The sequence below is a fragment of the Haliaeetus leucocephalus genome, unplaced genomic scaffold (genome assembly GCF_000737465.1).
Source record: "Haliaeetus leucocephalus isolate CR32 unplaced genomic scaffold, Haliaeetus_leucocephalus-4.0 Scaffold168, whole genome shotgun sequence".
NCBI lineage: Eukaryota > Metazoa > Chordata > Aves > Accipitriformes > Accipitridae > Haliaeetus > Haliaeetus leucocephalus.
Window position 1 is genome coordinate 1,342,086 of NW_010972604.1, and position 72,089 is coordinate 1,414,174.

The following is a 72,089-nucleotide window of genomic DNA, read 5'->3' on the forward strand; positions in this document are numbered from 1 at the left end:
TATGCTCCATCCAAAACTCAGGTCTCCTCAATTCCTAAAAAGCCTGCACTTCCAGGCTTCTGGCTTTTCAGTAGCTGCAGATTCACAGATTCTTATTCTGTTCTACAAAGAATTTTGACTTTTGAAGGGTTTGTTTCACTCTAGAATGCAGAATTTAGATTAATTAAAACTCCCTTTCTCTGAGCTATCATTACAAGTTACCTTCCCATCTGAAACCCTGGGACTCTGGTGTTTGAAACACCTTTATCCTAGCGATGCATATGCTTCATAGTCATATCTATAGAATTGATGGTGCTAGGAGCATTCTACTACTAAAAATAATATTAAAAATTTCAACTGTACACAGCTCAGGTGGGGATAGGCAGTGGATAGACTTCTTTTTTTAAAAAAACATGCCTCTTTAAATCAACAAACATTAATAACAGCCTGGTATTCTAAAGGAAGTACTACAATTATTCTCTTCCTTGGTCTGAAAAACAGGCTAGCAGCCTTGTGAAATTTCTGTGATTCAAAGACTTTAATAGAATCTAAACTCTTAAGTATGAGGCACCTGTGCATAAGACTAGTGTTGATTAAAAGTTTACTGATAGGAGCCCCATCCTGAACTGACAGAAACAAATAGGTTCTCATCACAGAATACTGTTCCTGTCAGCCTCTCTACCACCTGTGAAACCACTATGTGGGCATCAGTACATGCTGTTCCACTTCACTGCATCATGAAAAAAATACAGATGGTGTAGATGGAAATTGCGTACTTTAACATTTGTACTTTCAGACTGTCTATGTGGGCCTGGGATTAATGAACATCCTAACCTGCTGTGGTTTAGTGCAAATTACGGTTCTATCCAGCATGAACTGTAAGACAGTAAGCACCAATTTAGTGAGATGTAGCACCATTAATTTCCACCTTTAAAATGAAACAGTGCTTAAAAGGAAGAACATTCTGACAGGTGGCAGTTAACAGTACTGTCTTTCTGTTGTTGCCAAAATTTCTGTGGCTTATCATCCACGGTGCATTGAAAGACAAACCTAAGTGTTTCTGGAAAGACTGACTGTTGGGTTTGTTGGGGTTTGTTTGGTTTTGGGTTTTTTTTCTCCCTGCTGCCAGAGAATTTCCAGGTATGTCAAAAAGGGCTACCAGAAGGGTTGTCCACTTGGGTTAACTAAAGGTGCAAACTTACCCACTGTAGTCCTTTGATGCATTCTAAGTACCAGTCTGAGCCTGGGAGAACAGGAATCACTTCTTGGTTCTGTCACCACCTTCCCGTATTCTCTTGAGCTAGTAAAAAAAAAAAAAAAAAGGTAACTTTTCACAATGATAGACTGTGAAGGCATGGTCTTTTGATTCTGGGATTACATTTTAACACACTAAAAGAAGCTTCTACTGTTTAAATAAACATGGTGTAAACAGTTATTAGTGTAAAATTGCTCATCTTCCTTGAGAAGGGGGTAGAGATGTAACCCGAGCACAGATTGTTCAACTAGCTAAAAAGAAGCCATATCAAATGGAGTTTGAATTTTAAGAGTCAGCTCCTATTCAACCATAGTTGTCACCAACTTCAAGCAGATCAAAACACAAGTCTTGGAAACCAAGTAGGTTTCACAGTGCTTTAAACAAATCTCCTACATGATGTATACTGGAAAAGAGGATTGCTCATAATAGTAATGGCCCCCAAAATGTGTCATACTGCTTACTTCCAGCCCCCTTGTGAAAAGTCTCTTGTGCACTATTTTGCACTATTTATAGATGATGAACTTTATATACTGTTGCCCACAGAGTTAGCACCCAGAGATCTTTCAGGAATCTTTGCAGTCAGCTTCAGATTAGACCACCTTAATACTAACTGTAAACCTGGTTTTCATCCAATATACTGAGTAAGGTACCGTTCTGAGCTCTGCCATGGGCAAATTTGATAGCTTCTCTGAACTTGACTTTGTTATAAATGAAATAGAAGCAAGGATTGCTTTTTTTGCCTGCCTGGAATGAAAGGCGGTCTGAAACTGAAAATCTCTGGGAAGAGTTTTATCCCTCATGTATACAAAAGGTGCTCAGTGTGTTGGACAGTCGCAATGTTATCGTAATATTGCTATTAAATATTGTTAGGGTTTTTTTCCTCCTCTTATTTGCAATAGTTTTAAGCTGAAGTGACAAGCTTACTATACTAACTGATTTGAAGTGGGTAAGTGAAAAGCAAAATTTGCTAATCCACTTATAGAGGAATAAGGATTTCACTACCATTTTTGTCTCAGATATTTATCCATGTTTTCCTTGCTCTCTTGCAGAATTCTTGGCCCAGAAGCCCTGGTACTGCTTCAATCTGACATCCATGCAGGATTCAGAGATGATCCTTGCTGCCACTTTTCACTTCTATGCTGACAAACGACCTCGGTACCGGGAAGTGTTTTGTAAGCGGTCCAAGAACTCATCCTGCCGCCTCCTTCACCTGCCTCCGATCCTGCAGCTTAACCTCATTTTCCAAAGCATTCACCAGAATTCTGCCTATGGACTAGTGAAAGGGAACATCACTGTGTTTCTTCAAAGGCGAGGGGCTTGGCATGCAAAGGACATTTCACACATCATAAAAGAATCAAAACGGGCTGGAGAACTCATTCTCTGCACTGAGCTTGATTCTGGGGAGAAACACCAGGGCTTCCCTGAACAGGTTGCCAGTCATTTACCTTATATACTAGTTTATGCCAATGATCTTGCAATCTCTGAACCTAACAGTGTGGCAGTCACCCTACAGCGTTATGATCCATTCCCTTCCAATGACGGTGACCCAAATCTATCCCCTAATGCTTCTACTGATACCCGAGTGAGGAGGGATACGTACCTCTCTAGCTCTATTCAGAACAATGAGTTGCCAGAAGTCGTTTATAACAACAATAAATACAACAAACATGACATATGGGAGAATGCCTACAAGTCCTTGAAACCAAAAGCCTCACGCAAAGACCGAAGGAGGAAAGGGCAAGACAATACAGAAACACTTACAAAGTCTCAGGTGCTAAATTTCGATGAGAAAACAATGAAGAAAGCAAGGCGAAAACAATGGAATGAGCCAAGGATTTGTTCAAGAAGATACATGAAAGTTGACTTTGCTGATATTGGCTGGAATGAATGGATCATATCTCCCAAATCATTTGATGCCTACTACTGTGCAGGGGCATGTGAATTTCCAATGCCCAAGGTAGTACTTTTTTTGTTCTTAGCTTGCAAACAGTAGATCTACTGTTCTGCCTATCCAATTACTTCTTTAGTTAGATTTTCCTTTAGGTTTTTACCTTTTTCACTGTGTTCTGTTGCCTTGTTCAGCCTAAATAATTTAAGCAATATCGTTTCCATCAACTTATTCATCAGAGTGCAGAAAGATTCCAAGTTATCTTTAAATGTAATCTGAAGAATAAGAAAAATGTCTCAGGTTTATCTTGCAATTTCTCATCTTATATCTTGAAACCATAAAGACTTATGCAGCTTATTAAAATATGGTTACACACACTAAATCATCAAACTACTCTGTTGTGGTAGTAGAAGTATAAAGTATTATATGCTAATAATAAAACAAGCTACTGTTTCAGAGTATTTCTGAATGCCACTGGTAATACCTTAGGAGAAAAATGCAAAGTAGTGATGCTGAGATTTTTTTAACTTTAAAGAACTGCTTGTCACTCTGAAAATAAGAATGCTGATTAAGCTGATATTTGTGTCTCAAAATCCTCTGGTGCTTTTTTAATTTACTAAATTCTTAAAATTAAGATAATCCTGCTGGAACAAAAAAGCTGATTTACCTTATGTGGCTGGAAAAGCTACATAGCTGCCTGTAACACTCTAAAGCTAGTGTACTGGATTCCTCCTATAGAAGCAGCGTAAAATTTGCTAATAGTGAGGCAAGCATGAACTCCTGCTCCAATTCGGTTTGGCCCATTCCCACTCACTTGCTCTATGGCAAGAAGTAGAAATTTTGGCAATCCTATATAGCACAAGAATTATCAGCATTTTATAGGACTTTCAAGTAATGGCGGAGAGGAGGATTTGAAGCACTGCATAACCTGCATGTTTAGAAACTGTAATTATTTTGCAATTCTACCTACAAATGGCCTGATTATTTATTCTACTGACATTTTTGCATGTGGTCACTTGGCACATAAATAATGTATAGTTTTTTACAGCAGAGAAGTTCAAAGCTCTGAGACAGGAATCTGCCATAGTTTATAAACAGGGAGATTGATGTGTGTTTGTGTTGAAATAAGTAGTATGATTTCAGGAAGAGTAGATAGGCAGGCTAGTTTAAGTCCAGGAACAGTGGAAATCCAGACATTACTGTACAGTGTACAAATCTGAGCACATGTTCTTGTGTAGCTGGTCGATGCTGAACCATGTATATACTAAGATTGATACATGGTCTGGTAAAAATTAAAGCTTGCACGGGCTCACGTACAACTTCATTTTTTGTTGTAGTATAAAGAGATCATGCAACAGAATCACCATTTAACTTAACCAAAACGAAACACAGCCTGGGAATATGAGTCCTCTGCCATAGAGCCACAGTCTAATTCACCATTTGTACATACCAAAGCAAAAAGAAAAAAAAAAAAAAAAGAAAAAGATACATTTAACTTATCTGGCTTCTTGTGAGCAAAACAGCATGACACAAAAGCTGACAGAACTGAAAGACAGTGGATCTGTTTCTAGCTGCGATAGTTAATAAACTTACATTGCTGACTTATTTAATGTCATATCTAGACTTGCTGTATAATATATATTCCCCTGTAAATCAAACCCACTTTACTTCTCATTTTGATACCTGTTTTCTAGATAAATTAATGTGGCTACACTAGCATCTTGGTGCCAAAAAAACCAAAACAAACAAAAATATCAGAGAAATTTAAAACTAAATCACAGATACATAGATTTGGGGATCTTTGGTTGGACACACTCTTTGATTGGGTTTGATTTGGAAGAGGTCTGCTTTTTGTTAGCTTTGTATTTTTAAGGGGCGGGGAATAGAGGCAGATTCACAGTTCTAACTTTTTAAAATGATGGTTTCCAAATGAACAGAGATAACTAGAACATCAGCATGAATGAAGCTTCAGGTCAGAGCGTAAGAATTTCTAAATATTATGGAGGGAGAAACAGCTTTTGTTCTTGCATATATACCCTAAGTCAGGAAAGCATGCATATGATCTTGGCACTCCTAAATCAAAGGCCAGATTAAGGCTATTCATGAAAACTTGGTCTACACAGTCAACCTTTGATGGACAACAGATAACTTATTTCCAAGGTACTCTTTTAGAATTGTGGAGATAGAATTATACTTATATACCTGGCATGTTGAGAATCATCACATTGTATGATTTTTTTTTTTTTTCTTAAAGTACCGGTACATCACTCTGCACATCTACTTTAATAACTGCAATTCTTGATCTAGATACAAAACAGCTCTGGTACAAATCTTGTCATAGCAAGTTCACCTATCTTACTGCTGAAGTTCTTATTCCCTGAACTGTGAAGGGAAGACTAGCTTATATGGTTAATAATGGCTGGCTGTACTGCTCCATTTGCCAAACAAATGCTAGTCCTATGTGTGGTAGAAGTAAGTGGGAACATACCCTTTCCCTGGTCTACAGTAATTAAAATTCCCTTTATTTCATCCTTGTAAGTGTATCAGTTCATGAGTTTCATTTTGAGAGTTGAATTCAAACCTGAAAACAAAACCTTCCTGAAGCTAAGAAGTATTGCTTATTAAGACGGGGGGTAGGGGGTGTTTTTTGAGGGGCAAATTCATGATAAAACAGACTTTAAAGGGGCTGTAAGCAAGGCAGAAGGGGAGTGCCTAAAGTATTTCAAACCTGCTGTTCAATTGCTTTTTGGCTATATGACCATCCTTCTATTTTCTGAGGCCCAAAATGTTCCTAAGCTAGGATTGTCCTAGAGCTTAAGTAAGAGCAGAAACTGGCCTGCTGTGTATAACTTGGTAGCCAGCATTTAAAACATTAGCACTTCCTCAGAGCCATCACTACTGGGCATTCAACTCATTATTTCAAGCTTTCCACTTTAGCACATCGGTACAAAGGCTAATGTGAAGCCTAGCCCATGATCACTGAACACTTGTGCCAGGTTTCCAGAAGGGCTGGAAAATTCAGAGCCTGGCTGGATGTGGGATGGATGTGCTGTCTGGCTCTGCTGTGGATGTAGGGCTCAGGCAGCCAGATTTTGTACAGAGTAATAGTGCATAATAAGCATTTTTCTCTATAAGCATTTTTGTGCATAGCGTATACACTTGCAGGCATTAGAAACCTAATTAGGGCTGTTGTCTTGGTAGACAGCTGCTCACACTAGACTTTGCTCACATCTATTTATTCCTTGCAGATATTAGACACTGCACAGCTGGAGAAGATCCTAGTAGTATCTTCTGCAGGTTCAAACCCAGGAATCCTCTAAGTCAGTAACTGGTACTGAGGGTAGTGATGGCTATCCGCTGCATGGGGTCAACAAATTCTGTTTCAGTAGCACATTAGGATCTGTGACTGTTTCAAAGAACAATATGAAATAATACAGGTGCTAGGAACACTTCAGGACATTTTTCATAAAGGTTAAAGTAAGAACTTGATTCTAGAAGCTCCAGTTCTTCGAATTTCTAAACTCTACAGTTGCTTAAACACATGAAAGCTACTTCCTTCTCTCTCTTGCTGTCCAGATTTGCTGACATGGCCAAGGCGGGTAGAAGCTTATTTCTACTTCACATAGCAGCTGTGAGACTAATTCACTGCTGCTTGTCTGTAGACAACTTTGAAATCTAAAGATGAAGGGTGGCATGAAAGACCAAGCTATTGTTAATTATGCCAACATATGCTAATTACAGAAAGGCAATTACCAGGATTGGTCACTTGTTGGGACTTGGCTATAGGGATGCTATCCTGAAGCCCTGAAGGATCAAGGACGGATTTCACAGTTCCTCTTTGTAATGGCTCAAATGAGGTCACTTTAGTTAAGGAACGACCTGAAAGCCTTAATAGCAATTAAGGTTTGGATCTGATTTGCTGATATGTTACACTTAAATCAAATGTCTCAAAACTGAATTATCCTAAAAAATAGCTCCTTTCTTATACCCATGGACTACATAACTTTTCATGTTGAAATGGAAGATCATGTTTTGCATATACTCAATTATTATTTGAAAAAATACAGAAGATATAGGAGACATTAATTCGTCTCACTTGAAGTATCTGCTTCCATGTGGACGTGTGCAAAGTCCCTATTTGTTGTCCCATATATGTCATTTTCTAGCCTATATACAGCTATGCACCAATAGTGATGAAAGATTTCATGTGCCACATATACCAGATCTGTGCAGAAAACTCTCTGAAAATGTAGCAAAAGGCCTGATGTGACTAACAGCATTTTCCTAGTGTTACTGTACTAATTTGCTGGGACAATATTCAAACAAGGCAACTGAACAGAAGTCACTGAAGCTTCAGCCTCAGTGGTGGGTTGCATGCCACACTATTCCCTCATGTAATGAGCACATGCATTCCATGCTATGCTAAGGATGGAATGACAAAGAAAGGCTGTCACTCTGTCACCAGTAAACCTCTGCTTGACTCTATCTATGTACCTAGAGCAACGGAAGTGGTGAAAACTGTTTAGTACTATTCAGTTGCTTAGACTACAAGGGCCAAGTGTAGCTTGTGAATAAAGGCTAAAAAAAGAGAAGAGTTACATTTAACTACTAAACAGTGTACTATTTACATTTCTTAACTTTTTCTTATTCTCACTGCTGTTATGCCAAATGGCTGCCTCCTCTTCTGAAATATTTTTCCCTGTGTTGTTCACTGCATCCAAAAATCAATAGTAGAAATAAAATTGTGGCTCCCTGAGCAGTATATAGATGTAAAGCTGCTGTGAAACCTTACTTTATACTTTTCCTGCCCTCCCAGCCTTTTGTTTTCTTCTCCCACTTCAAGGCTAGTTTGGGGTGGGGCGGGAGGAAGCCTGGTGAGGAAGGCAGAGGGAAGCAAAGACTACAGGTATGAAGTACTTGTTTGTCATGGAGTTATGATCATAAAGGCTCTGTCAGGTTGTTTGACTATTCTAGAGTAACTCCCCCCTGTGGACACTACTTCTGGAGCACTCTGCTCTTTTAAAAGAGAGTAGTTACTCCAGGAAAAAGTAACTAATTCCAGGGTAGCATACCTGAGGAGAAATACTACTGGAACATAGGGATAGTTATTTTGGAAATACTTACAGTAGCCAATTTTCCAAGTCAGACAGGAGGTTAAGAAAACAAAAGATAACATCTTACGACTTAGAAGTGTGCCCCACCTTAGTCCTTTCCTCCGGCATGCCTGCCTCCAGCATCTAGTAGGTGCAGTCAGGGACATTCTTTCTTCAGGCTACTGATTGCTGGCTGTGCCACCAGTGCCCTCCTCTGGTATTTATGAAGGCAGCATAAGGAACACAAAATACCTGTTGGATACACCCTGCACAGGAAAGCTGGAAGTGTGAGGGACTGACTATGCTGCATGGCCCTGTGACTCCATTGCATATATTCACTTTTTTGAGAAACAAACAAAAAAAAATTGTTGTCATTTTCCAAGTCCATCTGGGAAAGTGACTGCTTATAAATGAAGCGATAACTATTTCCTTCTCTGTTCCAGATTGTCCGGCCATCAAACCATGCTACAATCCAGAGCATCGTAAAAGCAGTAGGAATTATTCCTGGCATCCCAGAACCCTGCTGTGTTCCTGACAAAATGAGCTCACTCAGTGTCCTGTTCTTAGATGAGAACAAAAACGTTGTTTTAAAGGTATATCCCAGTATGTCGGTTGAAACTTGTGCCTGCCGATAAGTTGTTACAAACACATCTTTAATGAGACCCATGCATCCTGCCTGACTACGCTGGGAAAGTTGTAAATGGGAAATTAATCCACTTGTGTTGATGAATGAACGCAAGCCTACAATTCCTCTACAGAAAGCATGCGGAGAGACTAAAATGATACACATGCTCACCTGGAAGGATATGTCTTACTGTCATCATTTGTCTTTCATATTCATCTTCCAGGAATTCAATACTTTTACAAATATCTTCCTAACCCACCTAGCCAAGACACCTGGTGTTTAGTGAGAAATTTAAGTGTAAAGTTTTCCATAATCAAAGGACTAAAATATGTTTTTATATGCTATTTTTCTGACTATTTTATTTCTTCAGTTAACCAAGAAGATGGGAAGTGAACTTGCAAAGGCAGGCTTATTTTAGAATATCACTTTTGTACACAAATCAAAACTTTTTGCCTAAAACACTCATACTCTTAATCTGCATATTTATACTGGAAAATGCTGTAATAAAGGGCTTAAAATGTATATTTTTTCCAAGATGCAAGTATAGTGCACTGCATAAGCTTTCATATAAACAGTATATTAATATAGCCATTCTTGGTTACCCTTCCCGAATATATAATTTGTTCTACAAAAGATATACGTAATATCCCACAATTTTGGTTTGCTGGATAATTTCAGGTTGTTAAACATATTCTCTGAGTAACACATACTATATAATAATATGTTGAAATACTAAAAATAAAATAACCAAGATTTATATTTTTGTAAATTATACTTTATATCATCTAGATTGTTACATGCTTTTAACAAAAGCTAATAAATTAAAGGTACAGTAGTATCTAAAAATAGTTGAATTGTCTTTCTATAAATGCACTCTGCTACATTCTGTTAATTAGATGGAAACATGTAAATACATGTTAAGCTTGTCATAATGCACCTCAACAGATTAAAGACAGAAAGGAATACTATGATCATCTAGACTGACCTCCTGCATAGCACAGATGAAAGAACCTTGCTCAGTAGTTTCTGCACCATGTATTATGGAACTTCTGTTTTGAGCTTGGGAATACCTTTGAAAAACATGCATAAATTTGGCTTTAAAGACTTCATGTGATAGAATATCTCTACTGGACTACAAGTAGTTGTTCCAAAAGGTAGTACTCTTTGTTCATATGCAGTGGCTTAATCCTAGTCTGAATTTGCTGAGCTTTAGCTTCAATTCACTGGATCTTACTGTAACCTATTTTATTAGATCCCTTTTATCTATTATCCAAAATACTTTCACTGTGTATTTTTAGTATATAGAGCAGGGTCAAATTACATTTTGGCTAAGACTTAAATAGATACTTTAATTTCTTATTCTAAGCCTCAAAACAATTTCTCACAGCTCTTTTCTGAACTCTTTCCAGAACTTTCATTAACTTTCTTTTCCAACAATCAACATCAAAATGGGACACAATATTTGGCAGTGGTTCCGTTAGAAGTCTTTATAGAAATAAAGTCTCTGCACCCCTCTAACTCCTGTACAATCCTCTGTTGATGCATTTATGCTAGCCCTTGTAACTGCAGCACTCCTTTAAGAGCTCATGTTCCATCATTGTGCCTGTCAATCCTCTTTCTTGGTGTCCCTGTGTGCCAGGACAGACCTGCCACATATTCCATTTTCACTCACCTGCTGTACAATAGCATAGGCAGACCGCAAGTGGAACAAACTTCTGAAGTCTGTGAGGTAGCACAGAGTGCAAGATATGGAGTGTTTCCTCCTGAAGAAACAGTCTAACCTTCTGCGCTATCTTATCCTATTAAGAGTTGTGTTGTTTAGGGGAAGGATACTACACACACTACCTTCTGATGAATGACTAACTGGAAGGCTCTTATCCTGCTAAGGTGCTAGGTAACTTCTGCTTCCAATATTCCATACTCATGTGGTGCAGATTCCCAGAAAACAGAGGTGTGTAAAGGTGGTGCTTCCTGCTAACCTACATAAAAGCAAGATTCAGTGTGTATGGGAGCCTCTGCAAGGTTACTCTCAGAGCAGTTCTTGCCAGTTCCTCCCGAACAGCTCTCAGTAAGAAGTAGATAGTTCTAAGGCACCTTGTAGTGACTGCCAGTTATGACTGCCAAAAGATCATGGATCCAGCTAGTCATTTCTTCTTCTCCCAAAGTACTACAGTGATTTACACTGGAACTACTGGGACAAACCTTTGTATACTGTTGCTGTCAGAGATCTCCCTTAAAAATGTAGGGTCTTGTGTTTTATAAACCATGAGAAACTCAGCTACAGTTGACAAAGTAATGCTAATGCATAAAGAAACATTAAAAATTAATAGCCATAAGCATAAAACTTTTCAAAGTATTTTAAGTCACTGGCATTTCTGTTCTCTGTGAAAATCTACCCTTTTCTGTAGGTCTAGTCTTGCTCCCATTTAGCACCAGCTCTGAACAGCATGATATATTAGCCTAGTGTGCTTATGTTCTCATCTATTGCATTTTGTTTTCCTTAAGGAATCTTTTCTATACCTTGAATTAGTCTTTGGGTACAAACTTTCTTTCCAAGATGTGCTGATGCAAGCAATTAGGAAAGAGATACCATCCTATGATCTGTTATAAGCTCAATAGGACATAAAGGAAAATGCTACTCCTATACTCATTAGGATACCTATAAAACCCCAAAAGGTTTAGCCTGCATTTAAAGGTCTGTTGGCAAAACTATGTTATTTAGGATGGGCAAAACAAAATTATACCTGTAAGTGGCACAGCTCTCAAGACCTACCCTTACTATACAAGCAATACAATTATTTTATTAGTAAAGTTTATTTCATTTGGAGTTTAGCTGTACCAGTCCATTCTCTAATGTGAATAAAGTCTATTTAACTATCTGTTTAGTGGTCTAAGCTACTACTTTCTGGGTCTTTGGTATTTGGATGTCTAATCTTCCTCTAGAAAAGGAAACTTTGTATTTGAAATGGCACAAATGCAGTCAGCTGCTGCTGGAAGACACTGATACCCTTACTCTCTTGGTTCCAACAGATCTTTTGATTTCCATGAACATCCTATAAACTATTCCACTCAATGTTTAAGTTTCTAGAGAAAGTTACTACTGACAAACATTTAAAATAGCAGGTCAAGATAATTCCACTAACTAATCCTAAAAGAATTGCAGATATATTAATATGGGATGATTAAAGACAGATAAAACAGGAAAACAGCTGATACTAGCCAGCAAAGTGTTAAGGACATTTTTTTCTAAACCAAATCCAATTACATTCTTTGAGGCCACAGTTTAATTGCCAGAGGTAACAGCAACAGCTAGAATGTACCTAGGTTTTGTGGAGTATTTCAATTCACTTGCACAAGGCTGCATAACCAAAAGAAACCACTGGACAATATTAATTTATTTGTATATCACATGAATTAACAACTGTTTCACTGCCAAACCTCAAAGAGCTGCTTTCAAAAAGAATTGCCACTGAATGAAACTCTTCATTGTAAAGTTTCTGCAAAGCTGACGCTTGGCCTGACACTATTTGACATCTTTATATATGAACTGGAAGTCTGTATATAACAACCCCCTTTGCAGAAGACAGTATTTAGGAGAGAGGTATTCATATAGATCATGTGATCTAGCTGCACTTTATGTTATCAAAATTCATTTTAAGGTAGACAGATGCAGAACTTGGTACCTAGGCACAAGGAATGGAGGCTGTTCCTACTGCGTAAAAGACTGACCCTTGAAAGCCATAACTCTTAAAATAATTTTTGTGGATAAGATGGATTTATGGCGCAGTATGAGGATCCAGGGTGATGCTATGTAAAGAGAGCTAATGAAAGCTTTGAATGGATAGACACTGGAGTAGTGAACCACATAAGGAAAGATTTTATTTCTGCATGTGGCACTGGTGGACTGCCACTAGAAAACTATGTATAGCCCCAGTGTTCACCTTTTCAAAAAGACATTCAAATTCAGAAAAAGACACAAAAAAGAAGCAAAACCAGAGAAAATGTCTTATAACATGTGACTAAAAAGCACAATCTGTTTATTTTATCAGAAAGCAAACTGAGAAGTAACTTGATTACACTGTACAAGCACTTTGACAGAGAGAAAATGCCAGCACCATGGGGCTCCTTAAGCCAGCCAGAAAGTTAAAAGAACTCCTGTCTAGAAGGTGAAGCCAGGCACAATGAAATAATAAATGAAGCACCATGGGTTTTTACATGTAAGTGATAATCTTTTAGAATAAGTGCTACAAAAATTGAAGAAATCTTTGATTCTTTGACATCTTCAGATAAATTCTGGAGGGCCTTAAAAAGTTACGTTTTAGCCAAACACAAGTAATAGGGCTCTGCACACAGGTAGGAAACACAAAGGCCTTGAGTAAAACATAAGTCTTGCTATGCAGGAGACCAAGATCCTTGGCCAAATAATCCTTTCTGACTTTACACCATAGGAACGTAATTAACCAGGATCTTTGATCCCAGCTGTCACTTGAACAGACACGTAAATGAGTATTTGAGAAGTCTGGGACCGCTTTAAATGCTGTATATGCACTGCTAGAAAACTGGAGAAGAATGGCCAGAAAGGACAAAATCTTGTCCACGACTTTGCAATGAGACTTTTTTTAATGTAAAAGCTCATAATACTATGCGGACTTTATGGCACGTGTACAGTATGGATTGAGTCGTGCTTAGAAAAAATGATACATTAATAGTACAGATAAAACACTTATGTATCATTAGATTAAATCATAATACATTCATTAAGATAAACAGCAAGTGATTTTTTTGTCTATAAATAAACTGGGTTTTTTTCTTCTGTATCATGAGAAAATCTGTCATCAGTCTTGTATTTTTGCCTTGGCCTATTATTCTCATGGATAACAGTATCTTCATAGATAATCTTCTGCATCTTCACAGAGACCTTTTACTTTCCATGTGGCCTTAGAAGGCCCAGTTCTGTCTTCATTTTGAGGTCACTGAAATAATGACTGGTTGTTCTTGGAATGGATTGGCCATCAAGAATCTAAGAAATGTATTACATAAGATACTATAAAAACAAGACTAAATTCCCATACACCAAAGGAATCAAACTGAAAATGGACAAGCCTGCAAACAACATGAAGCAAACTTGAGACAAAACAGATATTTCACTGTGTACAAACAATAGCTCTTGGCTGATAAACGGAAAGAAGTTTTAAGGTTGTTTGTATTGTCATGAGATCATGTCTTGCAGAATCACAGGTCTCCATCAAATGATCAGGGATTTTCTGATGGCATGTGAAGGGACTGAAATAAAAATTTTTGAGATGTTATTTACTAACAGCTAATAGAGTAATTTTGTTCTAGATCCCTATTTTCTATTCTTGATGAAAACAGTGTAATCTTCTACGTCCCTAAGAAAGCCTCTCTGTGTTGGCAAGGAAATGATAGAAGAGTGTAATTAAGCAATGATGACCCTAAAGTGAAATGTGGATTCTTTACAATATACAATGTCCTTCCCACCAGCCACATGTGTTTGTCAAATGTTTACAGAATCTTCATTAACTAAGAGCTTTGCTAGATAACAGAAGCTGAAGCATGGCATCAATGACTCTGATAAGGACAAGCGTACAACCAATCTGCTTGACAACTGACAAGAGGCTGGGGTTTGAAGCAGACTGCAAAAAGAACACAAGAAAGTGATTTGCAAAGAGCATTCCAGTTTTTGCCTTCCATATCCTTTCCTCTGTGTGTAATGAAACAAGACTTTTAATCAGCTAAAATACCCTTGTCCTCTTGTCTCTCCACCAGAAAGTAAATAGAGAAGAAATGCATTATTTTGGAGTATTAGCTGCACTGTCTGTTTTCAACATCATTGCCTGTTTGACAAGAGGCAAGCCTTTGGAAGACTGGGACAAGTTATCAGCTACGGGAAAGTCTGATGCACATTTTCATGATCCTGGGGAAGTGGAAGATGAGAACCATTTCAACTTTAAATCTTTCCTGAAGAATATGAAGACAGATTTACTAAGGAGTTTGAATTTGTCAAGAGTCCCCTCACAAGTGAAGACCAAAGAAGAACCACCACAGTTCATGATTGATTTATACAACAGATATGCTGCAGACAAGTCCTCCATCCCTGCATCCAATATTGTAAGGAGCTTCAGTACTGAAGGTAGGAGAAGTCCGAAATATGTGGACTAGAATTTTTAAAGAAGTACATGGACCATAGGTACGCAGATTCTTTTTAAATTCAGAGGGAACTGAGTGCCTAACTTCCACAGATTCTTTATTTAAAAAAAAAAAAAATTTAAATTTTGGATTGTAGTCTTGCTCTGTAGTTTCTTTCAATCTTAAAAAAAATACAATTAGCTTTAGTTTTCTTCTTTGATATTTTCACTACAATATTCTCTTCTCAAATGCATCAACTGAGATGATCCACTGAATAACAGCGTTTACATGAATCATGTTTCTCAAAGCTAGAGATTTGGAACTGAGTTTTAATGTTAGAATGCAAACTTTTGATTGGCTATAATTGAGACATCCATGCTAGAGAGCTCTTCTTTCAGGTTGGCGCTTTGCATATTTAAAAATCACAGCAACCAACTGAGAAATGTGTCTCTGGATCCAAGCAAGGACTAGTAGTGCTCCCCCAGAATTCTGGGTTAGATGGAAAGATCTATATGGAAATGGATAGTCAAGCTTGTCTCAACTAAAAAAATTCAAGATCCCTGTCTCTGTAACATTACATAGACTTTTAAAAGCTCCATCAAAAGAAGCAGTAAAGAAGTTAGAAGTAAATGCAATCCTTGTGATAAAAATGAGACAGGGAGAATCGAAGCTTCTGTTTATATGAAAAATAGACATACACAGGTAACAGCACTGTCGAGAACTCCAAATTCCCAAATTAGTGCCCCTAGTCCTGAAATGGAAAGAAGCCTTAACAATATGAGCTAGATTATACTTGCCATATCTCACTCTCCTCTCTGACTTCTTTAGTGAGTAAACACTGTGAAGAAGTGTCAACATTAGCCAATTAAAATTGCCCCAAAACCCAATCATGATTGAGTAATTATCCTACATTGACCATCAAATAGACATCAGCCAGTGATGACTTTTAAACACTACCAATCTGATCTTCCAGACAATTATCTGCCCCTCCCAAGGCAGAGTTGCTGGTAGCTTTGCAGGAAAAAAAAAAAAAAAACCAACCAAAACCCACATAAGCTCAGTGAGTCCAGCCTGGGACGGACTGGGACCTGGGCATAAAAGACTGTTTATCACCAAGTCCCAATTTAGACAGACCCTGAAGCTTCATTCCGGATTTTAAAAAACTATTTCCCTGAACTCCCGGTAATCCAAGCTGCTTTCAGAGTTATCTGAAGACAACAACAAAAGCCTCAGCACAGCTAGTTCTTAGACATGCTTAAATATGTAGTATACTTCTCTGTATTAGGAGGGCAGTTCACCCCATTGCATGATGATAAGAGTAGGAAATTCATACGGGGTTTTAGGAATTCTTTGTGTAAAAATCTCTTTAGGAAATTGCTAAATCTGAACACTCCCCAAATGCCTTATTTATGTACTTAATACTGACTAACATCATCCACAGCTTATTCTAGGCAGACTCTTTATGCTCCCTTCCACACGCTCACCTGGCCATGCAATGTTGGTGAAAATACTACCAACACCAGGGCCTCCATTTCCTCTTTTCACTCCCTGCCCTTGAAACTCGGCCAGAAGATGGTATTTCTTTTTTTTTAATGCTGGGTAGCCATGTTCTTATTTTACCCCAAAAATACATCCTGAGTCTTTTAAAAACAAGTTACTTGGACAGTCAGAAGCACTGTAACCACGTGTTTTAATTTCCTATTGCAGATGTTGTTTCTTTAGCTTCACCAGAAGAAAATCCATTTCAGAAACACATCTTGCTCTTCAACATCTCTATTCCACGATATGAGGAAATCACCAGAGCTGAACTGAGAATTTATATCTCCTGTCACAGGGAAGTTGGGTCTCTCTCTAGGCTGGAAGGCAACATGGTCATTTATGATGTTCTAGATGGTGATCACAGGGAAAACCCAGAAAGTACCAAATCTTTCCTTGTCTCCCATAATATCCAGGAATGTGGTTGGGAAATGTTTGAAGTGTCCAGCGCTGTGAAAAGATGGGTCAGGGCAGACAAACTGAAGACTAAAAACAAGCTAGAGGTTGTTGTAGAGAGTAAGGCTCTGGGTGGTTTCACTTGTGGGAAGCTGGATATCAGTGTTACCTCTGACACTAAAAATCTGCCCCTGTTAATAGTGTTCTCCAATGACCGCAGCAATGGGACAAAAGAGACCAAAGTGGAGCTCCGGGAGATGATTGTTCATGAACAAGGAAGTGTGATAAAGAAATTAGGAAAGAACAACACTTCGTCTGAAGAGGAAGAACAGGGAGAGGAAAAGGCCATCACTGGGCCCCACCAGCATTCCTCCAGAAGCAAGAGAAGCATCGGAGCCAACCACTGCCGGAGAACTTCCCTCCATGTGAACTTTGAAGAGATTGGCTGGGATTCCTGGATCATTGCACCAAAAGATTATGAGGCTTTTGAGTGTAAAGGAGGTTGCTTCTTCCCTCTGACAGATAATGTTACCCCAACAAAACATGCTATTGTCCAAACTCTGGTGCATCTCCAAAACCCAAAGAAAGCTTCCAAGGCCTGTTGTGTTCCAACAAAATTGGATTCAATCTCCATTCTTTATAAGGATGATGCTGGTGTGCCCACTCTGATATATAACTATGAAGGGATGAAAGTGGCAGAGTGTGGCTGCAGGTAGTATACAAGGCAGAATCTCTAGGAATCCCCTTCTGCTCTGTGTAAATCTGTACATTAGTGATGCAAATGAAAATCCTTGCAAACAAGGTTTGGAGCACTGTGTGGGGCTGGTTGTTGTTGTTGCTGCTGCTTGTTTTAAAGGGAAACTGGCATTTAAAGAATGGCAATCATTGTAAATAGCCTGTATTACATATCACAGCAAAGTGAATACTGGATTAAAATATTGTGAGATTGAATGAACTATCTATTATTTGGCAACAGTGATAAAATTTGAATACCTTATCTCAACTTTTCTGTTTAATCGATTCTGTTTAGGTCACAAGCTAAAGGATTTTCAATGGGGATTTAGTATGTCCCAAATGTTTAATAGGTATTGAAATCTAATTCTCTCAGCCAACTCTGACATTTTCAACTTCTGCAAAACTCAGTAAACGGAATTTAGTCTGCATGGTAAAGTCAGGAGTCTAAATCCTGCAAGCCTTTTCTCATATCAGTAATCTCAGAGGTTTTTACACGCAAATTATTTACTCCTGTAAGTGAAGATTTGCAGTATTAAAAACAGAAGAGGCTCTCAGTCTTATTTCATTCCCAAGTTTCCTTCTGTGGGTAGCAGGTGCCTTGGTTTCAGCTTTCTTATCCTCAATGTCCCTATTTTTACCCCTTTATGGCACATACTTGAATGATAAGAAGTGCAGCCTTCCGCTTCTAAGACACTGTTTCCTAGGAGGAACAGCAGCCCTTATCTCTGCACAAAGATAAGGAGCCACTTTGACCTACTGCATATTCTTAGTATTCCTTTGCAAGAACATACAGCCAAACGACATTCAGCCTTAGAATCTGTATCCTAAGAGCAGTGAGGGTTGGCAGAACTCAGCACTTGTGAAAAGCCCAGGCTACTTATTCAGAGGCCTAAATACGTTCTTTGGAGTCTGACATTAGGCTCTAATTTTTTAAAAATTCTTCTTAGGAGAAACTCTATTTTACATACAAAATTCTTTCACCCCTTAGAAGTCTGGGAGAAACTGAAAACTTCTATCTGTGTTCTACAAGACTTATACTGCTGTATGGGAAATATACTATCGCACAATAGTTCTCCTGACTTCAGTTGCATTTTCACTAAACAAGGACCTCATCTTTCCTGCAAATAAAGCGAACTTCCTTTGATTCTAATGAAGGTTTTGCCTGTACAAGAACAAAGTAGTGTCTTCTGTTGGTTTCAGGTGATAGGTGTAAGTGCTGTACAATACCATAGTCCACCTCACTTCTACTCCTCCACCAACTTCCACACCAAAAAAAAAAAAAAAATTCTATCAGAGAACACTTTTGATCCAAACCCACAATAAACTATACATTTATTCAAAATGGTGAAGAATATTGATGAGGCAAAAATCTAAACGGTAGCTTAATGCATGGAAGCAACAGGATTTAAATCGATACATATGTTTTAAATTAGGGCAGCCTGTGGGCAAGACGAATTCATTTGGCATGAATAGGTCAGCTTGAAATCTAATACACAGTTTATTTACTGTTGTTAACTTAATACAGAGCAAGTAGCAGGTGAGTGTGAGCAGGGCAGCTGTAATTCCATCAAGAACTGCTGGTTACATCACAAACCATGAGCACAAAGCACGATTCACCAGAATCCTTGGACTGATTTATAGGCTTTTCCTTTAGAACTGGGCTGCAGTTGGATCAGATCCAAGATCCGGGTCCATGCAAAATCCATTCATCCATAGCTGCATGTCATTAACCTCATAAGCTTCCCATGGCAGTCCTCTCATTTTACCACTCCCCACTGGCTTCTGTCATCTTACAGTCATCATTATGTCTTCTTCCTTTCAGAACCCCCTGCACTGTCTCCCTGTTTTGTTCATGTCCCAAGCTCATGACATTCTGCACAACTTCTCTTAATCAAGTAAAAGAAACCACCAAACAAGCACTTGGTGTGATAACCTTAGACAAGTTATTCACCCATGTGTCAAGGTAATTGTAGCTATGTGCCCTTAAGTCATCCAAACACAAGGTCCTAGTTATATTTTGACTTCACTGAATATAGGACTTTGTCTATAATTAAATGAAAAAGTGGGGAAGAGGAAAGACCAGTGCCCACATGCTCACAGAGAGAAATTCTCAAGAATATTTTTTTTTCACATTCTGAAGTCAAACGTTGATCTTTGTTTCCCAAGCTTACGTGGAGAAAAAAGAAAAAAAAAGACCCAAAGCCCTTTTTGACTCAAAAACTCACATCCTAGCTATGCAATCAGGATTCCAGAGAAGCTCTACAGATCCCGTCCCAAGACTGGACTAAAAGTCGCTTTTGTATTTCAACCAAAAAAATCAGTTGCTCTTCCAGCCAGCTTTAATGATCACATTCCCATAGACTTAATGTTTTGGTTGGTATGGTAGTAAAATGAAACATGAATCTTTCCACAGGGTGATGATCAGGGTCAAGAAGAAATGAGAACCCCGTAGTGACTACAGATACTACCTACAGCATGGCTGAAGTGTGTGTCAAATTGATGTTTGGTTTTACACTGTAAATTTAGCATCTTTATTTATGTAGTTTTGAACATTTGATTTTAACAATTGCTCAAGTTCCCTCACATTTCAACTGCTTTGGGATGCAACAAATCAGTCAGGTGGCCAAGATCTGCTAGAAAGGATACAGGCTGCAAAGAGCAGGCAAAGCACCTTGCTCCCTGCTTCAAGCTGGCCCCCACTGGGCACTGAGAAAACCCCCTCTCATCACTGGATTCTGGATGTTGACCAGCTTGCTGCTACTGAGGAGCAGGTTGGGGATTGTGCACTGTCCAGCAGATGCACAGTTAACATTAAAACTTGTTTAACACAAACACATGGCTGGAGCATGCCCTCCTTCTCAGGCTCATCATCTATCTGTGTAACAGCCCTGTAACATCAGAATCACCAGCTGACTCCACAGTCAATTTTAAGGCTACCCTACAGCACTTCAGTCTTAATAGATAAACATGGTAAGCTGGTGGAAGCTGGTCAGAAGATACAGCTGTTGCTATTTTTACATAGCTTCCCACCTTGTCTGTGTACACAGAAGACACAACATCCTCTGATCTCATCCTCTCCTCTGTGCCATGTCCCAGTACAGAAGAACAGCTGATGCAATTTATCACTTAACAACACAGCAACAGCAATCACTAAAAGTCAAAAAGGTCTCAGTTTTCACTATTCTTTTCCACAGGTCAAGAGGCAATGGCCTCACAGGAATCTGGAGGTGTTGGGCTGGTATCTGTTCAGATACCTTTATACTGGAAAGATCCTGACAATATAGAAATGTTAAGCTAGAATTACCAATTTCTGATACTCAGAACAATAGGTTTTAGACTGCCACTTAAGGAGGCTTATCATTTCAGACACAGTTAATGCTGCTCCCGGACCACAGCTTATTCTTCTCTCCAGCCCCTTCAGAGCCTGGCCATTACCATGCAGCTAAAGCACACAGGTGCATGGCCATGCACCATGTAGGTCCACATAGGCATACACTGTGAGCTCCAGGAAGTATCAGTACCTTGCTGTAGCTCCCCATAGGCAGCACTGAATCAAAGTTTGTTACTGCAAAGAAGAGCTGAAGGGTACAGATGGGAACACAGAACAAGCTGGCAAAGCCAACAAGTAGTAAATGAACAATGTCTGTGAGGCAAGACCCTTTCCTTGAACAGTGTAACAACAGCTCCACATCCCCTCTGGCTGCTCTGAACAGCTAACGGGACATTGCACCTGACTACTAACCACCTCCTTCCTCCCCGCATTAACTCCCCAACATACCATTTGTTGTGTGTTTAGCAGAGAGAAAACCAGGGCAGGTCCCTCCACAGCCTCTAGGTAGAGAGTGAGGGGCCTAAAGAGCTCTCTGCCTGTCCATCGGCAAGGCTGGAGGCTCAAACTGCAAATGCCTGAGGTGCAAATCTCCTTCGTGCCGCCCCGGGTCTGACTGAGGCGTACAAACCGCCTCAGAGCCATCTTTGGCCTCTCTTCAGGCTTCAGTGCTTTCTCTAAGCCCTGCCTCCATGTCCTTCGGTGCCATCGCCGTTGAGGGGCCTCCAGGCTGCCCTCGCTGCACCGTCTCTAGGCTGTGAGCGGCGTCCACGCTGCCTCGGCGCCATCTTCAGGCTGCCTGGTGTTTCTGCGTCAGCTCTGTTCGTTACTCCCCAGCCGCCTCACACATTTTCTTACTCTCCCTCACATGGTACCTTAAAATCTCTCAGCTTGAAGATGCCTCCTGCCTCTGGGCTGCCCACAGCCTTTTTTGCCCTCTCCGTGTCTCCAAGCTGCCCCACTGTCATGTCTGCATTGGCTGCTGCCTCCAGGCTGCCTCAGGAAAATGCCATCCCTCCGAGCTGCCTCAGAGCTGCTCCTGTTTCTTTTTTGTCGTCTCCCTTAAAGCTTCTGCTGGACCATCAGTCATAATTCGGCTAAAAGCCTCACAGGACAACGGCTTCAGTGTAGCCCTGGAAAATGGGACACCCTGAGTCAGTCCCCTCACTGAGGCGTATGGTTTGGCTGGAGCCCAGCAGACCGGCCCTCCATTAGCCCTCACAAAAGCCCTGACAGTGGCCCAGCACACCCAAAGAGCAGAGTGAGGAACATCCCAGCAGCCTCTACCTTGGCACCGGCCAGCAACCAAAACTTCTGATCCAGTGGCGGGGTAGAAACCTACTTCTTTACAACAAACTAGGTAGCTTAAGATGCCAACAGCTGGTCTGCCAAGACAGGCTGAGCACTTCCATCCTACGTCAGCATGGCAGACAACAGTGCCAGGATGTGTTAGACCAGTTATCAGAGGTGTCAGGCCCTCAGCAGCACAGTCTGTAGGAACCAGATCAGTTTGGGGGCAGCTGTTCGCCGTGCCTGGACACTAAACAAAGGCTACTGTGGATGACTGGAGTTCTCACTGTTTCAAATAATGACCTCAGGATAGGAGGGCTCTTGATGCAGTATTTAATATTCATTATTTATTATCAGCTAACTCTGTTTGGTGCACCATGCTGAACAAACATGTAAATCTATCAGAAATGTAGGCTCTAGAGGATACAGATAATATAATGCAAACACATAATATACCAATTCAAGGACTGCACATCAATTTCCCCTTTTTGTTGAAAAATTACTTGCCAGAATTCAAAATTATGTTCCTGAATTAGTTCAGGTTAGATAGCTGCAGTGCATTTTCCTGAAACTCTTCTGAATCTTCTGCTTACCTAGAATATGGCAGTTCATCTGTTCGTGGAGTTGGTCAATGTGAGTTTATCACAGCTGTGCTCTGTGAGCTGTGAGGACTCTCCACCTGCTCCTGGCTGAAATTAGAGAGGTTTCAAAATGGGAATATACATTTTCTACCCTCCCGCAATCTTTCAATAAAAATATAAACTGTCTTCTCATTCTTTTTTTTTTTTTTCCCTTTTCTTGTTCTTGGTCACTGTAAAAAGAGAGGAAGGGAAGGGGAGGGAAGGGAAGGGGAGGGAAGGGAAGGAAAAGGAATATTAACAGAAGAAAACAAAAATCCAACACAGTTTGGATTCAAGTTTTTCTTATTACAAATGTAATCATTAAAGAACTCACTTCAAATGCTATTTCCATTTTCATAAGATGGAAAGCTTTCAATATTTAAAAAAACGTGAATGGAAACTTCCAACAGCTTTAATTTTAATCTATACAGTTTTGCATAGCATGAGAACTGAAAAACTTAGGGACAAAATCCTAACATTACTTCTTTTGGCATGGGAATTATAAAGGAATCTAAGAGTGATATTATTCATTATTTGTATTACTAAGGGGCCTAGCAAGCCTGCTCAGGGACAAAGTTTCCTTTGTACCAAACAGTACAAGAATAGGACAGAAAAGACAGTCTTGGAACATACCTGTGCAATCCAGTCATGCCCGTCACAGACAGACATGAAGTAGCACTGACCCAGACTTGTACATCTATAAAAGCCAGTGAAGGTTTGTCTAGAAATACTTAACCAAAGTCCTGGAAGCATTAAATATTTCATTAGCATAGTCCTGTGCTTGAGCTAATAAACGTTGCCTCTCAGTATCTAGGAGCACAATATCACCTTTACATTAATTCTAATTCATACATATAATTTAAAATATGGCTGCGTTAGAAGGCTCTACTAAAACCAAAAGTAGTTTATTTCCAAATTTAACCTTTATCCTGGTGGGCATTTCTGCCAGTGAAAAAACTGCTCTTGCTGACACTTTCAGGTGAGTCTCATGCTGCTGTGGTTTATCAGTGACCAAATGGTCTATATAGGTCTGATGAGGGAATGGTGAGATCAGCCACAGATGAGAACCAGGGAGTATTGGAGCAAAATATATAAAGCAAAAAAAATATAGCAAACAATTTAATCTCACTCTGTGGAAGCTTTTTAGCATGTGATCTGAGTGATGCGCACCGTGCATGCAGACTAGTCTGGGACAGATAAAAGAAAATACCTCTTCTCAGAGTATGTGGGAAGTTCATACCCACAGGAAGTCAGAAAATGAAATACTTGTGGACAGATTTTAAAGGATCATAAAGTTTTATGAGTTATAAAAACTAGACCTAGGCCTGAGCTATTGAGTTCAGCTCAAAACTAAAATCACGATAGGAATTTGGCTTGGGTTATATTAGAAATTAGAATTGATATTCGAGTTACATTTTGGATCTAGGTATTCAGAGCTCAGTGAACAGACTTATATTAAACAACATTTGATAAAAATTTAAGCTATATGTATCAAGAACTGTGTAAGTACATAGTCATCTTCCAGAGCTTGAAGAATCCACACCACACAAGAAAGGATTCTTACCTTCTAACACCATCTATAAAGAATTACCGAGGTAGCAGTGATACATATCATATTGAATTCAGGGCAAGAGAAATAGATCACTGAACAGATTCAGTGTGGAAAAATAATTTTTTCCACTGTCCTAGCCTTTTAAGTCATGTGTGTTGGGAAAAGCATTGATTTTACATTTACATTGTGAAGCTAGTTTTGTTTCTGTGTGCTAGTGGTGGAGTGCATGAGGAAGAATATGTATCTAAACTTGAGGAATAAATTGAGCTGTGGATTGTTGCCATATCTTTGCTTTTACTGGGTAAAACTAATCACAACCCTGTATATATTTCTCAAAACCCTAGTTTCATAAAAACCTCAGCTACAGTTTCTAGGCCTTCTGATATGAAAATATTTAGAACATGATACAATGCACAATAAATGTTAGAAAAGCGGAGAAAATGTCTTTTTCTAATCTTACAATTTTATAACAGTCACAGGCAGGAAAGGGCCATTTCATGATTTTTAACCCTAGATAAAGCCTCACTGGAGAAGCATATTGTGAATCTGTGGAAACACTTCCTTAAATGCTAGGAAAAAATTATCACATAATGAGTTTAGCAGTGGATATATAGAATTCATTTAGATTTGGAAGATAATTATCTGGCATATACCCTGATTAAAAATGCTCGGTTACTGTCTACTTTCTGAGTATGATCTTCACGGCAATTCATCTATGTCTGTTACATTCAGAGTAAAATGAGGTGACTGTTAACACCTCATATATAACATCTGTAACACCCTATAGCATCCTTTGCACAGCAAGTTGAAACAGAGGTAATTTGCATAATGCTTTGTCATTTCAAGTTATATTAATTTCTATTCTAAAAGCAGAAAGTGGCAGAGTACAGTGAAAAAGAAGGCCCTTCTAAAAAAACAAGGTTTTTTTAAGATTTGCTGATTTAAACAGCAGAATAAAACTACTTTCAAGAAATCCAGAAAATAGGAATTTCTCTAATTTTTGTGGTGAATAATTTAACCTTATTTCCGCCATTATTCCATACTTGGTAAATAGTTTCATATAAATATAAGTGTCCATTATGTACTATGTACTGAAGGATTAAAAAAGAAAGTTCTCCATGTACTCCATAAACATGCAATGTCATTCTTTTTTTCTGGGATAGAAAGCTGCATGCTTAAAGCTACTGTACAGACAGACAGAAATAGAGATCCATCCTGACATATTCTTAGGGACATGGATTATTGTAATTTTTTTCCCAATTCCTGTCACAATGGATCCATTTTGTAATCCTGCTCCTTGGCTCCTGGGCATGCTCTCCTCCAGCACCCAGCAAGAGTAAAAGGAAGAAATAAATAAGAAACAAAAAAGGGGACCCATCAAGCAACCCAACCCCCTAGCCCAGCAGGCAAAATAGCTAACCCTTCCATGTTTACACATTTTTACTTCATTGGTTTAGATCATACATGTGTTTTCTTTATCATTATGCTTTGTTTCCATCATAACAAAATTAGTTAGTCTGTATCTTCCCTTTCAAGTTAATTGAAAGGTGTTAGAACGCACAAAAATTGCAAGTAACATTAAAATGTTAAACACTCCAAAGTGGGAAATGTCAGAATTAAGATTATCTGTGCATCATCCCCCTTTTGGTTGTATGCATTAATTACACAATCACAGCTCATAATATTTTAATTTCAGACGTCCCCTGCCTTAGTCAGTACACAGAGCACATGGTGCTTAAGAATTAAGTTGGGGATTTATGAAGTACAATATCTTGTCTATTGAATTTATCGTCTTAACGTATACTACAGGGTGTGCAATTATTCCCGTGCTAACGGCATTTAGAGACGCTATCAGAGGTTGGAAGTAAAGGTTGGGTATGTGGTAGACATTAACGTAGCAAAAGAGGTCCCTTGCCCCAAAAACTTTCCGAGCTAGACAGACAGAAGAGCCGTGGGTTAGAAAAGCAATAGAAATCGATTTGCCCAGGGTCCTGTCCACTGTATTGGCCACACAAGGAATTAATACAGCTCTGGCAATAAATCCTGTGGCTCAAAAGTCAATTTCTGGACAAAGTGTGGTTATGCTGGAGAGTTTTTGTTCCAGCTACCTTTGCCCTAGAGTGCTGCATTATTCTTTGCAGGAAGAAAGCAAGACAAGCAATTCAAACTGGTGATAATGCCCAATGTGACATTGTCACAATATAGAACAGCCCCCTGAAATTAAGAAGATACAACAGATCTGAATCTCACTGCTTCTCTACCAATGAGGCACACAGAATTTTGCTGTGGCACACTTGGAGCTTAGTTACTTATTTATACAGGATCATCAACAATTTCAACTATATTCTAGGCTTCTCCTTTGGCAAGGGAAGTGGCAACATTTTTTAAACTAGGGGTTTTACCGATGATAGCAGGGCCTGGTTGCTAGAAATACCTGTGATTATAACATCAAGTTTTTCAGCTTTTGCCATAGACCAGTCCTTTCTCTAATGGGCTCTTAGAACAATTTAACTGTTCCCTTTGACGATTTTACATTTGCACATTTACAAACACACAGATAGAAATCAACCATGGGGTGAAATAGTACTTGTATATATAGATGAGGCTATTCCTATATGGACATGTTAAAGGAAGGAACTTTACAAAACTTCTTTATTACTACAACTAAATGACCCAGAAAGAGGACTGCACTAAACTTTGCTCATGTGAGTGGCAGGCTTCACTCATGACATTTAAACATGACACCAACAGAGTACACCCAGCCAGGGTAGACCATCTCTAGACTCTTCCCTCCACATATATTCATATGTAGCAACAAGTGACATTTTGAAAGCAATACAAAACCACTCTATTCCCAGATTCCCTAGTCTATTCTTGCAGCTACCTCCAGCAAGTGGAATGGCTGGGGTAGCAACTCATTTCAGACTTAAAGCCAAGAATCTGTTCTTGTATGTCTTTGGCATGTCATACTGGAGCTCTGAATGTTGACAACTCACATGGGTACAGCCTGCAGCTGCATCCCACATATTCTGATCCTCTTTCAAACTCTTAATACAATAGGGTCTCAAATACATTGTGAGCAGAAGAAAACAACCCCCCATGTTCTATTTTGGTATGTTGAGCCTAAAGTCTATTGGCTGGGAGCTGTCATCAGACATGACCATATGTTACTCAATGGTATTACAAGTAAATCCTAATTGAGTGCAAATTATGAAGATTAAAGTCACCTCAGATTTAGCTGTATTATGTTGAGGCAAATGTATTTCAAAGTCCTGTTTAAAATGCTGGCAATTCTCAGCACAGAAATTAACAGGCTGTCATTACCTTGGATTTTATGAGCTGTTCTAAATGTCTGCAGTTCCTTTTTTGGAGCCCTTAGTCATAGAATGTAAGAACGGTCCTTTGCAGCTCAGACTGAAAAACACCAAAGACAATATATTGTCAACAACTTTTGAAAAAATATTAAATATTGATACAACTGAGTCACTGAAGAATCTCTTGGTATGAGCTTTTCATAAATAACGGTAAAAGACTGGATGACTGCTGTTCTGATTGTAGATAAAATCGAAGTTTTGCATTTAAGCAATCCACTGTCAGGATAAGCCAGAACCAGTTTATAATAGGCAATGCATTACCTTTTGGAAACAATTAACTGCCATAAAGATATTCCTTGATGATTGAAGTTTATTACTGTTTCATAAGAGGGCTATGAAGTAGTAAGGAGCTGAACTTCATCTATTGGTGCATTTCAGATGATGCACTCCATTTTAATGAGATTAAAGGTTTAATGCAGATAAAAGATTTTTATCTGTTCAGTGCACCTGGATTCAACACAGGGATTTCAGTGTGATTCACAAACAGAGACTCATCGGAGAGGTACATTCAACCTGATAAAGAAGAGGTTGTGACTTCTTTCCTTCTTTTCTATTCCATACAGAGACAAAATGACCAGGACACATTTCTTCCTGTTTTCAGCACTGATCATGTGCAGCATATCTGCTGAGGAAATCTTTCAGCCAACGCTAGTACTGGACATGGCTAAAGTCCTTCTGGATAACTACTGCTATCCTGAAAACCTAGTGGGAATGCAAGAAGCCATTGAACAAGCAATCAAGAGCGGGGAGATCCTGGACATCTCAGATCCAAAAATGCTGGCCAGTGTCTTGACAGCTGGAGTGCAGGGTGCTCTGAATGACCCAAGACTGGTGATCTCCTATGAGCCATCACCACATGCAGCTCCCAAAAAAGAAGCTGAGGCTTCCCCTACTCGTGAACAACTCCTGAGTCTTGTTGAGCATGCAGTCACCTATGACAAGCTGGAGGGCAATGTCGGCTACCTGAGGATTGATTATATCATAGGACAGGAAGTTGTGCAGAAAGTTGGAGCTTTTCTAGTGGACAAGGTGTGGAAGACACTGATAGAGACATCTGCCCTGGTGATAGATCTTCGTCACAGCACTGGGGGACAGATTTCTGGCCTCCCCTTCATCATCTCATACTTGCATGAAGCAGACAAGATGCTGCATGTTGATACTGTATACAATCGGCCATCCAACACCACTACAGAGATATGGACACTGCCAAAGGTGTTGGGAGAGAGGTACAGCAAGAACAAGGATGTCATTGTTTTGATCAGCCGCCACACCACAGGAGTGGCTGAAGATGTGGCTTACATCCTCAAGCACATGAACAGGGCTATCACTGTCGGGGAGAAGACAGCTGGGGGCTCACTGGACATCCAGAAGCTGCGTATTGGCCCCACCAATTTCTATATGATGGTTCCCGTGTCACGATCTGTGAGCCCCTTGAGTGGGGGTGGACAGAGCTGGGAGGTAAGTGGGGTGATGCCATGTGTGGCTACTGAGGCAGAGCAAGCCTTGCAGAAATCCCTGGACATCCTGGCAGTGCGCAGAGCAGTGCCTGGCACCCTAAGCCACCTCACAAACATATTAAAGGACTATTACAGCTTAGTGGAGCGGGTGCCAGTGCTGCTGCGGCACCTCGTCGCCTCTGACTTCTCTTCTGTGCAGTCAGCAGAGGACCTAGCCACCAAGCTCAACACTGAGATGCAGACCTTATCTGAAGACCCCCGCCTGTTGGTCCGAGTCATGATGCCAGGTGAAGCTGCTGCCCCCCCTGCCGAGAAGCCAATTGCAGTAGCAGCCAACTTACCTGACAATGAACAACTGCTGCATGCCTTGGTGGATACTGTCTTCAAGGTGTTAGTGTTGCCAGGCAATGTTGGCTACATGCGCTTTGATGAGTTTGCAGATGCCTCTGTGCTTGCTAAGCTGGGACCTTACATTGTCCACAAAGTGTGGGAGCCCCTCCAAAATACAGAGAACTTGATCATGGACCTACGTTACAACCCTGGAGGCCCTTCCTCCTCTGCCGTGCCTGTGCTACTCTCCTATTTCCAAGATCCTGCTGCCGGCCCTGTCCATCTCTTCACAACTTATGACAGGCGCACCAACCATACACAGGAGCACAACAGCCAGACAGAACTGCTGGGCCAGCCCTATGGGGCTCAGCGTGGCATATACCTGCTCACCAGCCACCACACTGCTACAGCTGCTGAGGAGTTCGCTTACCTCATGCAGTCTCTGGGCCGTGCCACACTGATTGGTGAGATCACAGCGGGAAGCCTCTCACACACCCGTACCTTCCCTCTGCTGCAGCCTGAGCAAGGAATAACCCGTGGCCTAACTATCACAGTTCCTGTTATCAACTTCATTGACAACCATGGGGAAAGCTGGATGGGCGGAGGAGTTGTGCCTGATGCCATAGTGTTAGCTGAGGACGCACTGGAGAAGGCTGAAGAGGTGCTAGCTTTCCACAAGAACATGGGAGTACTTTTGGAGGGTACTGGGCAACTCCTAGAGGCTCACTATGCCATCCCAGAAGTGGCTGTTAAGGCCAGTGCTACGCTCAGCACCAAACGGGCCCAAGGAGGCTATCGATCAGCTGTAGACTTTGAGACATTGGCTTCCCAGCTTACCAGTGACTTGCAGGAGGCCTCGGGGGACCATCGGCTTCATGTCTTCCACAGCCATGTGGAACCAATACCAGAAGAACAGCTTCCCAACATGATTCCCAGTCCTGAGGAGCTGAGCTACATCATTGAGGCACTGTTCAAAACTGAAATATTGCCAGGCAACCTGGGCTACCTTCGCTTTGATATGATGGCTGAGGCAGAAACAGTGAAGGCCATTGGGCCCCAGCTGTTGCAGATGGTATGGAACAAGCTGGTGGACACGGATGCCATGATTATTGACATGAGGTACAACACAGGTGGCTACTCCACTGCCATCCCAATACTTTGTTCCTACTTCTTTGACCCTGAGCCTCGGCAACACCTCTACACTGTATTTGATCGTAGTACCTCCCGCAGCACAGAGGTATGGACTCTCCCCCAAGTCACCGGCAAGAGATACGGCGCCCTCAAGGACATCTACATCCTAACAAGCCATATGAGTGGCTCAGCAGCTGAAGCTTTCACTCGCTCCATGAAGGATCTACACCGGGCCACAGTTATTGGTGAGCCCACAGTAGGTGGTTCCCTCTCAGTGGGCATTTATCGTGTTGGTAACAGTTCCTTATATGCCTCCATCCCCAGCCAAGTGGTGCTTAGCCCAGTCACTGGCAAAGTATGGAGTGTGTCTGGGGTGGAGCCACATATCACCCTCCAGGCCAGTGAAGCCCTGGCTGTAGCTCAGCACATTGCCAACCTGCGTGCCCAGGTGCCACAGACACTGCAAACTGTAGGCAAGCTTGTGGCAGATAATTATGCCTTTGTGGACATTGGGACTGTTATAGCATCCAACCTCACCAAGAACATCAACAAAGACAGTTATAAAAGGATTAATACAGAAGAGGAGCTGGCCAGGAAGGTGACTGCCAACTTGCAAGCTCTTTCTGATGATGAGCACCTGAAATTACTCTACATCCCTGAACACGCCAAGGACAGCATCCCAGGGATCATGCCAAAACAGGTATAGTTCTCTTGTACCTATCTATATTGATACCAGCTAGAATGGGAGCATTGAGTCAGATATCTTATCTTGTTTCTAGCCCATATCATAAACCCACCAGGATTTACCTGTACCCAGAAGAGAAGCCAGTGCCTGAGTGGGTTTTGGAGGCTGAGCACTCTCTGACGCTAAGGCAAGTCAGGGTAGTAGCTTTGGTAGTAGATGGCAGTTCTGGATGCATGCATTTGGGAGCAACCTTCAGGCTGTGAATCTCTTTCAGTTGCCATCTGCCGCAAGCAAATATGCAGGCTTCATGGTTAGAGAAAAGATATCTCATTGTCTCTGTGATCTCCCCTCTTTCAGTGCTATGGCTTTTCAAGCTGTAATAAATTAATGCAGAAACCCACTGGTTACAAACCAGGTTTGTAATTTAAGAAAAATTTGGTTGGACTAAAGTAAATGAATACACCAGCAAAACATACAGCCATATACTCTTTAATGGATTTTTCTCTATAAAATTGCTGTACCTGACTTCTATTATACCAGAATAACAAACTCCTTCGGTAGTGACAGTGGAAATTTGTTCTGATTGTATCTCATGCTCGGCATCAGACAGTTTCCCAGTGACCTAGAAATACTTTGGAAGAAGTATCTGGGTGGAAGTTAGGTGACCCCAGGGAAAAATTGATTTTTAATAATCTACTTTTGCCCTTGCTGTGTGGTTTGCATAACACTCTGTGCTTTGTTCTGAGCCTGGGTATTTATACACTGGTCTGCCTTGGCAATCCTTTTTGTTCATTGTTGTGCTGGAGGGAGCTCCCAGGAGCACTTGTTAAAATTCCATCTTCAAATTAAAGGCAGGGTTAGGATAACCTGATCCCTTTCTTGGATGAAGTTAGCTCCTTTCTGGCTACTGCTCTAGCATGGCTATATCAGAGACATCTTTTCTCCAGGGACTCATAAAATTACTTTTTGAAGAGAATGCATTTGCCTTTGCAATGAACCAGAGTATACCAAGTGTCAGGTAACTATTAAATGTTTCCTGGGGGAGGAAATCTGTGGGCTTCCACTCTCTGAAGTTTTTGGCATGCATGATTTAAAGTGGGCATGACCTTTGTGGTATTATCTCCAACACTAAGGTTAAGGACAAAGTCTAATCATTGCCAGGGGAGTGCATTTTTTTCAAGTTTGTTAAACAAGAGATGCTGGCCCCATTCTTGCCTCTAAGCTTAAATGGAAATAATTAATTAAAGGATTTTTCTATTCCATCAATCTCTTTCCCTCCTACATTTGCTGGGTGTAGAAAACTTCGCTCTAAAGATGTTTTTGACCGAGTATCCTGCTAAATTATTAGCAACATACCAGTAGTGATACATCATAATGTCTCCCCATTCTACAAAGCTGGCCCATCTTGCAAATTAGTCACTGTTTTCACTGAAGCTGTTAATGGATATTGTTGGCTATTTTTACTTGTTCAAACCTTACTTACTTTATTCAGACCTTGAATGTTGAGAAGAGGATGTACAGGACAAATATCTTATTTGTCACATGACATGAAATTCTGATCCTGATAGAGCTAGTGAGGAAATACCATTATACTAATTAATGCCTCTGTTTACCTCAGTTCGTTGTCAAGCAAAATGATTGGAAGTGGTCAGGAATACACCCATAAGAAGGAAATCACATCAGCGTGGATGAAAATCAGGACAAATGTGAGATTTCTTCAAGGGGAAATAATGTATAAACAGCAGAGGATCTCTTATGAGGCTAAAATACTTTCCAAAGTCATACGCATTCCCTCACAGTGCTTGAGAAAATTGGGAGACAGAGACACAAGAGAGCGGTGTTAAGACATTTTAAGGCAAAAGAGGGTGAGTGAATGAAGATACTGAAGTCATTGAAGTAAAGGCTTTTTCTAGTGATAGAAATGAAAGAAAATTCACTTATTCCACAGAGCACTGGGAAGCAAGAGTACCTTCATTCCTGCCTTGCTTTTGCAGAGCCAAGAGAGGTACTTTCGGTGGAACATTTCAGGAATACTCCATACCAATACCCCAGAGAGCAAATGTCTTAAGATTACAGTGAAGCTTACATGATGGCACTAATTGCATTTGTAATTTTTTTTTTTTTTTTGACAGTCCTATACATGGACGTAGTGGCTCTTCTAACCTGTATCACATTTGTTCCTCAAAAACCTAAGAGCTCATTTTTCTCTTGTGCTACCTAACTTCCAAGCCACCCTTTCCCTTGACAGTGGGATTTTCTTGATAATGACCTTGACAGTGAAGCAGATCCAACACAATTAAATGAAAGTGATGATGAATAACTGCAGGAAGGATAGGATGGGACATAGGAGACAGACAAGTGAAATGCATGTAGACCTTTGCGTCTGCTACACTAGAATAGCTGCTGAAGCATAGTACAGGGTAGTGAATATGTCTCCTCTATGACAACAGCAAGGTCAATATTAGCCAGAGTTGTCTGCTGCATAAATGCCACTTTCCAAAGTCAGACTTCCCAGAGGCAAATATTGTATATATTGTTTGTGATTCAGAAAATAGCATTTTGCTTATAAGGCAGAGCTCTGTAAACTTGCTGATGCTCAATTCAATAATCCCTACTTCTTATTCTTCTGTTTGCCTCTCTCTCCCTCCAGTCATACCTTCCTTTCCATACTGAAACGCTTGTGTTCTTGAATATCTGAGTATTGTAGACTACTTATGGAAGAACTTCTGCCTGATTTTGGCAAATGTGTAACGTCAATTTTAAGTGACAAGAGTCTCTCTGAGTGACTCTTTTGGGCCCATGATAATGCCCAAATGCTTTTGATGCAGCCTTCACACCTAAGAGAATTTTTGTATTAATGTTTTAGATAAGCAGCTGAAAACGATGATCAGAGTAAAGGACAAAAAGGAATACTTTATAAAGAGAAATTGTTCCTGCATTTGAAGTCCTCCTTTTCCCAGATAAATAATATGTATCTATAGCAGAGTATTGTACTTGCTGAAGGAAGCAATAGTAACAGATATTTCACCAGAAAGGGATATAGTTTGCTTATGTCCCTTCATTAATGAGTGAAATCAAAATGCTCAGCCTCAAAGTGTCAAGATAGATAGTCAAATTGCTACATCTGTTGCTAACAGGTGTAAAAAATTGTTGTGGGCCCATACAATGCTGATTTATGTCAACATAACCACAGCAAAATCAGTAGAACTATACAAGTTTATGCAAGCCAAAAAAAATGTCTCGTGTTTAACTCTCATTGACTCTTCACCTTTTGCAATTCATGCTTGCTTCTTGTATTTGGTGCAGAAAAGAATATGACACTTTGTTAATCACTTTTGTTCTTTTTCTAGTACCCTTCATCTTCTGATCCTGATACTCAAGCTCAATGCAGCTACATTTCCAGTTACAATCCCACCAAAGACATCCATTTGTGCTCATTTTTTTCCATTGTCATTAATGTTACAGTAGATTTGGCCATTAGTTTTAAGGAATTCCAGTGCGTTTTGGATGAAAATCAAAATTTAGCTATGAATCATGTTTTCAAATTTTGCTTTCAAATGTAATCTTCCAGGGCATTGACTAGAAAATAACTGCTTACTGTCTTGCAATGAGTATGTTACAAGCTGTGTATTGTCAGAGCAGGCTTACACACCACTGTGCAGTGCCACCCTTTGCAGGGTGAAAGTGCAGCTTCTCATTCTGCCCTGCACTCCCTCAATGGGGACTGAGAGCCTTAAATAACCTCTTTGAATCCTTTCCAGAGCACTGTCCCACAGAGTTTCAGCTTTTGCTTGTGGTAACCCCCCCATCCTGGCTGTCTTGGTGCAATGGAGGGCAGGATTAGAATTCAAAGCTACAGTTCTGGAAAAACTGAAGAAATGATCTGTGAAAAGCAGGATGAGGTTAAATAAGAACACATGCAGGTTTCTTACACAGTTTCTAGGGTGATAGTAATTGACTGCACAACTCTGGGAGGAAAACAGCTTGTTTAGGGGGAGTCCTGTAAAAATGTATATGGGTTCTTCTGCTTTCATAAGCTGAACACAAGTCAGTAGAGTCAAGTTGTTACAGTAAAAAATAATAATCATCAAACTGGAATGGATAAGGAGGAATATAATCAGTAAGACATGTGAAGTCTTCTGCTACATTCAGCTTTAAAGAAAATTCAGCTAGAGTATACTATGTGCAGTCTTGGGCAAAAGTTTTCTGGAAAGATGTGGCTCAAGTGGGGAGACAGCAGAAAAGAGGAACAGGAGTAAAGAGAAAACTGAATAAGAGTCATCTTGAAAAAGTTTAAAAGATTTGAGTTGTTTATTCCAGAGAGAAGAAAACTGAGAGGAGACATGAAAACAGTCTTCAGATACATAAGAGGACATTTCAAATATGAAGAGAATAATCTGTTCCCTCGTCTGTGGTAAAAAGGCGAGGAAGCAATGCACTTAAATTGTAGAAAGTAGTGAACTTAGCTGTTTACACTAGATGTTAAAAACATTGTTGTGACAGTAAGGCTAGTGACGTACTAGACTGGATTGCCTGGAAATCACCCAGTGATATGGGTGTTTTTAAGAGCACGTGAGAATCAGTTGTCAGGGATATAGCTGATCCTGCTCAGTCCTTGAGCTGGAGGACCTACTAGGATGGACATTTCCATTCCAGCCTGTGAGGGTACACAAGGAACCCAAATGTTATTCTGAGAAAGAAAGGCGTAACCCTGCCACATAGCCCCCAAGATCTCATGGTTCTTAAAGCAATCTCAGGATTTGCAATGGCTCAAGAGTGTTGGCTGATAATATTTTAACAGCTGCCAGTTGACAGCACTAGCAACCTTAATGGAAATCAGAATTCCATTAAAATGGTCAGCACAAAATTAGCCAGGAAAATACAGGTTCCATCTAAACAGACAAAACAACTTAGGAGACGGTTGAAAGGGGAGAAAAGAGGAAAGAGAGGCACAGTTGGAAAAGTAGTTTGCCCATGGTTGGGGTATGTGTCAGTAGCAGAACTGGGGATGAAACTCCATGCATGAGCCCCAGGGCAGCATTCTAGGTCCTATTTTATGTCACATCATTTGTTCCAGTTAGGCCACTCACTTGTGAAAGGAGGCTGCAGAATAGGGCTGGAGACCCTATATAGTTAACAAAAAACAATTCTTCCTTTGCTTAAGTGGTGTTAGCTTGGAGATCCTTTAGTCTAGCCACATTGCTTATAGTGTTCTTACTAAGGCACCTGAGGGTTTATATTTAACATCAAGTCATTTGTATGTAAACATTGCCTAACTGAACAGCAGGATCTTACTTTCAGCTGCATCCTGTTCCAGCTTGTCCTTGGCCTGCAAACAGAGCCCTGCTTTCCAAAGGAGAGCGCACTGTTGCTCTCTGAAGCTAGACTTACTTCCTCAGGTACCAGCAGCACATGGCCCATGTGCCAGTGTCATGAACCTGCAGTATTCTAGGACAGTAACTCTCTCCTGTCCATCCCAGCCTCCTCCCCTATTTTGCTTAAAAAATAGGAGGCTTGCCCCACCCCCACCCCCAAATTACATTCTGAATGCTTTTCATCCAACTTCTGGTCTTAGAGCCTTTAGAATAGATATACTTTCATACCTTTTCCTGCAGCCATGAAGGTGAAGAAGAGTTGAAATCCTTGTACATTCATTTTACCCCATGAGACCTGAGGCTTTAAGAGCAACCTGCCCACCTTCAAATCTGTAATGAATTTCCAAGAGTTAGCAACACTGCTAGCAAGTACTGAAGTCCTCAGTGAACAAAGATGTGATGCAGCACAGTAAAAGAACAAGTAGAAAAAAATTTACCAGACATAGACAGAGAGGTTGTACTTAATCAACATGCTTATAGGTATGCATCTAGCAATTATTGTTGGAGACAGAGCTAAGAAATCTGTGTGTTCAGTTAAAATATCATTAGTAAGTGGCTGTGAGTAACACATCAATTTTATTTGTAGATGTTACCAATGAATGATGACTTGTTTCTCCTGGGGGGACCAGTACCTCTGAACTAGATATAAGCTCTGTCAGAACAATGCAATGCATGCTGGATATATTCTTCAAAACTGTGATTTGTTAATCAAAGTACAGTGGGCAGATCAAGTAGCATTGCTGTCACTGGGAAGTGGATTGGAAATGACAAACTCAGTAGTGCTGGACTGATATTTTTACAGTCCAGAGACAATGGTTATTTACACAAGGTACAGTGAGAAAGAAGGGTACAGAAAAGGACTCAGTAGAGTTTGTTTTACTGTCAGATCAACAACTACTGGCCAACAGGGCTTTTAAATTAATGGTTGAAATTTTGGCATACAGAAGGCACTGAATGATGAAGCAGTCCAGGGCAGCCAGAAGTGTGATTTGGTGTGTAATTTTCCCCCAGGTAAAGGTAAAGTGTTTGAGCTGTGTCAAATACAGCTGCTTTCACACACATTGGAAACTCTCTTTCTGCTGTGGCAGACCGGCTTTTGGCAGGAGCGCAACCCCAGGCCAGAGCACTACATGTAGGGCAGGAGATTGCCTGACTCCTCTACAGTTGCAGAAAGCCCAAATACCTCCCAAATCCTGTGGCATATTGCAGGTTGGGAGAGCACCTTTTAGCACACGACTCATTGCTGACTCCTTGTACTTTTGAGTGTAAAAGTATGGATTGTCTGGGGCTGAGCTATGGCAGAGGGCAACTGGTTTAAAAGCAAGTATAAAATAATTTTCACAGCAACCCAGAGGAGAAAGGCCAAATTGCTGAAGGTCACATAAGCCTCATATATCCCAAAGCCTTATCTCCTTAAACTGAAGGAGAGTCTTCCATTTTCATATGCATGCATGGAAAACAGAAGTTTGGCAATAGGAGCAGGCTACGTCTCAATGCATGTAGGGGTTACTAGGATAACTTTATTAGTTGACTACACATTGCTATTAAAAAAATGTCTACCATTTAATAACATAAGCTAACCAAAATGAAATTAATCACAGCCTAACATGTGAGAGTCCAGGCACATGGCCACCATATAAGAGATTTAACACGTCTGCCTCATGAGTATCCTAGCACATGCCCAACATCAGGTTCCTCACTGTCACAGGGGCTGGCTCATTAAGAGTGGCTGGGGCCAACCTCACTTGTAGCCAGCCACAGTTTGTCATCTGAGGCCAATCAAGAGATTATAGAAGTCCCAAGTGCCTTATTTAGAAAGAACTGCTAAAGGAAACAAGGGGGCTTGGGTGGCACGCCTGGGATAGTGGCCTGTGCTGCAGGCTGGTTCTTATAGCCTTCTCAGCCTCTTTGGTCCAAGGAAATTCCTGTATTTTTGGAAAATAAACTGAGCCTTGACAAATAGGTGCCTGATACAGATTCTGGGCATGCTATTGATGCACTCTATGCTGGGCAAACAATGCAGCAGCCAATGCTAACCTATGTTTAATATGCAAAAATCTTAATATCATTCATTATGTTCTTCAAACTTGGTCATATTCCTCACATATGTCCCACCTGGACTAAAATTGACCCACGTAACTCTTTTTAAATCTTGTGCCAAGCTATCAGTGCCAGAAAATGATTTGTTTTGTTTTTCCAAACTCTTTCAGATCCCTTCCCCAGAAGTATTTGAAGATCTGATTAAATTTTCATTCCACACAAATGTATTTGAAAACAACATTGGCTATCTGAGATTCGATATGTTTGGAGACTGTGAACTTCTAACCCAGGTGTCCGACCTACTGGTAGAGCATGTTTGGAAGAAAATTGTTCACACAGATGCATTAATCATAGATATGAGGTAAACCTTTGAATGGCAAATAACCAAAGCTCTTTCAGAACAGCATTTTATTTGTAACAGCGAATTAGCTTTACATGGCTTACTGTCCTGTTTACAGGCTAACATTGCTGCAATTAAATGAGAAAAGGAAAACAGCCAAGGAAAACAATAACAGTCTGGAAGTATATCTCAAGATAAATTGTACCATCACTTGAGATGTTTAGAACTAAATAGGCAAATTTAAGGAATATGTTGCAGAACACAATCCTGGATGTCACATCTGTTTTCTTTCTCTGTTTTCTTTCTAATCTAACTCCGCATGTGCCTTGTATTAATTGTGTATATATATGGCTTAATTAAATCTTTTACTGCGGGCAGTGGTCAAGTGATTGAACAGTCAAAAAACCAGCCCATGCATAAGGTTGTGTTACAACATCTAGTTTGCCATATTTGCAGTGCTAAATTATCCTGGGCAACCAGCCCTGTACAGAATGACCCTTGTGCACAGAGCACAAAGGTGGCTTAAAGGTACTGTATCACTCCTAGACCCTGCTGCAGCAAGCTACAACATCATATGCATGCTTTCAGCTTAGAATTCTGTTGGACACACCAGCGTGTCAACAATGCTCCAAATCTTATGAGCCAGAAAATGTATCTATTTGTTGCCATCTACCAAAGCAGATGAATATGACAAATATACATTTCCCATACAATATTTAGGTAAGCCATTCCCTTGTTTTGGTCAAGAGGTAATGTTTGTGAGCCCAGAACATTAAAAATATCAACTAAAGAAAAGAAGGCCTTTGTAAGAACTAATATTTAATGCTAGAACCACTTATGTCCATTGCCAACATGGGCCTTTCAATATTTGGTAATCTTCTTAATATTATTCTGGGATCTGCAGCATGTGCAAGAAAAGATAAGCACGGCGATGAGAGCAGAGAGAGAGATCTCACTGTGTAAGCACAGAGGAGGCAGGGCAGTAACCAGAAAAACACACCCATGACTGCGTTCAAATTCAGTAAAGGCACCACTGTCTTCCAATAGGCTTGAGATAGCACTGGAACTTTCATCTTTCTTGCCCCTGTTTTCTCCCAGGCTAAAACTCATATCAGGGCCAGGGTCAAAAAAAAAGCAAAGGTGAAATCATGTCCCAGGTACCAAATGGTCTTATTATAGTTCTTTTCTTGTGTTGCTTTGTGCTTTTTTATATTTAATGTATTTTCAGCCCTTTGACTGCACAGAAAAGACCCAGTCTCTGAAGGCATGTAAAAGAGAACCCCAAATATTTTAACCTTTGAAATTCTCCCTAAACCAATCTTGTGATTTTAAGGCAAGGCTGATAATTTCAATTTTGCATGGGATTAACCATAATGAATAATGTTTCTCATCTTACAAGTTTCCCTCCCTGGAACAGCTGGGCCACTCATGAACTTCATATTTTGATCATTTCAGTTTTGCATGGGATTAACCATAATGCATGTCTCTCACCCTAATAGTTCCCCTTCATGGAACAGCTGTGCCACTCATGAACTTCATATTTTTAGCCTTCACAGTATTGAGAAGAGACACTGCTAAACTAAATGGCTTCCCTAATGTCACACAAGAAGTCTGTAATGAAGTACTTGCCTCCAAAAGTTAAGCTAAAACTCTTCAACCGCTCAGTCATTATTACTGACTAAAGTTTCTACAGTTTCACTGTCTGCAAGAGAGTCCCAGGAAGAGCTCTCCAGCATTGCCTCTAGCGACCTGCTTGCCACTGACTTCAGCCATGATGGCAGCTGTGGGAAACTGGGCTCTGCTGGGTCTAGCTGCCTCCTGGGTTGTGCAGCAGCATCAGGACCTCCTGGCAGCACAGCACTATCTGGGACACGCTGAAGAGGCTTATTTCAGTTCTAGCCAGTCACAGTGTGAATCCAGCATACAGCTCCCAAATGCTGCAGAATAAAGAGGTAGCTTCACTCTTTGGGACAGAGGCCTTCTGGATTGTCTAAGGAACAATCTTTTTCTGGAGGTGAAAAAAATTTAGTTATGGACTGAACTGAACAAAACTCATTTTCTAGCAGGTTTTTGCTGGAATGTCTGTGCCAGGCACTCCTAACATCACCTACAGGAAAGCACTGTATCTATCTTGTACTAGTGGGCAAAGTACAAACATTTCCAGTGCTGTATGTGCTCTAGTATTAGTGAAAAGTGACACACAAAAAATAATTTGGTATTCCATTGTGTGTATTCATAGCAGGGGTTCTCTGATGACACTTAGGCTCTTCAGTGAATTTAATCTTCAGAGACTGGTATGAAATTAAACTACAACCACAGTTTTCAAACATGACTATCCTAAATGAAGCAGCTAACACAATCTTTAGGCACAAAAAGAAATGGCCTGATCTTATAAGGTGCCAAACACCAAGTATTCTCATTGTGTGCAGCAGGAAATAAGAAGACAACAGTTCTACAAACATATTGCTTAAATTGGGTTCTACATTTATATTTTAGGGTTTAGGTATTTACTCATGCTGCCTATGTCAGGAACAGCATGTGTTACTCAGAGTAGAAGAATAACAAGAATCTGATGTTTCTCTGCAGATTAAGAGTCTTTGCTTACTTTCTGAATTTTTTCCAGGTTGAATCAAGAAAAAATAGATCATTCAGTTTTATGTTTGCCTTTGAAGTCAGTTGTGGGCAATAACAGTCCGAGACTCTTAGACAAGATTTTGTTTCTCTGATAAATGTGCAAATGCTGATAGGGGAGAATGAATGTAAATGTGCCAAAATGTAGCCATAAGCCCTTTCAATACTGATGTTAAGGAACAATACTTGGAAGGGAGAGTTACTGTCTGCCACTAATTTTCAGTTGTTTCCTTAATATTTTTAATTTTTGAAAAGGTACAATATTGGAGGGTCCACCACTTCCATAGCAATCCTATGTTCATACTTCTTTGATGAAGGACACCAAATTCTCTTGGACAAAGTTTACGACAGACCCAGTGACTCAGTAAAGGAAATATGGACCCAGACACAGCTCAAAGGTAAAATGACTATTTCTTTTTAGAGTAGCTTTTCATTTCAGATGTCCCTCCTTGTGTATTTTCAAGTGAGCCATTAGGCACCATAACTCATTTGGTGAAAACACCTGTCACGATTAGCTCCAGCTGTGCAGAGGATGTAAAAATAAAAATGTTCATTTCAGCCATGTCCCTCAATGCCATCTGTAAGTAACAGTTTATCACTCCTAGGAATGGGGTATGTTAGGCACAGAGGTTTGTAAACTGGTACCCAGGAGTTTAGCTGAATACTGTGTACAGCACTTGTGACTTGTTGCTTTGAAAAGTTGCCAGAATTAAAAATAACTCCTGTGCTGCCTAGACCTCTAGTAATATCTCTTCCAATACTCACACTTAGTTTTATATGTAGCTCTTGACTTTCTACCTGTGTAATCCACTATTTCAGTAGATGAAAACACCCACAATAGCCCAGTTTGTCCAGAGAATGCAAGAGAGCAAGAAAAGCTCTAAATTTTGCACATCTGAGTGAGCATGGAGCATATGGCAATGTATCACCCCTCCCCCCACACACACTCCCTGCCTCACTGTTCGTGGAAGTTGAAAGGATGCTGCAACATGCAGAAACAGAGCTCTTCAGTGCTCATAAAGTGCAGTTAGAGTGCTAAGAAGCCTTAAAGATTGGTTTTAATTATTTACCCCTTTAAAGCTAAGACAGTACCAAAAAAGGTGTCACAATGGTGTCTGCAATTATTGGCTTGGAGCATGCTAAAGTGGTTAAACTTTGTCACAGGCTGCAGGGCCCATCTATTTTCCCAGGCAGTCAGAGGTGGGCTGTGCTAAGGGATATGATTACTATGGACATATTCCAGTGCCCATCAAAGAGAACAGGCAGACTCACATTAACTTCAAAGGAGCTGGATCTGGTCCTGTATTATATATATCTACTGTGAAAAGGATCTTCTAATGGTTATTATGTCTATAGTGAAATAAGAGCAAAGATGGTGTGAAAATTAATTACCATGCTACTGGCCCCTCTCTTAGTTTAGTGTGAGAATTATATGTCATACTGTAACTTACTTAAAGAATGACATTTTTAGAGCACTTCAGAGTAGTTTTCAAGTTATCAGGTCCCAGTTATGACAGACTGGCCACTTTTTCAAAGGAACTAAGCTCTCAAAAAGTATCTAGTGTGTTCAGATATATTGAAAATAAGGTGCAAAAACCCTCCTACTCCTGTCAGCTGGTTTATGTAAGAAAATGAGATAACTTGGCTCAGATCCTAATAATAAAGGGGTATTTGTTGAAGGGTTTGGGACAAAGGACATGCAACAGCTTCCATTTATAGACTATAAAAAGCCTGTGGGAAACCACTATAACTGTAATTTCATAAAATGCCACCTGCATAGTTTGCAGGCCAAGCTCTATGACAGGCATGTTCCTACAGCAGGAATGAGAGTGAAACTGAAGATGCTGCTGGGTGAGCTTTGAGTATTCCTGCTGGAGCAGTGGAAAATGTCACTTTCCTCACCTGCCTATCCCACTCCTCTGATGGGATCTAGAACTCCTGTAAAAGTCAAAGCCACAGAAGAGCCAGCAGTAGTAACCATGAGCTGGCCTCCCTGCTGCTGGAGCTCATAACCAGAAACTGATGGCACAAGAGCACCACATAGTATGACAGGTGTTTTTTACAGTATAGAGGCTGGGCTAGTGTAAAAAGTTCTTTAATACTATCAGAGGTACAAAGCAAATTTCCAAGCTTCTTTGGTTTTTAATAGGAGGTAGGGAATGAAGTGTGTTTTATCTTGGCTTCTCTTGCTCCTTTATGCAAATAAATCTCAGAAAATTGATGCATTTCTGATGCTTTTTGTCCACCCGGCAGGGGAGAGGTATGGCTCTCAGAAGGGGCTAATAATCCTCACCAGTGCTGTGACATCTGGGGCTGCTGAAGAGTTTGTATACATAATGAAGAGACTGGGCAGAGCTCTTACCATTGGGGAACAGACCAGTGGTGGCTGCCATTCCCCACAGACATATCAAGTAGATGATACCAACTTCTACATCATCATCCCCACGTCCAGATCAGTCATCTCTGCAGAGAGCACTTCTTGGGAAGGGAAAGGAGTGCCTCCTCACATGGAAACACCAGCTGAAACAGCACTCATCAAAGCTAAGGAGATGCTCAGTGCTCACCTGCACAGCTCTAGATAGCCCAGTGGGGGAACGTGCCCCTAGTGCTTAGGGAAAGAAAACTACCTCCCCAAATGTAAACCCTAGAAAGGAGTGGGAGCTTCATTTCAACCTTTATGGTCAGTGATTGGTTCCCTGTACATAGCTCAAAGTGACTCCTTTTTCAACATGCTGACTTTTTTACCCTGTTCTGTGGAACCCAACTCTTTCTGGCCATGGTGGAGATACTTGGATAATACACTGGGGTTTCTGGATTCCTCTCCTGTGGTAAATGTTAGTTGTTGCAGTGTCTGTTTTGTAAGATTTAGCTCCAAATCACAGATTTCCTTTGGTCCCTTAGAAAAATCCCAGCTGTTAGTATTGAAAGTATGTGAACCAGCTCAAAGCATTTATGCAAAGATAGAAAAGGCACCTCTGCTCCTTTGGAAATTGTGTACATTCTTATTTATACATCTTAAAGAATTAACAGTAGTTGGGAGAGTCTGTTTTCCAAACTGCAAGAGCTAAATGAATTCTCTCCTCTATTTCATCATTTAGATGTACCAAAAATAACCATTCCCAGTCTGTCAGGGTTGCCCAGACTCCTGGTATTTCTTAGGTACATGCCTGCTTCTCCCCTAGTACTTGGCAGAGGGATGGGGAATGAGCAGGAGAAAGGCAGTACATTGACTCTGACTCTTTCACCAAGTGCTCAGATCAACAGGCTCAGGGAGAAGAGTCACATGTTTTTCCTTAAGGCTAAAAACAGATGGCTGTGTGTCCTGTCCCAAAGACAAGAAGAAAGCAGAGAGATATCCTTTGCACCCTGCTAACAAGCTACTTATTAAGTAATGGTGTATTCCAGGGCAACTAACAGAATTTTTGACATGAGCTTAATCAATGCACAACATTCCTTGTCTTTCTTGCAATTCTTGTCTAACCATCTGTCTTTGTAATTATTTAGAAATACATGTAGCTCTAATCTAGATCTCAAAACTTCTCATCTCTACAAAATGCCAGCTGTAAGGTAATTAATTTAGGAAAATGGTCCCCCGAAATTTAGTCAGTCTGTAGTAGTTACACATTGTTGTTTGCTTGCTCATTTGTAAGTTACTGCCGTTTTTTTTATAAACTGTGTTTAAACATCTGACTGCAGAGAATCTCTTTCAGTATTTACAGGAAAATAATTTTAACAACCAAATAGACTTTCCAAATTTTTTACTACTTGTTTGTCTTACCAACTATGCTCAGTGCGATTGCTAACCTGGACACTTTTGAGTCATTTCTATGTTCTGATTTTTATGCACTAGCTAGTTGTTGAACTTCTCAGTGTTGTGGAAAATATTTAAATGAATTAAAACTCATACAGAATTTTGTGTAAAGTGATATATGTGTGAAGAATATTAAAGATTCTTAATACAGAAAAGACTGGAGTAGTCAATGAATGAGTAAACAACACTAATGTATTTCTTCTAATTCTTTTAAGCCTCTTTAATATCTAAATGATCCAGATATACTGCTTTGTTTTCCTAAACACAATCAGTTGTGCTGTCATGTACAAACAATACTAGCTGTTAAACCCAACATTTAAAAACTTTAGCCATCCATTCAAGGACCAAAAGCTATACCATATGGGCACAAATAGCAAATAATTTCTTCCCGTAGTAATATGGTTAAGTACTTATGAATAATAAATATGACTAGAAATTGGAATCCAGCTGGGAAAACAAACAATGAAGATGCATTTGCTGGTGAGTCCATTTGAAATCAATAGTGCTGTTAGTTCACTGAAGTAATCTATTTAACTGGAAAATTAATGTGCAACCTTCACAAATTGTATTAATTGACAAAATATTTACTATTTCATAGGTCATCTACTGGCTAACTGGCATTGAAACTATCAGACTTAATAAAGGCCAGTGTGTTAAAAAACAATTTTTTCCTGTCTTCACAAACTGCTATGTCATGTTTATTCCCATCTCAATAAGCTTAGAACCTGAACATGATGTAGTGCAAACTGTATTAAGATTATACTTTTTGCTCAAGGTAGGATCACAGGAAACACCTTGTTTGAAGACACCAAGAAGACCAGCTTTCTTATCTCAGAGTAGAGAGATAACAAGCAGGATAGATGAACTATATCCTATCCTATCTCACTTTAATACAGTGAAGTTGAAAGGAGGTCAATTCAGAACTGACAAAAAGGAAATACATGTAAAGGCAGAGCCTGCAGGACTCACTGAGGCAAGTGGCACTGAATCTAGTGAGATTGTACTGTTTAGAGTACCAAGCACCTCTAGAACATCTGGAATTATGATAGGTAACAGAACTTTCCCTGAAACCTAAACCTGCACTTTGAGAACTAAAGCAGATCGCTATCATCTATGTGGTCAAGTTTTTTTTTTTCCCCATAGCTGCTTTCTGTATGGACCTTCCACCTTCTTCTACAGTGTCAAGGAAGACATAAATCCTGAGCTGTAGGGGCCACTTCATACATATGTCCCCCAGGTTTGGCTCCACCTGGCACTTTTGATGCTTCTAGTGACCACTAAAACTATGAGTTCAAACCAAACCATGACCACAGCACAGTGTTATCAACAGACCTCACAAAACTACAGACAGTAATTGTATAGAAAATTAGACTGCATTGAAAGGTTTGAACATCACAAAACTATGAATGAAAATTAGTTATGGAAAATCCATGGTTTGTGATTTAAATGAGAAAGTTAGAAGTTTTCTTAGGGAGGGACAAGAATTTCAGAAGTGCCCTTCCACAACACAACAGGAAACATGCTGAAACTGTCATCCTTCTCTCTTCTGGTTCCAGAGCTGACATGGACATTCAACACTTTATAGCACCATTTCCTTATCATCCCACCTAGAGTAACTTCCTAAAGTTTCATCCTAATCATGTTCCTTTTAAAGGCAGGAAGAAAGGAGTTGGTGTATCAGGCCTCCAAGCAGTATGATCTTTCTCCTTTTACCATTCACAGAACCCTGATCAAGAAACGGCAGCGAGCTTATTCATTTTTTTGCTACAAAATGATGTATTCTTGCTCTCTGGAGAGTGCTTCTAATGTAGTCTCCCCTGATCATACCACAAAAGCTGCCTTAGTCCAGTGATTTTCAAACTGTGCTCTCTAGACCAATGGGAGCCCACAGACTGCATCAACTAATGAAAAATTACCCCCCAAAAAGCAAGTAAACATATAGTCTCCAAAAATGTATTTAAGTGCTGTTTTGATGGAGAAACACTTCTTCATTGGAAAAAGTTCAGGGATCAATGAATGAACAAATATCCTAATCCAGCGTTCCCTACCAGTAAACTTACAACCCACTGCAGATACACAGCCTGAACAGCTAAGCTTGACAGCATTGTGTTATGTCCCTTTTCACTGACCCAGACACAGACGTTGTGAGAAACAGTGGTTTGATCAAAATGACACAGGCAGTTGCTAGCAAAGACAGGAAAAGAACCAGTCAGCTGACTTCAGATTGTCTCCTCCTGTTTCAGAAAACAAAATCCTATTTTTTTTTTTTAATTCCAAGCATTTCTACTTGTAGAAAAGACACAGATCCCTGCTGTAAAATCACAGTATTGCACTGGGACAGAATGCAGTCCTTCATGAATTCCTGAAGTCCCTTCATTTCTTCACAACCCCCCTGCTCTAGTGGAGTGCCTTTCCTCCAGCAGGATTTCCTTTCATCTGCACCAATGTAAATGTTCAGACTTCTAGACATAAGGTAAAAAAAGCTTCCAGCATGACTCAATTATAGGAAGTTTGTTTTTCTTTGTCTCGTTAGGCTTCCTTCTGCCTGTGCAATACTTGGTTCACTCAGCTTTAATAGAATACTTTCATTTAAAGAAATAAAATCTGCAAAAATTTTGGATAAGCCCCCTGGTTTATGTAACCCAGCTTAGATGAGACACTCAGTTAAACCTGAGACACATAAAAGATATTCCCTCTGCCTGCACAAGGGGCTTTACACAAGAGCTCGTTTTACACATAGGGAATCAAGTTCTGGTTCTGTTGGCATCTGTTTTGCTCTTATGTCAGCACAGGTATAGCAGGCAACAAGATGTCATATTGGTCAGTTGGGTGTGTAAACAAGTCTTAGTTCACAAAACATTTTAGCAGAGTATAAGAAGCAATTTGTTCACTCAATTTTTATGCCAGTGGCCACCTGCAAAGGAGTAAGGGCAGTATTGCACACATTTGCCTGCAGTTCCATGTTGCAAGAGGAAAATCCCCAATCTTTACATGCTAGGACCAAACTGCACTGCCCCTGCAGCTGGAGGTGAGGACAGTACCAGAAATAAAGCTGATCAAAAACCTCTCCTCTTCATTTTTACATTTTGCATCAGGTCTGCCACTTTTCATAACTGGTTCTCTTGCCTTTCTGTGCACAGAAGGCATTTATACATTGCTTGTCATCACAGTATGTAAGTTGCTGTGGCTGAGATATGCCCACAAAGAAACTGGGTAAGAGTTCTTACATTTTTTTTTCCCCAGAGAAAACAACTTCATGACATAAAGGAAATCTATCTCTCCCTCTAGCCTTGCTGCTTGCTTAAGCCTCATACTATAAGCAGAGTGAAGAAGTTTGATTACTGGTGAGACCTCTAAGGATGTAGATCTAACACACCATTGGAAGAGGTTTTGAGATTCAGCAGCTGTTTTCAGTGGCTGGTTTTCCACACTTTCTCAAGCTCACTTACACCAACACAAAATCAGAGAAAACACGTAACCGGTTAGATTTGGTACTGCTTCATTCTGATCTAAATGATATGCCAGGTGTAGCGTGCTTGAAAAACAGGCCCTTGGAGCAGGGTACTGTTGAAGCGATGTGCCAGCATAATACTGGGGAGCATTATGCAGCTGGTCCTGTCTTTTTCCAGAAGAAATCTGAAGCTAGGTTTCTAACCATAAAACTGTTAAGAAAACATGGCATCTTTCAGTAAGTACAGGAGAGAACATTTTGCAGCAATGGTACCAAAAAATCTTTAGTCCTATTTATACTGGGCCAGGCTGATCTTAAAATAATTGATGTAAATCAGGAGTAGCAACATGGAATTATTCTGGATTTGCACTGGAATAAATGAGATCACAATCTGGCCTAAGCTGCTGATGGGAACTATAAACCTAGCCACATATGAATGCAGTTACACCATGGAGTCCTTCATTACACTTTATGGACACTGACTTCACAGTAAACTGGCTGCCACCCAGATAAAACCAGATGGAGTGAAATTTGGCCCATTAAACCTTGCCATAAATATATTCCTTACACAGTAAATGTTATTGGACACAAAATAGAGATGGAAAGATTAGAAGGAAACCACATCATCCCCTGCTCAATGCAAGGTTGTTCCCTGTGCTCCATATTTCAAAGTTTTTGTTCATTTTGGTATTTAATGACTCCAGTGGAAGAGCTTCCACCACTGACCTTGGAAAGCTGTGTTACAATCCAACCAGACCTCCAGTCTCAATTTATGTCTTCTGAACTCAAAGGCATAATGTAACAGTTTAACCACTTTATGTTGGGAAAATAAAGCTGGGGTGCACAGCCAGTGGTTGGCCTGCAATAAATCAAATGTTTATGTTAATAGGAAACAGCCACGTATTAATGTTCAACAGCAATATATTGGGAAGAATACAGTCTCCTGACTTATAGAAATCTCCCAAGAGATGACAATGAGTGTAATATGTTGATCTCAACTGACAGCCTAAGACCCTCAGGCTGTCTTTTATCACCAAGATGTGTTTACTTGCTGATACTTGCATTATCAGCCTAGGCATCACCATGGAACTCAAAGAAAACTTCTGTCCAGCGTGCAGCAGACAAACACTGGACTATATCATCAGTATGGTGGAAAATAATAAGGAGCATATTGCAATGTCCTTTACTCTTAGCTGGGAAATGAGTGGCTTCTGATAATTCCCTCTCTGAAAGGAAGAGATAGCAGATGAGGCTCAGAGGCAGGCCACAAAAAAACATCAGACAACCTGAAAAAGTACTATACAAGAAGAGAGAGATAAACGCTCACTTGAAGAACACGTTGTCATAAGCTATGAAGAGCAAGCCTCTAAATGGATTTTAAAAGTAATGAAAGGCTAATTAAATGAGCTGCAGTAACAATAGACAGGATTGTTACTTCCACACACTCACACAGAGCAGTATGAACTCATCTGCTTTTCAGACTAAGCAGAGCTCAAACCAACGTAGGTAAGAGAAAAATGTCTCATATGGACAGGCTATAGAGAGAATTTGGCACTTTCTTTTAAAAAAAGCTGGAATTGGCCCATGTAGAAACCAGAGGATAGACAAGCTGGTCTAACGCAATGCAATTCATGTATGCCTGTGTGATTTGGTGAAGGACGTTCTTCTTCTAGCTGTTAGCAGAACAGAGCCTATCATCCACAATTAAAGTGTGCAGACTCTATCTATCAGTAGCTAATAGTAACTCAAATCCTCTAGTTGCTTCCTTTAGGATATCCAAAACCCGAAAGCCACAGGCCAAACTCTAGCCCCACCGGATCTGTATGCCTACTAAAGTCACGCAGATCTTGCAAGCACACATTAGAGCAGAATTTGTGCACTCTGTCTACACAGTAACATTGACAACAGGTCACATTTTGATACAGATACAGGTTGATTTGACTTTGTAAAAGATATTTCAAAAGTGGCAGATCCTAGAACAGAACTCAGATATACTGATCTACAAGTCACATCCTCTTTAGAGGTATACTGGTCAGTTGTTGATGATCACAAATTTCAGACAGAGTCTTAACTTCAAATCCCTTTCAAAGCCAAGGAGACAGTGACATGTAAGTTTTTTACTCAGATTCACAAATCTGATAAGAGAACTTATTCAGCTAACATAAAGGAGTAAGAGTCCATCAAAGCTGCTAGAAACAGTAACTGCTTTTTTTTTAGCATATAAGCTCTGATTTTTTTTTTTTTTTTTGCTTAAAGATTCCTTCTTCAATGAGGTGGTTGTTACTTCTGTATTTACATTGTACTGCACAGACACCAGCAAATCAAATACAAGCAAAGAAAACTCTGTTTGAAAAACAATGATTTTGTTCCCAACTCTTTGCAAATTAATACTGCATGTGCATTCATTTCACTATTTTATTTCCTCAAAAATAGATTGACAAGGGCTAGGTTGAGTTTTCAAAACTTACAACCCACTCAGACTCTTGTAAACATTTTATATTTTTTTGCAAAGCATCTATTATAAATTATTGTAAACACTGATTTCCTGTAAGAAATTAATGTAAACTCAAAAAGAAATGGATACAAGTGAACTACATTTCCCTTCTTTACCCCTTTACCCAACCTGCCCAGTCCCTTGGTGAGATCTGTCTGCACAGCTCTAATTATGAGAAGTCATGTGCCGGGATAAATGATGGCGTTCTCGGAAGTACTCGTGACAAATGGGACATGTTAGCTTCTCCTCTCGTCTCCTCTTGCACTGGGATTCAGTTGAGGAGTATTCTTTTTTGTGATGTGACCGCATGTGGAAGACTAAATCGGATGTCATGCGAAAGGACAGGTTGCATTTGGCACACCAGTTCTGGGCAGCCACTCCAAAGGATGTGAAAGTAGGGGGAAGAAGAGTCAAGGAAGAGGAGGAGGAGGAAGAAGAAGTGGTGGTTGTGTTTTGTAACTGCCCTCCTGCTTGTTTGGGCCACGGTTCTGAGGTATATGGGAAAACATTGCTCTGAGTGATGCTTGTCTGCAGCATCTGAGCATTACACAAATCACTGACAAAGAACTTGGAATTGAGAAGCGTGCTGCAGTACATGATGTCTGTGGTGGCAATGAAGCCAGACAGCTCCCCCAGGCTCTTTGGTGACTCACTCATGGGATGAGAAGAATTTATTGCAGCTCTTTCTGTTAGACATTTACTGGGTTTGCTGAAAGCACTCTTCTGTTCTCCTGGGGCTCTGGTGGGCCACACAAAGGAGAATGCACTACTGGAGGAGTTCAGCAACACTTCCTTTGATACCTGCTTTTTACCAAGTGGGTCCATGCCATCCTCCTCTTCTGACTCCTTCGGTCTCTCATTCCTCAGCTTCTCCTTCATCCTCCTGACCTCAGTGAAAGCACTCTGCTTCTGCTCTAAAGCATCCTTCCTAGCTGACTGCTTCCCTGAACTAAGTTTCCAGAAAGACCCAGCCAATGCATGCTCTCCCCCAACCTCTTCCTTGCCCCCATAGTTATGTTCCTCACTTAGATTATTGGTTTTCTCCAACAACACTGTTTTCCTGCTCCTGTTGTTCTCAGCCTCTTCAGATTTTGCTCTCCTTTCTCCTGTGAGACCATGGGCATCATCTTCACAAGCTGCCATTTTGACCTCTAGATCCCTTGCCAGGCTGTGGAAATTCGTGGTCTGCTCAGCTAAGTTGTTCTTTTCAGTCTTAGGGTTCTGGAAGTTTCTCCATAGCAGGGCGCTCTTCTCTGGGACACATAGGAAGCGGACATGGGAGAGATAGGAATGCTCACATTTAAAGATTCGGTTGCATTCTTGGCATCTCAACTCTGCAGAAAGAGACAACAGATGATGAGTTTTGCAAAGGTGGAATCATGGATGGATGCAGATCCCGACCCTGCCGTTGACACAAACAAAAAACCAGAAACATCTCTTGTGTCATACAAGATTACAAACAGTAAAGGTAATGCCAGTGCAGAATCAGGTCCCTTGCTACTATGGAAAATGGTTCACTCATATTTGCCTCCATGCATTACTCGCAGAAATGCTTTCATTTAGACTTTCAAGCCAAGTTTGTATTATGTAAATGGCCAGAACACAATGGTCTAGATAAAAGCATATGGACTTTATGACAATTTGAAATCTGAACCCAGATTTGTGTCTACATTTCCTAAGTCACTGGCTTTAATACAGGCTGAATGTTAAATTCTATATACCCAAGTAATAATGTGTTTTAGACCTGGACTCAAAAGATTTTGACACGAGCCTCTGTTTCCTGCATAGGACACTCTGGAAGTTTAACACCTTTCACAAATCATCTGACAATAATGCCTGAAGCCCTTACTCATGCTCATTTGGCAATCTGCTATGTGCCATAAGGCACAGATGCCTGTGGCACAGAAAGTAATGTTCAAAGTGAAACAATACCAGTAATGGGCAGGAGGAATGGGGAACACTGTTTTCTTCTGGCCTTCAGAGGGACTGCATCTCTGGTTCATTGGGACTATTGATTGTCCATGAATTGACGGTATATAATCCAGTGACCAAGACACATATGGCACATCTTAACCTTTGTAAACAGTATCCATGCTATGTTATTTCACAACACACAGCAGGTTTTAAATGCAAATGATGCCACACAGCACCTGAGGCCCAGGATACATAGGAAAGTTCATACATTGGTTGTGTAGAACTACAAACCCCTAATTTGTAGGCTCAGCACAGCTTAGATCACTTCCCAAACTACAGAACTGAACTTTTTACAAGAAAACAAAGCTGCTCATTGGGGTGGAACCGTGTGTGTCTACACAGAAGCTAACAGAATACACTGAAATCAGTTTAAATGATTTAGTGGGTTCCTGCTACGAATGTGTCTATGTTAATCTAATATTAATTTACAGGCAAATACATTACCATATAAATTTACCAACTCATACCTTTACCAACCTACACCTTTACTAATCAACCTATACAAGCTATGTTTAAATCAACCAAAGGGAATGTAGAAAGAGTTTTGTTCCAGTCTAACTAGATCAAAGTTTGGAGCAAATGACAGCTGGAGCCAACCTTGGCATGGACCTGACAGTGATTTGCTTGGTCTCTCTGTATTCTAGATTTTAATTTTTTCAACAATTGCCAAGTCAATTTATATTAGAGCAATAAATTTCTAGCAACATCTCAGAATTAAAATCATGCCCTTTTCCCACTGTGTCCCACGCTAAATAGGCAGACTGTGCTATATGCAGTACTGTTTGGACTGATATGGAATTTTATAGCCCTGCTCATTTACAAGATTATAGCTGAACACTAGCCTATACCTGATTCCTCAATGAGCTAAAAAAGGCGTATTTCCAGGTGATATTTTAGGCTTCTAGGATTCCAAGGTGGTCAGGTACATAGACTTCCATTACACAGCTCAAAAATTTCAGCATTAATCCCTAGCACACCATCCTCTGCTGGAAAGTAGCAATGAAAATGGCATTGAGAAGTGCAAATCTTTTCTTGCTCTATGCCTCCAGCTCAAATGCCAAAGCAGAAGCTCTTTTTTCTTAGCTGACTGGCTAAGGATTTAGACAGGTTTTATTTCCTGTATTACAAGATCACCATGTACTAAAGAAGTTGCAGACTCACTTCAGTCCTCAGTGACCCTTGCAGTCAGCAGTTTGGTACTTACCATTCTGTAGACTCTGTGCTTTTATCTCATTGAAACCCAAGAGGCAGGAAAGCTCCTCATCATACCAGACAAGCAGCTCCTCATTTTTATTGATCTTCCTGGTAGAGCGATAATATAACTGACTGTTTTCTAAGTAAGCTTCCAAGTTCTGCTCCTTGCTATTGGCAGCTGCTTGTACAAGTCTCATCCAAGGCAGTCCTGTGGGACTGTGCACAGACTTAACGTCTACCTGTGAGACAGGACACAAAAAAGGGAAGTTTCAGGTCTTGGGACCCAAAATAGGTTTCCATCAAATTCAAGAATAAAGCCTGTTTTCTGCCTCACACAGACGCAGTATGCCAAAGCTGTGAGCCCAATTTATATGCCAGTGTCACCAAATCCAAAGCCATCACAGCGGGAAGGCTTCCCTGGTGTGAGTGCTGAGAGCTCTGGGACTACAGCTGCATCGGAGGGAGAAGGAGACACCGATGTTCACATGTAACCTCTCATGGTAATACCAGGGCTGGTACGTTGGTCAATCTCTAGCCCACTCATGGCAAGGATGATGTCCTCTGTCCGATGCAGGTTGTCCCATGGGACTGTGTCAGGTGTGGATCACAGAGGTACAGAAGGTGTGCTCCTCTGTAAGTTGGGGGTCTCAAACCCAAGGGAAAAAGGGATATGAGTCAGGAGAGGTGCGAGTGCTGTGGTCTGGGGGGTGTGAGATGTGCAGACTCCTGGATCGGTGCAGTGTGAGCCCAGAAATGAACACAGTTGCATGTGGAGTTTTTCAATGATGTAAGAGGATATGGATCAGGAGCTGTAAGAATAATCTCGGTTATTTGATTCAACACCCCAAGGAGACAACATCTGCATATATAACTGTTTGGCTAGATTACATAAAAATTAGATTTGAATAAATACAACTAAGAAGCACTTATATGCTTTCCTTTTCCACTTATATGCTTTTCCCACTTATATGCTCTTTCCTTTTTCAGAAGTAAAATTATATATTCCTATTCCTGCCTTTGATAAATCAACTAAATTCATTTCAAGGTATCTGAACAGATAAAAACTCATCAGATTAATATTTTTTATTAAATTATTTCTGACAGTTGCAAGGGGTTAATTCACTTTTAGTATGCGTGCATTCAGAAATACCAAACAGATTAAGATAAAACATGTTGCTTAGGTTGCAAGGTCAGGCACTCAGAAGTTAAAAAATAATATTAAGTCTACTGCCCAAATTAAATTTCCCTTCTGTGTATATATTACAGCATTGTCCACAGTCACATACACTCCTTTATCCATAGGACTCCTGAGTCATTTAGTCACAGGTTGACCATGCTCTGGAAATAATATAACTATAAAACATTTGGCTCTGTCTTCCTCATTCAGTGTGTGGCTCCCATCTTAGTTACTTTATTGCATTTGCTCTGAATAGGGAATGATTTATTTCTTTATAGGTTTTTCCTTGGTGTTTACCACAGCACATCTATGTCCTCTGCAGTATTTGAAACATGGGGAAGATTTTCATAGCTTGAAGGCTGAAACACAGGGCGTTCAAGGGCAACATTTACATGTATAAAAAGCCTCAACTAATTTTTGAAGGACTAAGTCATTGTTTAGAAAGGAAGTTTGGAAATGAAAAATGTCTAATGACAAGTATGATCTAAATTTCACCCCAAGCAATGTATAGCTCTTTGTTTCCCACTAATTGCAGGGCAGCCATTCATTGGTGTTTGGTATCAGAAACAGTATTTGGGGTATTTCTTTCTCTGTTTTTAGCTCTCCCTGACTATTACCTACCATGAAAAGCATGACCACATTAGTAGCTTGAAAACAAGAATGACCCATTAAGGGACCATTAGGATAAGAGTTAATTAGTATAAGGGAGAAAATAAATTAGCATGCCCTGTAACTGGTTCTCTCTAAACGCCATGGTAATTAACAATGATTGAGAAATACAAAAGTCTGACAGCGACACAAGCACACCCACCCACCCACAGTGGTTGTAACTAATAGCTATGACAGAGGCTGTCATTTGTTAGTTTCTGTGTTTCAGAAACACTGAGCATCCACCCAGCTCTCTAAGCAAAGTCAAAGGGAACACAGCTCCTCCAGGAACCAGGACTCCAGGGAAAGAGCTGAGAGAGCTTAAAGAAGGTGGGGAGGAGTAAAGGACAGCACATAAGAATTGGGTGCCGTCAACTAGAAGCATGCACCAGCTTTAGTTTTTCCATGTGTTTAGACACACTACAAACCCTACAAGTCCACCCTCTTCTGGTGATGGCAATCCCTCAGATGAATCCTTTGCACCCATGTAAGAGGTAAAGGCTTCACAGCTGGGCTTCCTTGATGTGGCTTCCTTGATAGAGGCTGGAGGAGAAGGGAGAGAATAAGACTCTTCCTTGGAACCCACAAGAAGCTGTAAGGGGTGGAGGAACTCAGTGGGACATACAGCTTTATAAGGGGTCGGTTTGCTTTGCTGGAGTAAATGGCTGGCTGGAAAGAACCACCAGTGCCAATGGTTGCCAAGGCATTTTCTTTGCCCAAGAATACAAATTGGCCCAAGGAGCTCAAGTTAGGGTCTCCAAGAGGATGACAGAAAAAACATAGAGCTCCCTTTTGGACTAAACATAAAAGCCCAAGACGAGGAAACCCTTGTTAGAAATAATATTCTCCAAAGTCTTGCAGGAGTGCTGCCGAGCTATGATGATCATGAACCTCAGCTGCGAAGAATCCACCTTGCCTAATTATTCCTGCCTGTAATTCTGTTTGTACCATAGCCAGCATAACAAAATCCATTTCTTCTTTTGCACCTCAGTGCCTTGATAACAATATAGTATCATGATTGAATTGTTAATTAATTGTCTACACACAGTGTTGGGAGCTTAACAATAGTTCCTGATTTCTGGAAGGCTTACTTTTAATTATGAGTAGCTAACAGGATATGGGACCACCAATTGCATCTGAAACAGCTACTTGCACAGAATTTGAGGTATTTACTGCCAAAAGACAGAGATCTGAGCCAACTCAGGCATCCAATTTCATGGCTTCATAACAATGACTTAGCTCAAACGTAGCAAAACACTAAAGCCATTCCTTCGGAGGGCTCTTCCAATGTAGAAACCCCTTGAGGCTCGCTCTTGAGTCTACATTCATTCCAAAACTCCCAGGAGAAATACAGAAATATTCCATAAATAAAGCCTCGTTTCAGGAGAGGTCTTTCTCCAAAGAGCTTGTAGTTCTCCTGGAGTACTAATAGCACTGTCCAAGCATGCAAACTTGTGCCAGAGACTCAAACAAATAGTCAGAAAAACCCTAAAGACTTTTCTTCTCTTTCTTAACTTGTTTAAAGCAAAAGTGTCAAACAGGTATCTGCCAACAGCTGCATCTTCCATATTACACATACTCCCTAGGATTTGTCTCCTCCAGAGCACAGAAATCTTAGGAGAACCTGGATCTCTCCCAAATCCATCCATGCCATAGCATGTGGTAAATTCACTTGCCTCACATTGTAAAACACTACCTCCCTGTCTTCATCTAGACCAATGGTGATTAAAATGCACTCCAAGACCCAGAAAGCCAAAGTAAGAGGCCAGCATGAGAAATATGCATTGTCCAAATGAAATCTTATGATAAACAGTAGCTAGGGAACAAAAAAGTTCCAACTAGAGCTGGAGACTTAACAATCCATCACAGTCCTGGGGTTTCTGACTTGCCCTACATGACAGTTCCTTCTGTTTCACAGACATATCTCTGTGGCTTCTCTACAGTGACTGAAAAGTGCAGCTGTAACACAGACAGACATATCTAAGGTAACTTCAGGAGGTCCATGTACTAATAGCAATAAGTTGTGGTTGCCTGAAGATTGTGCAGACTAGTTGCCTGACTGATATCTTCTACAGTTGATAGAACCTGTGCTGACATCACTGCTATTGTGATTTTACTTTTATGGATAACTGGGCAAACTGAGTTAACACTTGCTCAGATCTGTCAATAAATGCTGTGAATGTACCACCTACATCAATCAGTGCAATGCCACAGTCTTCCCTCTCTGCTCTCACAGGGCTGTCACACCTCCTGATAAGCCTCCTTTGTAAGGATGAAACCTGAGCATGAAGATTCTAAACTATTTGTCCCTCCTTGCTCCTATTTCCAGTCAGTGCTGAAGCAGGTCATCCATCATCAGCCTAGAAGTGGGACTTTGTACTCTTCCTGCAAAGGAAACAGTTTTCACGGAGGTCCCTCCAGTCTACAGCTCATAAATCAGAAATGCACTGGCTACTTCTCCCCTTTGAAGGACCTGTTAGTTGTGCTGAACGAAACAAAAATCTACCCCTTGGCAAAGTTACCTTCTCGGCGATGGTGTAACCCTTTTTGATATGACTGACATTAAATGCTGCTTCCTCCTACCTTAAAGACATAGTGGATGTTCCGTCTATCAGAACACTTCAGAGCAATAAAAGCTACAGTGTCCAGCAGGGTGTTCTGGAGCATGCATGGTCCAAAAACAACTTCTTCGGGAATGTCTTGTGTGGTATGAACAGTCGCCAATATGTCCGGAAAATGGTGATGAAGAAGTTTGTTGTCAGTTGTCCAAAGGAATTTAGGCAAAGATGTAAGTTCCATCATAAACCTGGAAAATAAACAAACAAGAAATTGCATTTGGAATAGAGATGGAAATGGAAGGGGGCATCGCTACTTACAACACAAAGGCTTCCAGGAGCTGCAGGTGAATTGTAAGAGCATGTCAGCACATTGCTGGTTACAGAGTTTACAGCTTTATTAACATCCAGTTCAGAAAGATAAAAATGACTTTGCAAAATCTTAGATTTGTAAAGAAGTGAGTTACTCTTTTCTGGAATAGGCAGACACTCTAAGAGTTCAGCTCCTGCTACACTGCTACTCTCTACAGCCAGGAATAAGAAGCTTTGGGAACAGTAAGGAAAATTTTCAGTGAGTGGAACTCAGCATATTCTTGTTCAGCATATTCTCAGATACCCTTCTTATTTATTAGTAGTAGTTTGTCAAAGTCTGAAGAAAGGTAGAGGAGGAGAACAACAACAACAAAAGCAAGCACTTTCTGAAATGCATTTTGAAAAAGCTGTGCTTTTTCATTTGGGAGTGCAACATCAGCCGAGTTTCTGGTTAAGCCGGTACAAAACCAGAAATAACCTGAATCCCAAGTCTATCCAACTGGAATGCACAAATTCTGTGGAGATTGACAGAAGGACTATTTTCATCCCATCTCAAAATATATATGGGATCTTACTTATCTGCTATTGTTGGGAAAATCGAATCAGATTATGAATCTTTGCATGGTGATAGTCTTAGCATAATGTTAGTAGAGATAGCTGTCTTTAGAGGATGAATTTTCCTACCCTGAATGTAGAATATTACATTTTTCAGAGCAGAGGTGATTTCTGCAGTGTGAGCCACAATCTGAGAACTCTGTATGCAGTGAGGAGGCAGGTTTGAGTTATTTGTCATTTGAAGCTTCTCTAGGTGTTTAATAAAGATATTGCCACCCCCAGCTCCCAGCTGGAGGTCATAGAAAAACCCTCATTTATGCCATCAAGAGCTGGATCAGGTCCATTAGGCAGAGAAAATTAAAGAGAACAGCAACAAGCCCTGAAGAGGCCTTAGCCTAATAAATACTGAGATAGAAGGGCTGAAGATCCAGTCTAATCTTTCTCACTCTCTGCCAACAGAATTGATTTGTTACTCACTGACTCATGACTTAAACTGAAGTGATATAAAGTGCTCAGGAGAGTTGCACTGATTTAACTAAGTCAATTTCTAAATCAGTATAGCTAATTCAGTATAATTTCCTCCTGGTTGGAAAGGTCTAAGGCCCTACCCTGAAAATATTAAAATACACGGTTACATATGCAGTGAGTAGTAAAAATCTGAAGGATGAAGGCCTAAACCAGACAACCAAGGCAAACAGTGGGACGTAAAAGGCAAAAGAAAGGTCAGATGGCTTACCAGAAATTAGTTGCTAACAGAAGGATAGACTGGGTTTCTGCTTTCTGTTAATGATGAGTTTCAAGGCCTGGTTTCCCAATAATCTCCTAAAGTTACTATTGGTGTGAGACCAGAATGATGGGATCTATGTGTACAGTTGTATAATATATAGAAACTACCAAAATAAATACAACATATTCACATGTCTGTGTGTGTTTCCATTTAAACTATAGCAATTTTTAATAAATGGAAACAGTCAAGGCATATTTATTTTAAATAATACCAAAAATAGAAGTTCCAAGCCAATCAGAAAGTAAATTTGAGATCTAAAATGCTTAAAAGTCTCTCTAAATAAGAAAAAGTTTAGAAATCAATTGCAACTTTAGCCAGTTGTTTTCTAAAGAATTCACATTCAGGAAATTCCTAATCTCTTCTGACATTATTTTACTTATCCACTTATCCACTAGAAGACAACTCCTAAGATTTCCCTTTCTGTGAAATTCATCTGAATTTCTCCATGTAAACTAAGAGAATGCCGTGCCTTGGCACACTGCTGTCACTCCAGAGGAAACAGAAATCCAGGGTCCTCAAACCTGAGTTTTCAGTGGGGAAGGATGCTGGATTTGAGCACACACACTTCTAAGAAGAGGGTGGGTGCTACCTGTGTGTCAGTCTCTTCCTCCAGAAATCTGAGCCCAAGCACAGACACGAGGGTCTGAAGAAGCTACACTGCTCCCAGCTAGCTACTGCTGCCTGCTACTTTTCTCTGTTTCAGCGGCTTTTCAAAGAGGTACCGTAAACCCAACCCTAACAAGAACCACTTCTCCAGAGCCTGAAAGTGTGCGAATACCAAGAGAAAGTGTGAGCTCGGTGTGTAACTGCACCACCTAGTGATTGCTGCCCTAATATGCGTCCCAAAGAAAGACTCCCAAAGGAGCAGGACGCACTTCAGCACTGTTACCTGCAAGAGGGGTCTGCAAACCATCAGCTCCCAGAGCACACCCACAGCCCACACCTCCAACCCAGACAGCTCTTCTGAGCTCCCTGCTGAAGGTGTCAACAGTTCCAGGCAACGTCTGTGCTGCTTATTGTGCTGCCTACTCCCGTGCCTCAAATCCTGAACACATAAGGGCTTCCATACACCCACAAGGAAGGGCAGGAGCTAATCCCCTGGACATAGGAGTCTCTGCCTGTTATGCACTGTCCCACAAGCCTGCCTGCAGGCTAATCCTCCCTTCTGAGGAGAAGAAGGGAAGTCATCACTCCTCCTTAGAATTGCTGCCCTATGGCAAAGGTATCTGGCTATGGGGCAAATAAATCAATATTTATTCTCCAGCATATAAATCAATATGTGCAGATCTTCAGTTCCATCTAATTCACCTAGATTGATGGGATATGGGACATGCAGGTTAATAAGGAATACCAGATATTTTCTAACAGATCTTTCTTCTATCCAAACTCAAGCATCCCTCAAACTCAATATGCCATTACAGTTTGCTTGTTTCTAAGTGACTTGTGAATTAGCCAAAGATCTGTGATGGGCAAAAAAAAATCCCCCAAACCTACAGGCATAAATGCCAAAGTCTCAAGTGCTGTCTTGGCAGCCGTGTTTGTATTCAACTCTTGCACGGAAGGGTCAACTTCATGAAAAGTTATGAAAGGATGTACTGTGCGTACACAGCAAATGAGCTTGTTACAGTCAGCCTTGAGCCAAAAGGTTTTGGCATGGGAAGATCAGTCTCTTCAAATAATTTGTAGAATGCACCATCTAGTGCTACATCTCAGTATAACAGTGTCCCAAAACAAAGTGACAGCAAGACACCCCTGAGTCCCTGCTGCATCACCACAGCTTCTGAGCACCCTGCCAGGCATCAATTGCTTCTCTCATGGGTAGGTCATTCTCTTCCACCCTCTGCTCAAACAGGAGGTTAGGTGCCTCCAAAGGTACTGGGTTTTATAGGGTCTGATCAGGGTTATGTCAGGTATGGAGCGTAACTTAAATTTACAGAGTTCTCTTTTTTGAAACAGAGAAGGTAGGCTGAAGATGTGCTGCTAGTACTCCGAGTGGAGAGTGGTGATACTCTGCAACATCTTTAGCAGAAAAAGGGTGAATCCTTTTTCTACAGTCTCCAAATAGCACGAGAAAGCTCTTCCCTCTGCTTTCAGCCTGTCTTACAGAGGCAAGTTCATCAGCTGAGGGGTAAGAGCAAGCAAGCATGACTGTACTGCTTTCAAAAATGAGCTGCAAAGGGATGTGCTGCACCCTGTGGGCTTTCCGACCTGGGCCAGCAGTCACTCAGAGGTCTCCTGTCAAAGCGCAGATTCATCCACAAGACAGTACTGGAACAAGTTCTCCCTCCTGCACAGGTGAGGGATGGTAGGGGGGTTCTCTGGTAGCTTCAGCCCTTATCTTGGATAACTGAAATACTGAGCTCCTCAAAAGTAAGACTGAGTCTTGAAACATGACTTGAGAGAGAGAAATTTAATTTATTTACTTTTTGAACACTCTGGTGGAGCGAAGGAAACACAACAGATGAACTGAAGGGAGATAAAAGGACCATGGACAACAGGAGTAAGAGGAGAAGGGGAGCTAAGTATCTACAAAAGCTTTACAGGCATCGCTGCAATATTATGGCTGGATTGTGCAACTCAGCAGCTGCAGCATAAAACAGGGTACACACACACGCAGACAACCTAGGCAATGTATTTCTGCATTGCAGACTTTTTAAAATGGCTTTTTAATGATTGTTGCTGTTAAAGAAACTTATCAGGCTGCATGGCACTTTTTCAGAAAGTTTACTAACAGAGACTTTACCTTCGTCCCATGAATTTGAGGCTGGTAGTGTCTGGAAAATGCACACAGAGGTGCCTTTTCAGCAAAGCTCAGGAAAGTTTAGCAGTATCCCAAGCCTAAATCTGCCCACTGCTCTTCCCCTAGTAAATCCAGTAAAATATTCATTGACACTTTACAGGAGTAAATCTCAACAGGGTTCGGACATGAGATTGCCCGGGGCCCTAATCAGCTCTGCTCTTTTCAGTCTTGCCACCACTCATTGCAAACCCAGAGACAGCCGAGGAATGACTGTGTGCAAGGTCAGGTTAAACTGCTGCCAGAAGGGCATCTGCTGGATTCTCCAAGGGGGTCAGCAAGTGTGTGACTACACTATGGCAGCATGCAGTGCAGAAGGCTTGCTGCATAATAGTCAATGCAACCTCATAGCTTGAAAGCACCAGCAGATAGCTTAGCATTGCTGGAATATAGCAGCACTGCCTGCAGTGCTTAAAACACATGACAGAAATGAGCTAGAACAAAGTAAGATCACATGTAAGTAGGCCAGAATATAAATCTGATATACCTCTCAATTTCAATGGAAGTTTGATTTGGATTGAGACTGACCTCTACATGTTTTTCATTTGGTTATAATCTAAAGCCAAAACTTCAGCCACAACCAAGAATGTTTTTTCTTTTTGCAAAACTTTCCTCAGTTTTCAGGAACCTCAGACTTGAACTTGAATGAAAATTCTACACCAATTCATGAACCCAGTACTTGAGCTCTTGTTTAATTCTAAATCCAGTCTTAATGCAAATCCCACATCTTTGCCAACAGTCTTCATAGTCTAAGGAAAGTCATACTTATTAAGAATCTACAAATGGAGTCATAACGAGAAATGGAGAAGGTATACTAGAGTGCCTGGCATTTTTCTTCAACAGGCTGAGATAGGTGAATTGCTCACATTCTTCATAGTGAGCGAAGGACAGAGAAAATTATAATAACAGAGAATTCTCCACGACTTCAACTAACCAATTACCCTTGTCTTATGCTATTGATTTCCACATTTTGGCTACCTCCTTTAAGAAGTGATAATTCTGCTGTGCTCTCATTTCTTAAAGGTTCACTAGTTGTACATCTGACTACTTCACTCTTTTTCTACTATATACCAAAGTTTACAGAACTCTGTCATAAGCCTCTTTGTGAAGGGCATATCTTCAGCTCTGTATCATGCAGGCAATGATATGCTTGCCTCAAACTGCCAATGCTGGGAGTGCCATTGCCTCCCAGAGACATGAGCCCTCTCATGCAACATAATCCTGCTGGTTTCGCTCATGTTCTGCATAAGAAATTCCTATCCCTCTGGGCTCACGCACACACATGACTCTGAAAGGGTGAAATAAAATTAATATTTATAGTGTTTTAGTAGCACATTAGAGTCAGATCACCTGTTAGACGATGGGTACTCTCCATATTCTATCTGTCACAGATGCAAATTCTTCATATGGATGAGTTTACGGACTTGCTGTTTAATGGACTCTTCATCCCCCAGAGAGTATCTGATACACATATACTATGTCCCTGAGTGATGGATTTTGCATCTTGATTTCTGAGAAGTGTGACAGATCTGTCAAACAACAAGTACCTATGGGCAGGCAACTCCCTATGGATTACGCAACTGCGGATGTTCCATCAAAAAGCACATGAAATAGATGGTGCTCACAGCAACTGCTCCCAGCTTGCTTGCTTCCAGAAGCAGCACACAAATTGCTAGTCATCTTTCGGTTTCCTGAATGCTCTTCCAAGCTGGAACCCTGCAGATAGCCTTCTCCTCCTCTCTCACCACTTCCTAGCACCTGCATATCATCCCATTAACCAACTAGGGTTACAACTTCTCCCTTCCTGAAAAATTTTTAGGTAGCTCCCTCACCTCATGACAAGTGTGAAGGAAACAAATTAATCACCTTTGCAAGAGGGGAACCTTTTCAGCCAGAACTTAATTAGCGATATCACTTTCAAAGCAATTACCCTAGTTGGAAAAAAAAATACAGCACAGAAGTTACTCGTAAAAACTAATGCAAGTATTTGATCCTGGAAAGCATCATCCCACAGCCTCCCCAACCATTTTTACATTTACTCCAGACTTTCTCCAGAGCAGGGATTAACATAAACTGTATAGCTCTGCATTTGCCATGTCAACAAAACTGAAAGAAAAAAAAAAAAAAGAAATATTAAATACCAGAACTATCATTTCCTTCACCTTTTAACTTACTCCTCTCTACTCAAAAGTGCAACGGCATTTTCCCTGAAGCGCATAACCTGTGACTTCATGCCAATGCACTCCTGTGGCCGCTGCCAAAACTGCCTTTGATTTCAATAGGGGGTCTGTGTGAGAGAATGAAAGAGTTAATGTCTCTAACATTGTGGTGGGGCAAGTTCTGCTTAAAGACAAACCCTGCACAGCAAGGAGCCAAGGTGAAAAGCCCATCAGCTCGGACATCAGCAACAGGAGGGGGAGGGCGTGCTGGAGGGCGCGCAGCTCCCTGTTCTGATAAGCTGTTCTGATACAAAGATCAAACAATGGCAAGGAAGGAGAAGTTACTCCACAAATGACCCCCAAAACCAAAGGCTCACAAACTGTTCATTAACCTGACGAGTTCAGGTGCCCACCCAAAGGAGGGGCAAGGATGATAAAAGGACACAAACTGAAGCCCCGGGCACGCAAGCCCACTGGGACTGGACCCATCAGCTGACTGGACCCCTCGGCTGACTGAACCAACACTGGACCCAGGACTGGTGAAATCTTTCTCTCTTCTTTTTTCTCGCTCTGTCTTCTTCTCTCTTTCCTTTTCCTTTTCCACAATCCCTACACCTCATCCGTTTCAAGATATAAACCGTTGACCAAGTCTGAGACTAAGAGTAGATCCAGCCACCCCTAGACCCTTCTCTGAGGAGCACTCTGGAAAGCAAGGGAGTGTGCTCTGAACCTCATGACTCAACAGGAGGGATCTCCTTATTCCCTGAATCGATGTATATGGTTACCACAAGTTACCTGGTTTCAAGACATAAACCATTGACCAAGTCTGAGACTAAGAGTGGATCCAGCCACCCCTAGACCCTTCTCTGAGGAGGGGTCTAGAAAGCAAGGGGGTCTGCTCTGAACCTCATGACTCAACAGGAGGGATCTCCTTATTCCCTGAATTGATGTATATGGTTACCCTGGGTTACACAGTTTACAGCAGTAGTCTTATGCCAATTCCTGTTGTGAGAAACCCTGCCACCTACTACCACGTCTCCCCAGTTCAGTTTGCTTCTGTCATGAATAAAATCTTTAACTGATCATTTGGTGTCGTTTCACCTTAATTTAGCCCGAGGGAATTTCAAATTAAACACAACTCCCTGGTCTGTCCAGTCTGGGTCGTGACAGTCTGTCGGTCTGAGGAATCCATGATCAGACATGCAGTGTCACACACAATAAACTACAGACATTAAAGGAATTGAGCTGATGCAGACAGAGTGCTTCTGTCTGCAGCATTTATTATTCTCTGTTGTTATAAGGAACTGAAGATTCTTAACACGTGAAGGGAATTCCAAGGGAATCAGAGAAGGAAAAGTGAAAAAAATCCACTTCTTGGGTTTTATACATTTGTTTTCCTTCTATGCAAGGTTTTCTTCTCTTTTTATTCAAGTTGTGAACTGCAAAGGAGAAGAATGAAAACTAAAGCTGAGGGAAACAGGCAGGAAATCAAAGAAAGGAATGAAGAAATCTTGTTTTAAAAGATAAAATAAGTAATTCCAGAACCCACAAAATAAATCCTGAAAGATACTGCAACCTGTTTCCTCCATCTATTAATTACAAGCTGAGAAGGTCCTTTTAAAGCATGAGAAGTCTGAAAAAGTAATTTCTTTCAGCTCACTGCTGCTGCAAGACAGAGCTTTTGTGCTTCAGCCTGGGTACAGATCTGGGAGCTGTTTCCTTTCGGGCATGAAGTGGTTCCTTCATAGCTTTACTGCTGAAAAGCTTGTGTACATGAAGAAAATTGTACCAGGGTACATGGAAAGAACAGGCAGATATAGATATGTGCTGCCATTCCCAGTCTGATTGGGATGAACAAAGCTAGCTGTGGGTTTGTTACCCCTCAGAGAGCCCTTATATCCCAAGCACAGTAGACAAAAGTCTTTGATTACCTTAGAAAGGAAAGAATTGCTGTTGATTTTAAGAAAGAAAACTAGTCATGTGTCACTTATTTCTAAGTCTCAAGGTTAGCAACCTGTCCATCTTTGAGAAACAGCTCATAGACAATATTCCTTGAATTTCTGAGCTCTGAGTATGCTCTTTCACCCTCCCATTTTTACTGGAGGCAAATTTGGATCCCAGCAATGATTCTGCACAGAAGCAAGAGGGCAGCTGATCCAAAGAGGGCCCTTTCCTGCCAGTGAGCCACTCCCCATCTATGCGTTAAGAACTGCCCAATTAGCACTTATAAAGTAATGGAGATAATGATAATAACACCTGTGGAGACTGGAATTTTTTTGCTGTCCAGGGCTATAACTGGGGCATTCTGTGGGTACCTCTCTTCTCAGTTCCTCATAGCCCTTGATGTACTGCTGCCCTGAACATATCCCCTGTACTCCTGGGATGACTCAGTCCCTGCAGATTGCCTGAGCTAGGCATCTAGGAAGAAGCAGAAGGAAACACAACTATGCACCAAGGAGGAATTTGCTGACTGCAGAGATGAACTGAATCTAAAGAGAGTGGAATAAAATTGGTTCTGAACTAGCTTGATGCATGAAAATGCTTTTCCCTTGGCATTCCAGGCATCCCCAGCTTTCTTTCCTCATACCTTCCTGTACAGCAGCTGCACAACTCTCACCTGACAAGCCCCCAAAATAGAGGGTAGAAACAGGGACACTCACTGCCTAGCATCCCCTGAAAGTATCGTAAGGCAGCTCAGAGTGAAGAGCCTGATGTCTACTTTGAGCTTCCAGAAACTGGCCCCTTCTGGAATGTGAGTTCAGTTTGGAGGTTTTATGGTTAATCAGAGACTTCCAAGCTTATGGGGTGCTCACAATTTTGTTGTTGTATCATCATGATATCTGCAGGGAGCAGTTCTCTAATTCTTACTATTTTAAGGCTCTATGGTCTTCAGACTGTCTTCCATCACCTGAAATCCCCGGTACACGCAATGTAAGCTGACAGCTCTTGATGAACCATCATTATATCTTGGCTGGATACCCAGCCTAGTGAATCATGAAGCTGCCAAATCTTTTCATTATGAACAATCTCTCAAACTTCAGTGGGAATAATGAAGAAGACAGAACTAAAATCCCTGCTTGGAAATGAGTAAATACATTTGCTTTAAGCAAGTCTTGTGACATACAGGAGCCATTTGGAAGTGCAGATTAAAAGAAAAGCTTCCAAATTTCTTCTTATCTTCTCTGAGGATAGGGAAAGTTGAAGTGGGCTCTCTCCTGATGCATGGTAGCTGCCCCACAGACATGTAGAGCTGCCTCTCCAAAGTAGATGCAGATTGAATCACTCCTCCAAAACCACCATAAGGATGCAATTTCCACTCTTTACCTAAAGCGCAGGAACAAAATGCCTGAGAATGAGCATCAGATCTAGCCTGATGAGAAAATAACTGAGATTTGAACAAGTGCCAGTAGGGTCATGTACCCTAGCCCCACTGACTTTCAAATGGTGGCTCAGCACCAAACTTCCCTATGTTCTTAGGAAATTTACACACTGAACCCCTATTTCTATTGCCACCATCTTGCCTGGCTGGTAGGCAGGCGAGGAATGGACTATCCCACATAGCAGGAAAGTCTGATTAATACTGATTTGCTGGGATATGTGATGCAACAGTATCTGCATAGGTCCACGTGAAACCTTCTTTGCTTTAGCAGACCTTGTAGTAAACTGGAGGTTTTCAATCTGGTGGAACACGAGCTACAGAGTCACTGAGGTCTCTGTTCCACACCTCCCAGCGTCTGAATACAAGAAATGCAGTGCAAGCACTAGGGGCTTTCTTGATGTTTCAAGCTGGACAATGAGCAACAGTCATTCCATGCTGCCCTAATTAGAACGGATGAAATAGGTTTATTTTCTGCTAGCCCAGTGGTTCAGACAGACTGGGTCTAGGAATTTGGCTCCACAATGCATAAAATGTCAATACTCCTTTCCAGCTGGGTTGGCCCCAGAGGCAGAATTTGTGCTTCTGTCTGGCACCGCATCTGATCCAATGGACCCTGGTGGATGGTACTGGCTTGTACAAGTCATTCATAAGTCAGACAATCCACCTGTGGATAAAGAGGAGTTGACTACAGCTCTGTAGTCTGCTGGCTTTGAAAGACTTAATTTTCATGTGCAGGGCACAGTACTGAAGGGCTGATTCTTCACTGGACTAGAGCTGTTCTGTCTAATGGAAGCATTACCTTTAACCTCCCCTTTGCTCTTGTGGTTTCAAGGCCTAAAACCTAAAAAACAGGGTTCCTGTAGGATAAAGGGAGCATGTTTTAACTCTTCAGCCAGGATTAAGGATTACCAGACTGTAAATGTTATCAATTAACATAATTTCAACTGCATAGTACATGCAGAACACTGTATGGATATAGTTCAGTTCAGAGCACACGATATTTCATATTCCAGACCTGAACTGTGCTAGTGGTCACCTCAGAGACTTGCTCTGGTTTCTGCTCCTGCTGCTCTGACATTAATGCCCCAAAATGTCACAGGAGTTTCAAAGTATACAGGGGACAACCAGGAAGGGAGAGAAAGCAGTCGTGCCTCTACTTTTCACACACATAAAAAAGCGTATGACAAACGCGCATTTTAAAGCAACAAAGTTATTCCACAGGAGGGGGAACAGAGAAGGCGACTATTCATCTGTCAACATAGTGCGAGGAAGTCACCTGTCACACAAATGTGTGTATCCACTTTCAGCACAATCATTGTTTGATTCACATAAATAGCAGCCCTGACCATGGCAATCTGTGCTAACGCATTTGTTCTCACACAGTTTTGTGCATATGCTCCTTCAGCTAGACAAAACCACCACTCCCTACATGTAGCCACAGAAAATGGAGAAACCACCAACCCAATCCAAACACAACCAGACTGAACCAAACACAGACAGAGCCAAAATGTGTAACTTGTGAAAACAGTCACAAATCATTTTTCCTCTCTCTTCATACAGTTCACATTCATGTCTCCTTTTCACAAATTAAAAGAAATTATGTTATCTGATTGATATTCAAGACATATAAGGTAATATATAAGCTACTTTCTTGTTTAACAGTCCTGCTGTTTATTTCTGGTAGCTCTCGATTTAAAAAAAAAATGTTGTATCTGTTCAAATGTTTCTTTCTGACAGGAAACTAGTATACTGGTGTGTAAGCATATACATATATATGTACACATATGTATACACACACATACGTGCATTCACAACTATACATATAGCTATATAATCTTTTGCAATTTTGCATGTTCATCATCTGTATTTGAAGAGAAATATTTTCAAACTGAGAGCAGTCACTTTCACATGGTTAATACTAGAGATTTCTTCAACAGTACTAAGTAACAATAACTTACATTAATCTTATTTACATTAATGCTAAACTTACTACATAATGTCAACTCCAATAACAGCAAGTAACTGAGCTGAAGAACACTATGTAATGTGAAATTGTGGGGAACAACATAAACAACTTATTTTACACTACAATGAAGCAAAGAAACCTTTTAATGGAAAGTGAATTTTGCAAATTAAAATAGGTCTGACCTAAAATTATTTGTTTCCCAACAAAATACTTTGTTCTTTGACCTGGTGCTTATTAATAGCATTTGCAAGTAAAATATGACTGTGCTGCAGTAAAACTATATTCACAGATTCACAGACATGGAAATATCCACATATAACATACTAGGATTTAGCCAAGTAATTTCTTCTGTAAAATCTTCTGTACAATCTATAATTCTTTACACAGAATTTATGTTTGTGCTTTCTCATCTGGTTATATTATGTTCAGATAATAGAAGCTAAAGTAATATTTTTACTCTAGATTAAAATTTCTATGGCTATAAAGCTATTTTTTTCTATAAGATGATATCCCTATAGAGTTCTGTAAGGCAGCTCTACTTTCCTTTGAAATACTGGAAGATGCTTAAATACAGAATAAATTTGCTTTCTCAAAGAGCAGCTTACGCTTTGGTGTAGTTTTACACATTTAAAGGAATAAATCCTGAATTTAATCTCCCAATCTTCCTATTGCCTAAAAAAATCCTTCTCTCTAGTACCAATTACATTTAATAAATGGTAACAATAGCTGTCAAGCACTAAATTTAGCATTTTTAAAAGCCAAAAATAAGGGATAGCTCCCCAGCAATAATGAATTATTAGATTCCGAATTTCATGCATGCTTTTTATTTAAGAGCAACTATATTAAAATAGAAAACTATTTAAAAACCATGTCTTCCATGAAGTTTTTACTGACATTTCTTCCAACTAGTACCTGTCAGATCACACAATAAAGTCATTAAAATGCTTCAAACATTTCTAGTGGACTGAATTCCTACAGAAACTTTTTCATGGAAGGATTTGCAAATGTAAAGACCAATGTCAC

The 72,089-nt window shown here is 40.6% G+C and overlaps 4 protein-coding genes across 4 annotated transcripts in view; 3 read left to right on the top strand and 1 right to left on the bottom strand.

The window, feature by feature from the left end:
• The window catches only part of GDF10 (growth differentiation factor 10), a 24,044-nt gene extending 14,358 nt beyond the window's left edge, over positions 1–9,686 (top strand). Inside the window, exons 2-3 of the mRNA XM_010563524.1 lie at positions 2,284–3,191; positions 8,659–9,686. Coding sequence (XP_010561826.1) covers positions 2,284–3,191; positions 8,659–8,850 — 1,100 coding nt within the window. The 3' untranslated portion in view covers positions 8,851–9,686. The remainder of the gene's footprint in view (positions 1–2,283; positions 3,192–8,658) is intronic.
• A 4,722-nt stretch (positions 9,687–14,408) lies between these two features.
• GDF2 (growth differentiation factor 2) lies at positions 14,409–17,868 on the top strand. The gene is made up of 2 exons (XM_010563480.1): positions 14,409–14,991; positions 16,695–17,868. The coding sequence occupies exons 1-2, from the start codon at positions 14,646–14,648 to the stop codon at positions 17,633–17,635; spliced, it is 1,287 nt and encodes a 428-aa protein (XP_010561782.1). The 5' UTR covers positions 14,409–14,645; the 3' UTR covers positions 17,636–17,868.
• Positions 17,869–28,321: 10,453 nt separating this feature from the next.
• RBP3 (retinol binding protein 3, interstitial) lies at positions 28,322–51,179 on the top strand. The gene is made up of 5 exons (XM_010563481.1): positions 28,322–31,436; positions 39,007–39,197; positions 42,063–42,205; positions 44,061–44,393; positions 51,168–51,179. Exons 1-4 carry the CDS (start codon positions 28,389–28,391, stop codon positions 44,387–44,389), a joined length of 3,711 nt encoding a protein of 1,236 aa, XP_010561783.1. The 5' UTR covers positions 28,322–28,388; the 3' UTR covers positions 44,390–44,393; positions 51,168–51,179.
• A 297-nt stretch (positions 51,180–51,476) lies between these two features.
• ZNF488 (zinc finger protein 488) lies at positions 51,477–59,360 on the bottom strand. The gene is made up of 3 exons (XM_010563482.1): positions 59,140–59,360; positions 54,742–54,970; positions 51,477–52,897 (listed from the first exon to the last, which is right to left on the bottom strand). The coding sequence occupies exons 1-3, from the start codon at positions 59,356–59,358 to the stop codon at positions 51,729–51,731; spliced, it is 1,617 nt and encodes a 538-aa protein (XP_010561784.1). The 5' UTR covers positions 59,359–59,360; the 3' UTR covers positions 51,477–51,728.
• Between the last annotated feature and the right edge of the window lie 12,729 nt (positions 59,361–72,089).

Coding starts and splice junctions, on each gene's coding strand:
- GDF2 (XM_010563480.1), top strand. CDS start 14,646: ATGCATTATTTTGGAGTATTAGCTGCACTGTCTGTTTTCAACATCATT. Junction 14,992..16,694: donor AAGGAGCTTCAGTACTGAAG/GTAGGAGAAGTC, acceptor TTCCTATTGCAG/ATGTTGTTTCTTTAGCTTCA.
- RBP3 (XM_010563481.1), top strand. CDS start 28,389: ATGACCAGGACACATTTCTTCCTGTTTTCAGCACTGATCATGTGCAGC. Junction 31,437..39,006: donor CAGGGATCATGCCAAAACAG/GTATAGTTCTCT, acceptor AAACTCTTTCAG/ATCCCTTCCCCAGAAGTATT. Junction 42,206..44,060: donor GACCCAGACACAGCTCAAAG/GTAAAATGACTA, acceptor TCCACCCGGCAG/GGGAGAGGTATGGCTCTCAG.
- ZNF488 (XM_010563482.1), bottom strand. CDS start 59,358: ATGATGGAACTTACATCTTTGCCTAAATTCCTTTGGACAACTGACAAC. Junction 54,971..59,139: donor ACATCCACTATGTCTTTAAG/GTAGGAGGAAGC, acceptor CCTGTCTCACAG/GTAGACGTTAAGTCTGTGCA. Junction 52,898..54,741: donor AGCACAGAGTCTACAGAATG/GTAAGTACCAAA, acceptor CTCTTTCTGCAG/AGTTGAGATGCCAAGAATGC.